This window comes from Theobroma cacao, chromosome 4, assembly GCF_053813885.1.
Source record: "Theobroma cacao isolate CCN51 chromosome 4, ASM5381388v1, whole genome shotgun sequence".
Lineage (NCBI taxonomy): Eukaryota > Viridiplantae > Streptophyta > Magnoliopsida > Malvales > Malvaceae > Theobroma > Theobroma cacao.
In genome coordinates this window covers 33,000,250-33,060,069 of record NC_142642.1, presented here as the reverse complement: position 1 = coordinate 33,060,069, position 59,820 = coordinate 33,000,250, and the positions used below count along the sequence as shown (strand labels likewise).

The following is a 59,820-nucleotide window of genomic DNA, read 5'->3' as shown; positions in this document are numbered from 1 at the left end:
TAAAGTGGGTGAATACCCATCTGAAGCGCCTTGGAGATTATGACAATTCTTAATTCAAATAAAAAAGGTTACAGAGGACATACACAATTGGAAAAGTAACACATATTTTGAAGGATGGAAATAGTAAAGTAGACAAATTAGTTGAGGAAGCAGTATCAAGAGCACTTGATTTATTTGCCATGATGGACAGAGCTGATGAGCATGCGGGAATATAAGTGGATTAGGATTGAAGAAGTTGAATTTTAATCCGATTTAGGTGTTGTATGTGGATGGGGTAAGTCGGATGCTAGAGTTTGAGTTGGATAATAACTCAAGGTAGAAATTAAAAAGAAACGGAGTAGGTCATGAGAGTTTTGAATACGTACGGTGGACATTTGTTTTTGGTTTTGGATATTTTCATATCTATTTATTTAGTAGAGTTCTAATTTTCAATTGAAGATAAATAAATCCAAGTACCCCAAATTCCTTATAATTGCACACTGTATCCCAATCAACTTAATTAACTCGTCTCTTTTCAGTCGAACAACTCCACAGGAATAGTTTCTGAATCCTATCAAGTTCTTCCTTTACTCCACTAAGCATTTCAAATAGAGATATGTAGAAAACTGATAAGCTTACTAAAACTACTATAACCAACTTGACCCTCCTTCCAATTGATAAGAGGTCAAATTTTCAATCTGCCAATCTAAACTCAAATTTTTTGATCACAGGGCTCCATATACTTTTAGAGTGATTTCTAGCCCCCCAATGATATACCCAAATAAATAGTCGAAAATGCACCAACCGAAAACATGGAATTCTGCTAGCCACCTTTTCACTCCCTCCCCTACCTAAATGCCATACAACCTACTCTTTCGAAAATTGATCTTAATTGGGTATATAAAATTACATTAAGTAATTATAATTATCAACAATTTTCAAAGCAAGATTAACAGTGCTAATGTAAAAAAAAATTATAAAACTATTGACCAATGGATGCAATTATATTATAATCATGCATATTAACACAACTGTAAAATGGATGCAATCATACATAAAAGAATAATCAAAGATTGACTAATGGGCTTTCTGCTTAAATGTTTTTAATTTTTTTTAAATAATTTATGCAAATATCAACTGCCTCTACATCTTCAAAATATATTCTCCAAAACAAGATTGTCTTATAATAATAAAAAATAAAGTGTGGAAGCATATGAATAAAAAAAACGATTTATTAAAGCTGAGCAAAAAAAAAAAAAGGATTTATTAAAGATATAATTATTTTATAAATTGTATGTAATCATAAAATCATTGAAAGAACAAAGGGAGTAATAAGGTCAATTTATGGAGATGCTAAAGCGGAGGTGACGTGGGGCAATTACTCAAGCATTCTTCTTCGGTACCATAGCAACGATTGGCTGTTACGCACTTCCATATAAACTCGATACTACTGCATCTAGGAGCGCAAGGCGTTATCGTTAATTTGACTCCTTCCATCTCTTCTTCTGCAGCCTTGTCCAAACTGAACTCCTTGGTAACCATGTCTCTGCTACCTGTTTCATCTTAAAACAAAAAAAAAAAAAAAAAAAAAAAAAAAAAAATATATATATATATATATATATATATATATATATATATATATTTCTTGAGTAAACGAGCAATCAAACAATCAAAGTTCCGATGTATGGCTTACGAACATTCATGGAGCACGAGTAGAGAAGTCAACACAAGGACAAGTGTAGCCAAACGAGCTGCCAGGTATAGTACGCTAGATAAAGTGATGGATCATAATACAAAGGTAGATCTTGTGTTTGTATATATTCCATGCTCAAGGCATAAAAATGCTTTTACTATTTGTGTCTGTTCTTGATTTTTCAACTTGATTTTCCTACAATCATAACTTACCATTTGTGTGTAACAATGTCCTATTTTTGTACTTCCTTGTTAAGAAAGTATACTCGGATCCACCTATCATATTGGTTATATAAGATTTTCTTAAGATTTATTTCCATACTAATATTATATATGAGATCTTCTTGCCCCTTATACCTTCTTATTTAATTTGATTATATTTGAACAAACTAGATTAAAAAGGGAACATTTCACCTGTAATTTTTTTTATAACAATCCTATACTTATTTAGTCATAACAAAAAATTTTGTAAAAGTCTACTATTTATAAATATAAATTCCATATAATATTGTGATAAACTATATACAAGTTAAGAATGTGATTTACTAATTATAATATAATAATTATAAGTGATATTCGGGGACCTATACAACCACTTCTATAACTGGTTGTCATTATTTCTTGACTATTAATGATGACTTTACAATATTTACCTGAACATTTTTAATGAAATTTAAATAAGAAGTAAGTAGCATAATTCCTTCATTTTATAATATGGTATACAATCAAATTGACACTAGTATTAAGATTATAGGGTCTGATAATGGTAAAGAATTTGATTTAACAGATTTTAATAGTTGAGAATCCTCAACAAAATTGAGTCGACTCAATTTTAATTGCCACACATATAATTATTAGAATAACTACTGCTATACTTAACAATAAAACACCTTATGTGTTACTTTTTAATAAACAATCTATATATTCTCATCTTAGAGTGTTTGGATGTTTATGTTTTTCATCTTCTTTATCCCTTGATAGAAAGAAGTTTGAACCTAAAGCTCAAAAATGCATTTTTATTAGATACCCTATAGGCACAAAGGGATATTTATTGTATGATCTTGATAAGCATAAAGTTTCAATATCAAGAGATATTGCTTTCCATGAGAACATATTTCCCTATCATAAGTCAATATTGATAGAAGATTTAACTATTGATTATAATCAGGTAAATGATTATAGTATGCAAGGAACTTAATGTTGGACTTGCATGACTAATTTTTATTATAGCATGCAAGGAAAGTAAGTTAGTATAGTGGAACAATTGAGATTTGAACGTATTGATCATGTTGTTGATAATTAGACATTGATTAGGATCTGGCCTTGTTTATTTTGCTACAGGCCAAAGATGCCCCCCACCTTTTTTTTTGTGCTTGCTGGGCATTTAGTATTAGCTTTCTCATATTTGCTTTGTTCAGCCATCAAAAGCTTTTTGAGTGGCTTATTTTGTAAATGTATAGGTGCTTTTCCGAGACCGAGCCTTTATTTTATGAAAACCTTCGGTCAATTAAGCGAGAAACTTGAAATAACATCTCCAGATTGAGGAGTAATAAAACCAATTTTCAAAAAAAAAATGATGTAAATGAACTTGATCTACATTACCATTATTTCTTGATCTACATTGCCATTAGCCATGCGAGCTGCCATGGTATCCTAAGCTAGATATAGCGATAGATCACAATACAAAGGTAGATCTTGTGTTTATACTTCATGCTCAAGGCTTAAAAATGCTTTTACTAATTGTGTGTGTGTTTGATTTTTCACTTGATTTTTCTAAAATCATGACTTGCCATTGTGTGTAACAATATTCCATTTTTTTACTTCTCCATTAGGAAAGTATACTTAGATCCACCGAACAGATTATATTTATATATGATATTGTTAAGATTTTTTTCTATGCTAATATTGTATATAAGATCATCTTCTTGCGCTTTTTACCTTCTTACTTAATTTGATTATATTAAACAAACTAGATTAAAAAGGGAACATTTCACCTACAATTTTCTTTTCTACTCTTTATAAATATTTTGATAAACTTTATACAATTTAAGAATATGATCAAGTGATTATAATATAATAATTATAAGTGATAAGCTCTGTTAAAAAAAAAGTAAATTTAAGAGGATTCTTTTCTACTCCATGAAACTTAAAATAGAAGAACAAATTATCTGCCCAAAAATATTTGATTTTATTAGGACATGTCATGACGTAAATAGTAAGTTTGAAGGAGAAACTTCTAAGTTTTTAAGAATCATTAAGATATTAGCATTGCAAACAAAATGCTTAGACTTTGGAACAAATTGGAGAAATAAAAAGAATAAAAAAACCCTTAATACAGAGGATTTGATGTGCTACGAATCTAAAAACACAACAAAAATTGAAATGGTAAGTCTCACAACTTTAGTGAATAAATATAGAGAAGAGGAACAAGATATACGGAGGTGTATTTGTAGAATTCAATACATTTCAAAGTATGCATTTTTGTTTGTACAAACATATAGCTGTAACCAAAAGCCAAACATTTCTTAATTCATGTATTCATGATGTCTATGTGAATCAAATCATTGGATCAAGTTGTTAGTGTAGAAGTCTTAATAAACAATATATTAAGAGGGGGTGAATTGGTATTTAAAAATTGTTTTGAAAAGTAAGTATAAAAATCAAGACTTTTACAACAAAAAATTTCTTCTTGTGTCAGAAAAAAGAAGTGAGTGATTTTTCTAAACAAGTAATAAATCAAGGTAAAATATTTTCGTAATCCAAATGCAAGCAAGGCATAAATAATAAATCAAGGTAAAATATTTTCCTAAGCTAAATGCAAGCAATAAATCACATTGCTGAAAATTTAAAAACAAGACTCAAAATTTTTATAGTGATTCAGTTTTTTCTAGTACTTACATTTCACTCTCTTGGAACACTAAGGAATTTCAAATCTACTAAGGGAAATGAGCTTTTATGAGAATCAAATAAAACCCTCACAATAGCTTTTTACGAGATCAAGTGAAACTCTTACAATGCTTTTACAGGATTAAGCAAAACCCTCATAATGCTTTTTCATAAGATCAAGCGAAATCCTTCAACAATGATTTTTCATGGGCTTAACCACAAACCCACAAATAGCTTTTCAAGATTAAGTTAGAACCTTTACAGTGGAATACAAAATTAAATAAGAAAATGCCTCTACAAAGACTAAGTGCTTGGAGTTTAAACTTGAGTATAGTGAGAGAAGAAATTTCAGCTTGAATGAATCAAGTATAGAACTTTTCAAAGCTTGGTGGAAGACTACAATGAAGCTAGAGAGTGAGGATAAGCTTTTTAAATGTCTCTCTAGGGTTTGAAACTTTATCTTAAGTCTTCTCTTGCTTTCAAATGACTCAAAGGTGTCTATTTAATTATAGCTAATGTGAAGTTTGGAGCCGTTAGACACAAGTTTGAATTAAATTTGACCGTTACTGAAGCTTAAGTGTAGACTATGATGCTCCTAGAGTCAACTATGTTATTTGAATTTCTCAAATTAAGATTTCATAGTTGAGTATAACCTTCTTCTACTCGATCCAATTCCCGAGAGCATGATTTTGCCAGTTTGTAGTGATGTAGTCGACTATGGCTTTGCCAAGGTCATTTATGTCTCTTGATTTCTCTCGTTTCCAAGCATCAGAGTAGCCAGGGTCGACTACCACTACTCCAAGGTCGACTATGACTGTGTCGTTCTCCAATTTTCGAGCTTTCTGCCTTTAAGGTCGACTATGGCTTTGTATACTTTAAGTTTTTTGCTCTTTTTGCCTTTGGATCGACTTGAGCTTTCCTTAACTTGTGTCTTTAGGTTTTCTTAGCTTTTTGGTGTCTTTCTTTAGCTATTTCTTTCTTGCCTTGTTTCTACAATCAAATAATAATTCGAGGCATGTTTGCTCTTTGTTTTTTTTTAATTGAATATTTTCGAATGATAAATTGGCTTTTCAAACAATTATATGACCTTCTAGGATTAAAAATATATTTGAGACAATTTCAAATGCTTGGCATTAAGTTCAAGACATGATTACATGTAATTTTTGTTAAATCAGAACATGATGTAACTCAATGCTAATAATCTTTCTTTTTTTTATATGATAAAAACATAAGCATATTATATTTGAAATTTCTTAAAGCCTCCCCCTAAATTAATTAGTTTCTATGCTCTTGTTGAAAACATTTAAGTGTAAATGAGAAGAATATAAGAGATGAATATGAACTTTGAAAATTCTCCCCCTTAATTTATGCATGAAGTTCAAAAAAATGTTTTTAAGAAAAATTAAGCTAATATAAGAGCATTTCAATGTGCTCATAAATCTTCTTTCCCTTTTTGTTATATTAAAAAGGAATAAAATTGTGAGTTTTAAGCATTTAAATACAAGAAACAGTAGCAGGCAACTTTATGGAGATGTTGTTACGAAGGTGATGTGGGGCAAACAAGCAGGCACTTTTCTTCTGAAATATAGCATCCGCTGTTGTCTGTTACGCACAACTGTTTTAACTGCTTAGTACTGCATTTAGGAGCGTAAGGTGTTATTGTTATTTTGACTCCTTCGATCTCCTTTTCTTATTCCCTGCCCAAATTCAATTCATTGGCAACCATGTCTCTGCTACCTGTTTCATGTAAAAAAAAGGCATATATTTCTTGAGTAAACGAGCAGTAAAACAATGAAAGTTTCCATGTATGGCTTATGAACATTCGTGGAGCAGGAGGAGAGAGGTCAACACAAGGACAAGTATAGCCGAACTAGCTGCCATGGTATAGTAAGCTAGATATAATGATGGATCATAATACAAAGGTAGATCTTGTGTTTATATATACTTCATGCTCAAAGGCTTAAAAATGATTTTACCATTTGTGTGTGTCTGATATTTTCACTTGATTTTCCTAAAATCATGATTTACCATTTTTGTGTAACAATGTTCTATTTTTACATTTACTTAAGAAAGAAATCTTCCCATTAGGAAAGTATACTTAGATCCATCGAATAGATTGGTTATATATGATTTTCTTCGGATTTTTTCCATATTAATATTGTATTTAAGATCTTGCCCCTTTTACCTTCTTACTTAATTGGATTATATTTGAACAAACTAGATTAGAAAGAAAATATTTCATCTACACTTTTACTTTTTACTAGGTATAAATATTTTGATAAACTTTATACAATTTAACAATATGATCAAGTGATTGTAATATAATAATTATAAGTGATATGCTTCTGTTAAAAATGGTAAACTTAAAAGAAGTCTTTTCCTCTCCATGAAATTTGAAATAAAAGAACTATTTGTCTGCCCAAAAATATTTGATTTTATTTGGACATGTCTTTGATGTAAATGGAACGTTTAAAGGAGAAACTTCTAAGATTGTAAGAATTTTGGAAATGTTTTAAGTATTAGTTTTGATAGTGAAAAGTGAAAATATAAGAATTCTGTTTTGAGACGCGTAAATATAAGAATTTAACAATTACAGTAGGCCACACAAGCTAGATAATTCAAGTTAATTACTTAGCCTGTTGCTCATGTGATTAACTAAACGGATTTTTGGAGTTAGACAAATCAAATAAGCATCAGAGACAAAACAAAAACTTTATATTATAATCATGCATATTAACACAATAGTACGTAACATGGATGCAATTATACAAAAAGATTAATCAAAGATTGACCAATCGGCTTTTTGCTTAGATGTTTTTTAATTTTTTAGATCATTTATGCAAATATCAACTACCTCTGCATCTCCAAAATTTATTCTCTGCAACAAGATTGTCTCACAATAATAAAGAAGAAACTGGGGAAGCATATAATTATAATAAAATCAATTTATTAAAGATATAGTTATTTTATAAATTGTCTGAAACCATAAAATCATTGAAAGACGTAATAAGGCCATGCAAGGCGGATTCTGGAGATGTTGCTAAGCAGCTGGTTTGGGGCACAACTGATCGCACTGTTCTTCCGTAGCATAGCAGAGGTCATTTGTTATGCACAACCATTTCTGCCCCTTATTATTGCATTTGTCAGTGCAGGGTGTTACGTTTAATTTGATTCCTTCCATCTCTTCTGCCACCCTGCCCAAATTGAACTCTTTGGCAACCATGTCTCTGCTACCTGTTTCATGTCAAAAAAAAAAAAAAAAAGCATAAGTTTCAAGAGTAAATGAGCAATCAAACAATCAAAGTTTCGATGTATGGCTGACGAACATTCATGGAGCACGAGAAGAGAAGTCAACACTAGGACAAGTATAGCCAAACGAGCTGCCATGGTATAGTAAGCTAGATGTAGTGATGGATCATAAGACAAAGGTACATATTGTGTTTATATATACTTCATGCTCAAGGCTTAAGAATTCTTTTACCATTCGTGTGTGTTTCATTTTCCAACTTGATTTTCCTAAAATCATGATTTACCATTTTTATGTAACAATATTCTATTTTTATGATCGCTTAAGAAAGGAATATTTCCTAACAGATTGGTTATTTATGATTTTCTTAGGATTTTTTCCGTACAAAAATTGTATAGGAGATCTTCTTGCCCCTTTTACGTTATTACTTAATTTGATTATATTTGAACAAACTATATCAAAGAGAGAACATTTCATCTGCAATTTTCTTTTTTACTATGTATAAATATTTTGATAAACTTTATACAATTTAAGAATGGTCAAAGTATCCCTATATCCATGCATTTTCATCAATTTAGTCTATATACTCAAAATCTAATCAATTCAGTCTCTCAATTTTAGGAATTGGAATAATTTAGTTCCTTAAATTTTGCCGTTAAAGATAATGAAGTCAATGCTAATTTTAATGGCGGCGTTAGGATTCGTGTTTCTAGGGTCAAAGATAATGTGTATAAAACAGTTATACTAAAAATTCAATTTATATCAATTTAGCTCTACTGAAGTATGCCAAACACTCAAGCTCTTAAATTTTAGAGTAGTTGCAAATTTCATCATTGAATTTTGATTAATTCAAATGTTTTAAGTATTATTTTTTATAGTGAAAATTGCAAATATAAGAATTAACAATTAAATTGGTCCACACAAGTTATATGATTCAAGCTAATCAAAGATTGACCAATGGTCTTTTTGCTTAGATGTTTTTAATTTTTTAGATAATTTATGAAAATATCAACTGTCTCTACATCCCCAAAATTTATATCCAAAATAATATTGTCTTGTAATAATAATAAAAAAACTGTGAAAACATATAAATAATAAAAACATATTATTAATGATCATATAGTAATTCATAAATTGTCTAAAGTAAGAGAGTAATATAAGGCCATGCAAGGAGGTTTATTGGGTGCAAACGCTTTCGCAGTCTTCTGTTGAAGCATAGCATCCGGTGTTGTCCGTTACACACAGCCATTTACGTTTAAAAATATTACCACATACACATGCGCAAGGTCCTAATGTTATTTTGACTCCTTCCATCTCTTCTTCTGCAGCCCTGCTCAAATTGAACTCCTTGGCAACCATGTCTTTGCTACCTGTTTCATGTCAAAAAAAAAAAAAAAACAGGCATATATGTAATGAGTAAACGAGCAATCAAAGTTTTGATGTATGGCTTACGAACATTCATGGAGCACGAGATGAGAGGTCAACACAAGGACAAGTACAGCCGAACGACCTGCCATGGTATAGTAAGCTAGGTATAGAGATGGATCATAATACAAAGGTAGACCTTGTGTTTATATATACTTCTTGCTCAAGGCTTGAAAATGCTTTTACAATTTGTGTGTGTGTTTGATTTTTTCGATTGATTTTCCTAAAATCTTGGCTTATCATTTGTGTGTAACAATGTTCTATTTTTGTATTTCCCCATTAGAAAAGTACACTCAAATCCACAAAGCAGATTGGTTGTATATTGCTTTTCTTAGGATTTTTTCCATGCTAATATCGTATATGAGATCTTGCCCCTTTTACCTTCTTAGTTAATTTGATATATTTGAACAAATTAACTTGATTAAAAAGGGAACATTTCATCTGTAATTTTCTTTTCTATATAAATATTTTGATAAACTTTATACAATTTAAGAATATGATCAAGTGATTGTAATATAATAATTATAAGTTAAAAAAAACTTAAAAAGGAGTCTTTTCTACTCCATGAAATTTGAAATTAAAGAACTATTTATCTGCCCAAAAATATTTGATTTTATTGGGACATGTCTTTGACGTAAATAGAACGTTTGAAGGAGAAACTTCTAAGATGTTAAGAATTTTGGAATCAAGTCATTTAGAATCATTAAGATATTAGCATTGCAAACAAAATGTTTGGACTTTGGAATAAAATGGAGAAATAAAAAGAATAAACAAAAGCAAAACAAAAATGGAAGATAATGTCCAATACGTTTCATATTTGAGTTAATGTAGCAGCTGATCTTGAGATGATGGATCACCACATCCAAACATGAAACATTCTATAGCCGACCTCAAATATTTTATCAAAATATAAACACCATATAATATTTTTATAAAATTTATACAATTTAAGAATGTGATTGACTGATTGTAATATAATAAACATAAGTGATATTTGGGGACATTTTTTTTTACTATTGTTGATGACTTTAAAAAATTTACTTGGACATTTTTAATGAAATTTAAATCAGAAGTAGCATAATTCCTTCATTTGATAATACAATATACAATCAATTTGGCAGTAGTATTAAGATTATGAGATTAAGAGTAAATTTCAATAATTTTTCTTCAAATATGACCCACAAACTATTTACATAACATCAAGTATCAATTTAATCCCCATAATTTCAATTTATATCAATTAAGCTTTCCTGATGTATGTCAAACACTTACTCTAAATCTTTAGAGTATTAGTTTTGATAGTGAAAATTGTAAATATAAGAATTTCTTTTGAGAAGCATAAATATAAGAATTTAACAATTACATCAGTCCATATGTACTAAGGTGTGGATTTTAGCTTTCTATGTAATTACTTGGTCTATATGGTTGGTTCATAATGAGGTCATTTTTAATAGAAAAATTTGAGAAGTAGTACAACTTTATGATTTAATTAAGCTAGGAGTTGCTTTATGGAGTAAAGCTAAATGGTTAGAATTGGTTGAGTTTGTAGAACACATCTTCAGAAATCCATAATTTGTCTCTATGGTACGAAATACAAAGAAAATCGGCAAAGAGGTAGAGTAGCAAGCCCCACAAATTGGTTGGGTGAAATTCAATTGGAGCATTAGTGGGAAATCCTGGATCATTAGGATTCGGTGGCGTGTTGAAAGATCATGATGGTAGTGTGTTTCTGAAATTCTCAAGCGCAATAGGTGAAAGGGGAATTCAAATCTTGCTGAAATTTTGGCTATTAGGGAAGCATTTAAATATTCACTGATATTATGGGATATCAGTATTCCAAACTTTAAGTAGAAACTGATTCCATGAATGTAGTAAAGTGGGTGAATAACCCACTTGAAGCGCCCTGTAGATTATGACAATTCTTAATTCAAATAAAAAAGGTTACAGAAGGACATACACGATTGGAAAGTAACACATATTTTGAAGGATGGAAATAGTAAAGCAGACAAATTAGTTAAGGAAGCAGTATCAAGAGCACTTGATATATTTGCCATGATGGACAGAGCTGATGAACATGCGGGAATATAAGTGGATTAGGATTCAAGAAGTTGAATTTTAATCCGATTTAGGTGTTGTATGTCGATGGGGTAAGTCGGATGTTAGAGTTTGAGTTGGATAATAACTCAAGGTGGAAATTAAAAAGAAACGGAGTAGGTCATGAGAGTTTTGAATGGTTTGGATAGTTTTGAATACATTCGGTGCAGATTTGTTTTTGGTTCTGGACACGTTCAAGCACGTTATGGCTCTAATTCGGACATAATGTAAATGTATTCTTGTTTTATTACCCCAAGTGGAGTTCAGACACCGCTCTATAGTTTCTGACAACGTGATAATGGGAGCTGGAAAATATCTGTGTATTTGGACATTTTAATGATGACTAAATAGGCAGTTATGGGCTTGACATCCTCACATTTAGTCTTATTGCACGTATTTAGGATTTTTTATATTTTTGGATTTAGAAGAAGGGGATTTGAATTTTATTAAGAGAAATCATACATTAATTAATGAATCAAATACTTATATACATATTTAAGATTTTTAATTATTAATGTATTTCTTTCTTTCCTTCTCTTGTAAATAATCTAAAGCTCTTATTAGTTTGACAATTAGTAATAAAATTGCATATTTATAAAAAAAAAACAATTACATCAGTCCACACAAGTTAAATAATTCACTCTAATTACTTAACCCGTTGCTCATGTGATTAATTAAACGGACTTTTTGAATTAGACAAATCAAATAAGCATTAGAGACAAAACAAAAACTTTATATTATAATCATGCATGTTAACCCAACACTAGCATGGATGCAATTATACAAAAAGAATAATCAAAGATTGACCAATCGGCTTTTTCCTTAGATGTTTTTTAATTTTTTAGATAATTTATGCAAATATCAACTGCCTCTGCATCTCCAAAATTATTCTCTGCAACAAGATTGTCTTACAATAATAAAGAAGAAACTGGGGAAGCATATAATTATAATAAAATCAATTTATTAAAGATATAGTTATTTTATAAATTGTCTGAAAACATAAAATCACTGAAAGAAGTAATAAGGCCATGCAAGGCGGATTCTGGAGATGTTGCTAAGTAGCTAGTTTGGGGCAAAACTTATTGCACTGTTCTTCCGTAGCATAGCAGAAGTCATTTGTTATGCACCACCATTTCAGCCCCTTATTATTGCATTTGTCAGCGCAGGGTGTTATGTTTAATTTGATTCCTTCCATCTTTTCTTCTGCCGCCCTGCCCAAATTGAACTCCTTGGCAACCATGTCTCTACTACCTGTTTCATGTCAAAAAAAAAAAAAAAAGCATAAGTGTCAAGGGTAAATGAGCAATCAAACAATCAAAGTTTCAATGTAATCAAACAATCAAAGTTTCAATGTATGGCTGACGGACATTCATGGAGCACGAGAAGAGAAGTCAACACAAGGACAAGTATAGCCAAACGAGCTGCCATGGTACAGTAAGCTGGATATAGTGATAGATCATAATGCAAAGGTAGATCTTGTGTTTATATATACTTCATGCTCAAGGCTTAAAAATGCTTTTACCATTTGTGCGTGTGTTTGATTTTTCCACTTGATTTTCTTAAAAGCTTGACTTACCATTTGTGTGTAACAATGTTTTAGTTTTGTACTTCCCTGTTAGGAAAGTATATTCAAATCCACCAAACAGATTGGTTGTATATGATTTTCTTAGGATTTGTTTCCATACTAATATTGTATATGAGATCTTCTTGCCCCTTTTGCCTTTTTACTTTTTTTTTTTCACTTGATTTTCTTAAAATAATAAGTTACCATTTCTGTACAACAATGTTCCACTTTTGCACATACTTAAGAAAGAATCTTCCTTGTTAAGAAAGTATATTCAGGTCTACAAAGCAGATTGGTTATATATGATTTTCTTAGGATTTTTTTCATGCTAATATTGTATATGACATCTTCTTGCCCTTTTACCTTCTTACTTAATTTGATTATATTTGATGAAACTTGATACTTTTTCTTTAAGTGCTTTGATCTGCAGCACTAGGTTCTGTAGCTTCCATGGAGAGACGATTGGGCTCGCCACCCACATGACTGCGTTTTTTGAGTCACTTTCGATTATGACCACACACGTTGATGCCCATGAGGATGCAGCAAACAACATCATAGCCTCATGAGAGGCCATCGCTTCCGCTATGTTAGAATCATCCCAGCTAGTACATTTTGAGAAAACCATCTTAATAGCTCTTTTTTCATCACGTAGAACGCCACCAATTCCCATTTGTCCCCGACAACCCTTAGCTGCCCCAGCCTCATCCGTATTGAATTTAAACCATCTCCTAGGTGGGCACTCCCTGAAACATTTGCCTTGGCTTGTGCCCTTTTAATATGTGCACTTGCCGTTAAAGGAGACCTAGCAATCTCCATAATGGAAAGACTATCGTTTGGCCATCTTGACTTAACCCACCAAGCCATCATAATTTTAATGAGTTCTTCCAATTCCAACACATCCCAAGGCTTGCCCTCAAACACAATTTCATTTCTAAAGAGTCACAGGGACCAAACTATGGTAAAGAAAGACATCCTCCACACTTTTCTTTTAGCCACCTTCATAGAGCAAGTGTTCCATGCCACAAAGAATGTAGTAGCATCACCAAGAATACACCAAGAGATACCCCACTCCGCAAGCCACCAGTTACACACCCGCCAAGCTTCAAAACAGGTGAAAAAGAGATGGTTCACAGGTTCTACTCCCTTATTACATAAAAGACACACAACTGCATCCCTTTGCATTAGATTCCTTTTACCAGCTCTTTTTTGGCTGGTACTTTACCTCTAATAACTTGCCACACAAAGACCTCAACTTTTGGTGGAGCAAACGCTATCCAAACATTCCTCGATAAATCAACGGTGGACTCATTATTGTCTAAAATTGAGCTGCAGAAGGAATTTGTAGAATAACAACCACTTGGAGTATGTTCCCATATCAATTTGTCATTAAAATCAGTCAAGATGTATGCGTTGGAGGCACTCTTTGAATTGCTCCCAAATATCCACCTCCCAATCAAACACCATTCTCTTAATAACCATATTCCGTTACCATTCTTGGTTCACCCATGATCCAAACTCTTTAATTTTACTGGTTTTATTCACAACCAAAGCATAAATCTGAGGGAAAGCCACCCAAAGTATTGTGTCTTGAATCCATTCATCCTCCCAAAAGTAGATATTAGCTCTATTTCCAACCATCAGAACGGCTTATATAAACTTAAAGGTTTAAAGCTAAATATTTAAATGAGATTTTTTTTATTAAAATTAAGAAAATGATATCTTTTTTATTAAAGTTAAAGAAGAGCAAATGAAGAAAGAAGAATTTATATATGGATATTATAAATTGAAAAAAAAATTGATTTTATATATGAAAAAAAGTTGTTGTTGAACATTATTAAATACATATTATCCTTAGTTGATTGAAAATAAGAGAAAGAGTTGAAAAATTAATAATATTGTGAGAATTGAGAAATGATAAAAAATTGATATATATTAGGTAGGAAAATGAGAAAATATGATATTTTGTTAATTATTTTGATTTTTATATATTTTTAATGAAAAATTAGATAAATAGTTGAAAATTAATAGGGATGTGGAAGTGAGGAAAAAGAGACATTTATTAGACATGAAAGAATGGATAGATATTTTATTAATTATCTTAATTTTTTATATTTTTAATATAATTAATTATATTATTATAAAATTATAAAAGCTTTCCAATTTTGGGGCTAAAACCGTTCCTTTGGTGGATTTGCCCACCAGTCGCTGTCAATTATAAAGCGAATACTTGTACACAAAAAAGAAGATAAACTATCCGAAGAGATTAGTGAACGAATAATATTCTTTTACGTGGAAGATGTACTACTCAAACTCAGGTCATAAGGACCAAGACCAATACTATCCCCTCCATTTTTAGCATCAATAACCCTACGCTATAAACTCTCTTCCTCCCCTCACTATATCTCTATATCCATTTATTCAGTAGAACTCTATTTTTCAACTAGAGATATCTCCATATTTATTTATTTAGTATAGTTCTAATTTTCAACCGAAGATCAATAAAACCAAATTCCCCACCTTCCTTGTAATTATACACTGTATCCAAATCAACCCAATGAACTCGTCTCTTTTCAGTTGAACCACTTCATAAAACTCGTTTATGGATCCTATCAAGTGCTTCCTTTACTTCATTAGGCATTTCAAATAGAGACATGTAGAAAACTGATAAGCTTGCTAGAACTACTATAATCAACCTATTTTTTTGAAAAGCAACTCCTATAATCAACTTGACCCTCCCTCCAATTCATAAGAGGTCAAATTTCCAACCGGCCAATCTAAACTCAAATTTTTCGATCACAGGGCGCCCTATACTCTTAAAGTGATTTCTAGCCCCCCTATGATATACCCAAATAAGTAGTCGAAAATGTACCAACCAAAAACATGGAATTCTACTAGCCACCTTTCCACTCCCTCCCCTACCTAGATGCCATACAACGTACTCGTCCGAAAATTGATCTTAATTGGGTATATAAAATTACATTAAGTAATTATAATTATCAACAATTTTCAAAGCAAGATTAACAGTGCTAATGTCAAAAAAAATTATAAAACTATTGACCAATGGATGCAATTATATCATAAACATGCATATTAACACAACTGTAACATGGATGCAATCATACATAAAAGAATAATCAAAGATTGACCAATGGGCTTTTTGCTTAAATGTTTTTTATTTTTTTTAGATAATTTATGCAAATATCAACTGCCTCTACATCTCCAAAATATATTCTCCAAAACAAGATTGTCTTATAATAATAAAAAATAAAGTGTGGAAGCATATAAATAATAAAAACGATTTATTAAAGATATAATTATTTTATAAATTGTATGTAATCATAAAATCATTGAAAGAACAAAGGGAGTAATAAGGCCATGCAAGGCGATTTATGGAGATGCTAAAGCGGAGGTGATGTGGGGCAATTACTCAAGCATTCTTCTTCGGTACCATAGCATCGATTGGCTGTTACGCACTTCCACACAAACTCGATACTACTGCATCTAGGAGCGCAAGGCGTTATTGTTAATTTGACTCCTTCCATCTCTTCTTCTGCAGCCTTGCCTAAATTGAATTCCTCGGCAACCATGTCTCTGCTACCTGTTTCATGTCAAAACAAACAAAAAAAAAAGCATATATTTCTTGAGTAAACCAGCAATCAAACAATCAAAGGTCCGATGTATGGCTTACGAACATTCATGGAGCACGAGAAGACAGGTCAACACAAGGACCAGTATAGCCAAACGAGCTGCCATGGTATAATAAGCTAGATATAGTGATGAATCACAATTCAAAAGTAGATCTTGTGTTTATATATACTTCATGTTCAAGGCTTAAAAATGCTTTTAACGGTGTGTGTGTGTGTTTGATTTTTCCACTTGAGTTTCTTAGAATCATGATTTACCATTTGTGTGTAATAATGTTCCATTTTTGTACTTTTCTATTAGGAAAGTATAGTCAGATGCATTGAAGAGATAGTTCTGTATTCCATTTTTGTATTTTTTTTATTAGGAAAGTATAGTCAGATCCATCGAAGAGATAGTTATGTATTTCATTTTTGTACTTTTCTATTAAAAAAGTATAGTCAAATCCATCGAAAAGATGGTTATGGATGATCTTCTTAAAATTTTTTTCCTTACTAATATTGTATATGAGAACTCTTGCCCCTTTTACTTTCTTTCTTAATTTGATTATATATGAAGAAATTAGATTAAAACGGAACATTTCACCTGCAATATTTTAACTACAATCCTATAATTATCTAATCATAACAAAAATTCCGTTAAACTCTAATATTTATAAATAAAATACATATAATATTTTGATCAAATTTATATAATTCAAGAATGTGATTGATTAATTGTAATATAATAATTATAAGTGATATGCTCCCATTAAAAAAAAGTAAACTTAAAATAAAATCTTTTCTACTCCATCAAACTTCAAAATAAAAGACAAATTATTTACCCAAAAATAATTTGATTTTATTAGAACATGTCATGAAGTCATTTAGAATGATTAAGATATTCGCATTGTAAACAAAATGCTTGGACTTTGGAATAAAATGGAGAAAGAAAAAGAATAAACCAAAAATAAAATAAAACCAAAAATGGAGGATGTCCGATACGTTTCATATTTGAGTTAATGTGGCAGCTGATGTAGAGATGATGGAACATCCAAACATGAAACATCCTATAGCCGACCTCTGATACTTTATCAAAATTGGAACTACATCAGATGCAACAGGCAAGACAACAAAATCTCTGGCAAATCCTTTCATATAAATATCAGCCTGATCAGAAAATTCATACCTAAGGGGCATCAAAACAAAAGCCCTTGTCTTTAATCACTGTAATTGCTTGACCTTAAATAATTTTTTAAATTCTCAAGAGAAACAAGAACCTAGCATTTTCCAGCTAGAAGGCAATGGAAAGTGTATGAGTTTGTACAGAACCACCGGTAAAAATCCTTCACACCCTTTTCGGCTTCTTTGAACCACTTTCTTTCTTATCCTCTGCAGCCTTTTTCCTGTCCTTCCTCTCCCTCTTCTTCAAAGCAGTCATGCGGGCCTTAAGAATGGTGGCATAAGAAGCTTGAAAGCGCTGGTGATCCTTCGCTCCAACCTTCTCAACAGAAAGGCATTAATTTAAGGTCAGTCTGGCTAAACAAGGATAGATTGACTTCCACAAGAACAAATAGACTACTTTTGCTCCATACCAGTCAACAAATTGCTCTTTCCAAGTAAAAACCTCCATGTTAATGCTAATAAGGTTTCACTTTCGTTTTGTGTTTTTGTATTCTTTATTTTTTAAAATTTTCACATATACAAATCTTTCTATACATCACAAAATAACATTTCATGCCAAATTTTACGTTTCTAGGCAAAAAAGAAAAGAAAACTATACAATTAAGGGTCCATCTATTATAATGTTCTGTCATTCTTTGATAGGATGATGAACACTTCTAAGCCACAGATTTCTAATATTTCAAGTTGGTTACTTCCTCAGCGGTTTCAGCCTAAGGCAGCTAAGGAATTGGAATGCAACTTAGTTGCCTCCAGAAGGCTCACATTTTTATTTGACTAATCACATTCTGTTAACTTCAAGTTTTGGGCATATAAAATTACATTAAGTAATTATAATTATCAACAATTTTCAAAGCAAGATTAACAGTGCTAATGTCAAAAGAAAATTTATAAAACTATTGTAAGGCTATTTCTATTTATATTTATTTAAATAAGTGGTATAGACGTGGGTGTTCTCACTGATCAAAAAAATAGAAAAGAAAGTCAATTGATAAATTTATCACTGCAGCAAAGACAATAACTTTTTACTAGTTGCATATTATTTTATAAATAGAAGATCAATTTTGAAGATATCCTATCTTAACTATTATTTAAAAATAAGTAAAAAAAAAATTAAAATAGCTATAATTCATCTTACGGGCCCAAATTTAGGTTTTCGTGCTTGGCCCGCGGAAGGAATATTTGCTTTGCTTTCAGTTACATACCTGGCTTAGGTCCTAACCGGCTAGGGGAGTTGGCTGGTTGAAGCTAATTGTTTTTGTGGCTTAGACGTACCCATCATCCCATCAATAAATGGGAAACCACCATGAAAGCATTTTCCAACAATTAATGAAGCTATTAAGCGGAAGAAATTAGGCATGAAGTTAGGCCCCTGCTGATGGATGGGATAAAAGCACATCTTTGCATTTAGCTAATGTAAGCCAAAAATCTTTCATCATACTGCATTGATGCATGAGATGAAAAACCCTCTGAAACTCTAAAATCTCATGCCCAACATCCTTTCAACACAGGAAATGAGTATCAGTTATTAAGATAAAAAGCTTTGGAGCCTACCTCATTTTGTCCTACTTAGGGGCATATAAAAAATGGTCAGTTTTTCCAATTTAGACTTCTGGTAAGATCACATTTCTTATAAATTGCAAATAAATTCAACTCGAACCTTTTTTGTTACAAGCTAGCAGGTAAAAAACTACTTTTGAGTTAGCCTATACAGCTTTTCCCTCTAACGTTCAAGTTCCTCTCTTCCTTAAATGATTAAATAATATGGTTTCCGGCATTAATCATATCCAAGCAATCAAGGTTGCTATATAATTCATCATACCAGAATTACACAGCTCCAACCAGAGTTTCCAATGGACATCTGCTACTCTTCCATGGAAATCACATTAGGTTTATGCCACACATAACAACAAGTGACTTATATTTAAGAGCACTTCTACAGGCTCAACCAATGTATCCATCCCACCTGGCAAATGTTTTATTAAGAAAATTTGATCCATAGCAAAAACTATTGTCCGAATTATACGAACAAATAAGAAATAGCTAATCATATAAGGAAAATAGGGAATACCGAAGTGGAAATTGTCTTTTTGCCATCAGTTGCACGAACAAGGCATCGATATTCAATGGGTTGTCCAGCAGTCTTCATTTTGTTCTTTTGCACCTTAGACTTCAAGGATGCTATCAAACACGAAAATTAAAAGCATTAATGAAAATCCTATATACAACACCTCCCAACGAAAAATAAAAAGGGAACGAAAGAAGTTGGCGAAACAGCGAAATGCTTACATCGTTTAAGAGTAACCCAAACAGAGCCTGTCTCAGTGTTGCGCTCAAACATGCTTGTAAGTTCATTAAGAAACGGGTCTGGTTGTAGAAGAACCTTAAAGCAAAACGAAAATCACATATGAAAATCGGCACAAAAAAAAAATCATATTAATAAGATCAAATGCCCAAGAGAAAGCAACGAACATCAACAACAAATCAAATTACAATAAATGAAAACCCCAAACATAATATATATATATATATATATATATAAAGAAAAAACCAATCAAAATTCCAAAGTAAAGCACAGGAGTTTTTTTCTTCAGTTTTTCGTAATTCCTTATTATTTGAATTGAATTTGGGAAAAAAAGAGAAAGAATAAAAAAAAAAAAAAGAATTAAAAAAAGGGGGATCAAGAGTTACCATTTGATTGAGATCCAGAAGCCAAAAACAAAAGAAAACCTAAAATGGCAGCGGTGGGTTGGTAAAGGGAACAGGCTTACAACACCGAGAGGAGAATTGACGACAGTCCACAGTTCCCTTTTCAATCTAAAACTCAATATGTGCCCCTTACTTTTGGTTATATTTCCCTTTTTTTATTTTTTTTCTCAGATGTATTTCTGGGCCTAGTTTCAAAGTTAAATTGGGCTAAGAACCGAAACACTTATTTGGGCTGATTTATCGGGCTTGGCCCAAGTTTTTTTCTTTTTTTGCGTGAGTTGTATATTTATTTTTCTTTTTTTTATTTGTCTTCTAAGATTTTTTTTTTAATATTATATGTGTTTATTTATTATCATGATTTTGAGCATGTATGAAATAGTGTTCTGGCTATTATCTCCTAAAAGGATTAATGGTAGTCTTGCTACTTGACAGACAGGGGACGAAGGATTGAGAGAACCTCAAAATCCTTTTTGCCCTTTTTCTTCTTTCGGCCTCTATAATCAATATTTTTGGATTTGGGTGTCTACTGATTTTTGTTGATCTGTTCTTGAAATCATCTTGCTTTTTGACCTTTTAAACCCAGCCCTGTGATTTTTTTATATTGAATGTACAACCAGCATTTTCCCACCAATTTTCTTTTCCTAATTCATTTATATGAAAGTATCAGAATAATAAACCTGATAAACTCAGCATTCTTAGGTTTAGATATAAAGAAGATAGGTCTGACTTCAAAATTCATCCAAAAGTACACACATTAGGAACATAATTTGTCAAAGTGGTGTAGATATTGCTCAATTTGTTTCTTGAAGCTTAATGACTGCATCAAACCTAAACTTTTCATCCGGTTCAAACATCTCTTCAAGATCTTCAAAACTTTGCTCAACTCTCAAATCTTTACCAACTGCCAGGCTTTCCTGCAACAAATTAGTGAACATAAAATTCAGGCAAAAAACTACAGTCCAAGAGGCAGCCATTTGAAGAGGATCTCATGATTCATTGTGAACATGCAAAACTTAATGTTAAATGTTTAAAAAGAAAAGAAAACCTGTGACGAGCTACTCTCCTTTGATGATGAATTAGATAGTGGCAAATAAGCTTTATAATTCCGGTATCCCATTTTAGTGACATAGATAGATACCTCATAGTCTGGATGTTTGCAGCTGCATTCACTAAGGTGACCACTACGAGAACGATGAAGTCTTTGCTGAAAACTTGTTAATTCATTTTATTCTCATTATTTGATATTCTGAGATGTGGCATGGTCAATTTGGATTGCTCAATGACATGAAAAGTGCAGCTGTAATTTGCAGAGCCTCAAATCTTCATTTAGCTAAAACAAAATTGGTTTTCATGGAAAAGACTGAAATTTATCAAATTCAACAATCTGATTGAAAATCCAATTTATGTCCATAATTCTCCAATTGTACCTTGAACATTAAGGTCTGTTTCCTAATTCTCTAATGTCTTGATTTAAGTTAACATCAAAACACAAATTCAAATACATTCATAAGAGCTTAATGACTTTTCTATGTGTCTTACATTTGAGAGCAATAACTGAGTAAATCTAATCTAATAGTGCTTACCTTTTCAACATATTCAGCTACAGTAGAGTTAATTACTTTTGTGATTACTTGCTTGTAAACTTTTGAAGCTCCAAGGACTTCTAACAAAATGTCTCTTGGTATCTGCCAGACATATTTAAAAAAAATGTAATTGCTATGGCCCCAAAATTGACAGTGAAAGAAATTATGCACAAGCAGAGAGAAAGAGAGACTTTATGTCTTTATTTAGTTGCAGAGTTACACAAATATCATCCATGTACACGCTATGAAGAGTGTAAATGTTTCAAGAAATGCTAGCATTTTAAAATGCATCATCACATGATTAATAGTGATTAAATGAAGTAATTGAAGGCAGTAGCTGAGTGAAAAAAAAAAAAAATTGAAGGCAGTAAAATGTTACATTTTAGAACTTACATTTGGTGTTTTTCCTGCCAGGCCCGAAGTTTATTGCGAGACAAATCAACCAAAAGAGTGGTCATAGAAAAAGTCAGCAATTTATTAAAAAGATGAAAAAGATGAAAAAGAATAAGAAAACTACTACTACAACATGCAATGTCAAGCAAATAAGGCAACTCTAATTGCAATGAAAGTCCTTGATTCTAAGTTCCAGATCAATAAGTATATATTTATTTGCATTTCCTTGAGATTTGATTTTCAATGGTGAAATCTCACATTCGCAAACCATTTTCAATCTCATAAGAATAATACCTTATACTGATTTGAGGCTTTTGACTGGTGGATCACTAACTTATAGATGCAATGTTCTAACTGCAGCAAAACAAGTAAAAAGTATGAAAGACAACTACAACCCAATGGAAGAACAGTGTTTTAGAAAGAACATTAAGTGACAAGATCAACAATATCATTGGATTAATGATAGCTGACTATTGTCTACACTAATGGGAGAACAATGATCATGTCAGCACAGAAGAGCATAAGGAACAAAGACACATCAGACAAGCTGCTACTAGAAATTGCCATATATATAGGTTAAAAGGTGCTCTTCCATGCTAACCAGATGCAATCTAATGAATTTTCGACAAAAGACACTCGAGTAACATGAAGACACATTTAGAAAACATAGAAATAAAACAGTACCTCCTTTTACTCTTCGAAATCCTGGGATTGGCTGCGCTGCAGCAACCATTTTGTCGAATACATCATCAAAAATTGCTCTAGTTTTGGCTCCTGATATCTCCACACTTATCTGGTTCAAGAAAGTTAGGCAATAGTTTTGGTTAATATTCATGGCCATACCAACTGCCTTTTGATGTCAGCATAAAAGGTTCTCTAATATCCAACAAAGCAGAAGGCATTTCTTTGCTTGATTTATGTTTTACTTCCAACTTGAAACTTCATTTTCTATTACATATTACCCCAACATATAAAATATTTCGTACCTTTAGCTCTCTGTTCTCATTGATACTGGCAGTAGTAACAGTGAAGTCTTCAAACTGAGAAGAAACTCCAACATCTTCCAAATCTAACCAAGTTGAATAAATATAAAAAAAAATCTAAATTAGCGTGAGGAAATACATAAAAAAAAAGGTACTACAGCTAGAAAGAGAATTTATCAGCTTCTGCACCTGATGATACAGCATGAACAGTGAGAAGATGTACATGTCTTTCCCTGAAAAGAAAAGGAATATCAAATTTCAGAAAAGGATAATGCCAAGTTCGAGAAGATACTCATTCAATTTGGAGTTTAATACAAGAATTCAAACAGAAAAGTAATGAACTCAACCATAACATAAACGATGTTGAAAACAACACCGTGTGAACATCATCCAGGAATTTAATTAAACAACTAAGTGCTTATTGAATTGAAACCTAAAAGGGATTGCGAGTGAGTGAGTCCATGTTGTCTTTCACCTTATACCTTTTTTGAACATAGGAAAATTTAAGAAATTTTTAAAACAGAAAAGGGCAACAAACAGCTTTCTCCTTTCAAAAGAGTAGATGTCAAATATACAACTATGGATTAAAACTTTTTATGGCTATATCCATTAATTGCTAATAACAAAAAAAAATTATGAACTCTCCAATATAGGTAATGAAAGTTCAAATGCTGCAAAGCAAGCTTTATACAGATATGTGATAAATTGCAGCATTGAGCATACCATAACACTAGAGTCACAAAATCCACATATGATGTTTGCTTTGGACATGACTAATCAAATTATAAACAGTCAAAATAAGCTATTTTCCCAAAACAATGTGAAAAGCTAGATATTCTTTTTGCTCAGAGAATGTCCAGATATTGATAATCTTAGGTGCTACGTTTTACAAAGTCTCTTAAGAATTTTAAATACGGTACATAAATACATATTTTTCCCTAACCCAAGTTATCAATTTGGAAGCAGGCTTTTGACTATCGTCACAACTAATATGAGGTGAAGGAAGACATTTTTCTGCAGGAAATAGATTTTGGATAACAAGCTTAATTTTTAAATTAGGTTAAACTAAAGCAGTCAAATGCGCGTACCTTCCTTGATATTTTAGAGCCCTGTATCTTTTTTGAGAAGGAAAACATGCTCTGTTGCAAGAAAGATTAGGAATAAAGACATCCTCTACTTGTTTATAGCTAATAATCTGCACAAACCAAAGAAAAAAGGTGATTTCATAAGTTGTTATGTGGTCATGCTAAGGTCTACTAATGTAAAGAATGCAAAAGTATTTAGGCCAACCCATCAGATCAATATTTTGTATAAAAGAGATTTACACGAGAGTCGAATTCCACTACTGCATTAATGGCAATTGATGCAAATGCCAGTCTGAATAATTCTGGGAGACTTTGCCTTTGACCCAAAATTCTCTGGCTTCTTCACAGAAGGCAAATGACACAGAACCAACGGCTGAAAACAGAGCTAAAGTTCTAAAAAGGTCTCTCCTTAAAACTAGAGACCCACAAAGAAGTGACTAACAATAGCAGCAATACGAGTTAGCTCCCTTTCTTTAAGTAACTGAAAGGTTAACCAAAAATCAAAAGATTTCTTAGCTGTTGCGTGCCAATTGTATGTAAAAATGCTTAACCAAAAAGTTATTTTGCCAGTTGTATTATCAAAAGGAAAATTACCCTCTAACCAGCTTAAAAGCAGACAAAACAAAGTACTGCCTAGAGAGGAACTAAAAGAAATAAAGTCCGCTAACTCCATCAACTAATTAAAATTCGACCCAGATGACTCTACAGCTATTTGAACAAGAAGAAAGAAGAGCATTATTTTTCCATAAGAAAATTAGTTCAAAAAAGAAATTAACATTGGATAATTTGAAGTAATGGATTAAACTTGGCAATGAAATGCGTAAAATCATGAGAAGAATATAGAGAAAAGAAAGTTTACTTAACCTTGGGGTTTAAACTCAACGAAAGGGTCTTTACGGCTATTTCCATCATCCTGTTCTTCTGTTTTGCTTTACCAGTAGTATGAGGATTGTTGCTTTGCTTTAAAACAAGAATGGTGCATTTGTCTACTATTTATTGACTGCTCATAGTCTAAACGGTGCGCTTTTCCTTCCCGCCAGCGCCAGGTTTCCTTTTCTTTAAACGACAGCGTTTCGTACAAAGCCTGATCCATTCTCTCTTCTGTTCCATGTCCTTGTCCTCTTGAAAGTAATTTCCATTTTTTTTTATTAAAAAAAGAAACCATTTCCGGTGAACAGAAGAAAGAAAAAAAGAATGGCGTCGACGACCTTGACGACAATTTCTTCAAATTTCCAGCAACTCCATAGTCCTAGAGTAAGAGAGGAAAAAGAAACGTAATCTGACTCTAATTAATGAAATTTTATTTAACTTCTTAATCAACTTTTGACTGTTTTATTTAATGGAAGCAGGTCTCTTTTAGTAGCTGCTGGTGCTTTAACCGAAGCTTGAAGTTTCAGTACAACCGGAAAATTCTGAGTCATAGGTTAGTCCCATTTTTTTCTTTTTTTTTTAATTTTTGGTAATCTTATTTAGAATTTTTTTTTTGGCTTTTATATTGTTTATTTATTGAATTTAATCTTGGAATTAGAGTTGTTACCTATGTGAGGGAGCCGATATCTGCATTTGCTTCAGGTGGCTTTCAACTCTTTTTTTTTTTTTTCCAATTTTTCAAATTCTATAAATGTTAATTTGTTATTTGAATAAATTGGTAATGTTGGTGATAATGTTATTAGGTTTGGAGGCATCGATTTCCGATGCAGATGACAATGTGATATCCTTGAAGGATGCTAGGATTGTTGTCGAGTCTAGAGACAAAAATAAGATACAGGTGACGCCCTAGACATTAAATTTTTGTTATCAAAATGATATTTTTCTATGTCAATGTGACTATATGTAAGCTTCATGTATTTGTTTTGTGGCTAACGCTGGTGCAAAACTGCCTGAATGGCTCCATTTAAAATAGGAAAATTCAAACACTTTGTCTGTGAAGTCGCAACTATTTAGAATTGTTGAACATAGTTATCCTTATTAGTTAGTGAGTTCTGATTCAGCTTTTCCTGACCATGTTCTTCTTGACTAGTCCCCTCCCAAGTGACTTGTTGGCTACAGTTTTGCAGTATGGTTGAAAAGTGTGTATATGAGTTCATTTGAATTTTGGAATGCAAATCTTTATAATTAAGCACATCTGTGCTCATTGGAAATCGAAGCACTATCATCTGCATGCTCATGCTATTTGTAGTAAAATGTTCTTCAGAATGTGGTAATATTAATTGCTGGAACATGCTTAGAAAATTTTTAAAATCCATTTTTTTTAAATGATTGACAGCAATGATCTGAATTTGTTGATTTTGCTGGTTCACCTGCAAATATCTAGTGTTTTTGAGGCGGCTCTCATGATGTTTTACTTCCAGCTTAGAGTGGATGTGAGTGGGATTGAGACATAAAAGGTATTTGATAAGGTTTTGACAGATTTGGCACGACAAGCGCCACCAATTCCTGGATTTCGTAGACAAAAGGGAGGTAATTCATTGATGCAATCATAGATTAAATTCTTATTCATTGTGATTCAGTTGAAGTTCTGATTGAATTAGCCTAGAATAATTAAGATATGGTAATATTGTTTATTTGTAAGTTCTTGATGGACTTTGAACTTGTGGCTACGTACTGTGAGCTAGAGTTTAATGATAACTTTTAGTAATTCCTGATATTACAAATTGGTGATTTACTTTATTTATGGGAGTGCCTTAATTTTTTTCCGTTTGAGCCTTTGTGATAAAATAGTACCAGTGCCTTTGTGACTTTGACAAATCTGCTTCTATATTTTTGTTAAATTATGTACCATTTAACGCTTTAAGGATAACAGTAAAGGGCTTAATATTTTGATAGGATCATCAAGTTAATTGTCATGGCTAGATTTTGAATTATATGTTGCTGCTAATGCTTGTTTATTTGCAGGATATTAATTTCCTATTATGATGGTACCTACCATTTCCCATTTGTTCATAAATTTGCTGAGTTATGTGATTTCAAAAGCCAACCTTTAATTCTGACTTCATTGTACTTTCTATTTGGGACTAATGCAGGGAAAACAACAAAGGTGAGTGACTTCTAATTTTAAATTTTTCCAGATTTGTCATTTGACCTTGCTTTTGCTCATCATGTTCAGTCAGAAAGTTAGTTTTGTATCTCCAATGTTTGTTTCCTTCAATCTTCAATTTGTACTTGGCATGGCATTTTGCTTGATAGAAAATGGAATTAGTTCTGTCAAACCTTCTAATAATTTAGTTCATATAATTGAGGATGTTGGGATATTTTGTAGCCATTGAATGTGTAGTTTGTAGACTTTTTTCTTTCTTTCTTCTTTCATATTTTTTTTCTAAATGGAGTTTGGAGAAGGAATTTAAATTTGAGATCCCTGTTGCAGAAAAGGGATGTCATTACCATTGAGGGACTTACAATGCCAATTTTAGATAAACTAATGATATAATTTATCTAATTTTTTTATATTGGAAATTCTAATGAGATTTCAATTTTACTCTTTATTTTAGCTGTTAGAATTTTAAACAAGTCCCTTTTTTTTCTTTTAGAAAGAGAAGAATGGGGAGTGAGAATGTAATGGCATTTAGTTTTCTAAATGTGCCCTCGTTATCTGAAGAAAGAAAGAGACATTTAAGGAAAGTAAGGGGGATACATGGCATTTTAAAATGTTAAAGAAAGACCAAGTTGGTGAAAGACTAAACTTAGATTCTAATGTATAAGTAGTGGAAAAGTTGAGAAAAGCAATTTCAGAAGCACACATGAAAAAATTTGAATATAAACTCTATCCTAATTCATAAATCAAAGAAATGATTGATATATTGTTCTTTTTCATGATTCCTTTGTATCTTCTAGATTTATTTATTCTTTAGATCATTTTGGGTATCCCTCGGAAGGTGTCAAAACTAGAATGGGATTAAGAGAAACTTGTGAGTATCTAGCATTCATATCACAAGTGGAACCAAAGAATTTTGAGGAAGCTAAAAAGGAAAAGAGTTGGATGATTACAATGTGTAAAGGGGGTTCTTGTGATAGGGAGAGGAAGTGTTGCAAACAAGTAAGAGGACGTGTCAGAGGAGGCAGAGAGGAAGATTGAAGCAGTTCCTGATGTAATAAGTGTTGTGACAGGTGGAAGACAATAAGAAAAGACTTAAAGAGACTTAGAGAGTACAAGATAATTAGAGAGAGAATTTAGAGAGAGAAGCTCTCAAGTTGAGAATGTGTTCGGAGAGGCCAAAAAAAAAGAGTCCCCCCAAATGAATTGTGAGGCTCTATATATAGTGCTAAAAGTGACGGTTACATAAGAATAGGCTTTAATGCGCCTAATGAATGATATTATTATGAAGAATATTAATGTAAGTAACCGTTACTATAATTGGATGTAGTAAGATTTGTTCTCAAGTAAAGGTAATATAAAAGAGGTGTACAAGCATAGGTACAAGAGAATAAGCTGTACATGAATAAGTATACGAGAACAAGGTAAGAGGGTGAAACACTTGTACTTCAGAAAAGGGTTAAGAGAAAGACCTCTTAACTACCTCCATATCTGAGCCACCAAGCCAAACTCTCTGAAACATCCCAAGATGAAAGTAACCCATGAACCCTGTCACTTATTCTGAGTTACTTTCACTGTCATCCAAGTGAAGCGGTTATTCTATTCAAAGTGATTGTTCTACTTGTATTAGTTATTCCATATGGAGTAATACTTTACTTTTTCTAATTGTTCTGCTTTAAGTAATACTTGAAGTAGCGCTTCACTTGTTCTGCGTGAAGTAGCGCTTCACTTGTTCTAGTTATTCTGCGTGAAGTAACACTTCACTTGTTCTGGTTGTTCTCTATACAATATTATGTTGTAACATAATTCTTTAGAGTAACAGTATTAACCAAAATCTAGTATCTACATTTTGCCCCCTGCATAAGAATTCATTGTTAAAAAAAATAATTCTTATGTATTAATTTAAAGTATAATTTTTTTTTTGTACTATAACGTATTGTATTGTATTACTTTGAACAGTAATGCCTTGGGCAGTACTACTTTAGACAGTAACACCTTAGCCAGTAATGCTTTAGGTAGTAACACGTTATTGCCTTGTGTAAAGTGTAATATCGATTTTTTTTTTTTAATGTTAAAATCTTTTGTAATATTTGATTGATTATGCAATAATATTTAATATCTTTCGTAATATTTGATTGCATTTTTTTTTATGTCAATATCTTTTGTAATATTTTATTGACTATGCAATAATATTTAATATCTTTTTCATAAAAATCTTGATTCTATTTGTAATATTTTATTGATTATGTAATAATATTGAATATCTTTTTCATAAAAACTTTGATTCTATGTGACTTATAAATATCAAGTTATTATGAATAATTTTCTTCATTCATATTCAGAGTAAAGCAAAAAATTTCAGAGCAAAGTCAATTTTTTTGCAAATCTTTTCAAATAAGTAAGTTTTCTTCTTCTTGTAATCTTTTTTTTTTTTAATTTTGTTTTCAATTAATTAAATTTAATCGAATTTCTCTTACTTGTTGCCCCCTGCATGAATTTTTTATTTTTTTTTATTTTTTTTTTGTTTTTAAAAATGAGAAAAAGAAATTTTTCATGCATAAGATGAGATTATATATGTATATATATATATAGAGAGGGGGGTTTATTTTGGAGGAATTTGTAGCGGCAAAGCTGCAAGTTGCAGCAGTTTTTTTTTTTTTTTTTTTTTTTTATATATAGAAAAGAAGTGTACTTTGGAGCAGTTTGCAGCGGCAAAAGCTGCAGAACAAATTTTTTTTTTTTTTATATATAAAGACCGCGAGATCTTTTAATTAGAGCTCGCGGCATGTGCCGCGAGCTGCTTGCATTAGAGCTCGCGGTACATGCCGCGAGCTACTCTAATTTGACTTTTTTTTTTTTTTTTTTTAATTTTATAATATTTTTTTTAGTTGACTCTTTGTTTCTCCTCTTATTTATTAGCAGCACAAGCTGCGTTTCTTCTTTTTTTTTATTAATTTTTTTTAATTTAATTTTTAATTTAATTTTTTTTTAATTTTTAATTTTTTTTTAATTTTTTTTTTAAAAATTTTTTTTTTAAATGTATAGGACTTGGCTTTTGTAGGACTTTTTTTTTTTTTTTTTTAAGTTTTACTTATTTATTATATATATTTATTTATATTGCATATATAAAAATAATAATAATAATAATAATAAAAAATTTATAATTTTGATAAGTTTTATTATTTTACTTTGTGGTTGTGATTTTTTTTTTTTATATACATAACAAATAAGTAAAAAAAAAAATTATTATGTATGTATACTTATCTCTTTTTTCATGATCATGTTTGTAGGCAGCTTTTTTCATCATCCTCTATGCCTAGGACGCGTGTCCCTCCGAAGATCAATTATGGTGAGCCTGGAAGAGTTGCAACAAGGAAGAAAACCACTGCACATAAAAGGAAGAATAGTGATTCCAAATTAGTTGCTCCCAAGAAAATTAGAGTAGGAAAGAATGGTGAAGTTCCTCATGTTCCTGAAAATTGGGAAGATGAAATTATTAGAGAAAGAGGAGAAGATCGTTTTTGGGAAGAAGTTCGTGCTAGACAGGTTGACGAACATCCCTCTGAGTCTGTTGGATATTATTGGAATCGTTTATGCTCAGAAACTCCTCCTCATAGAAGAAGTGATATTCCAGGACCATCTATTCTGAAATTCAGGTTTGAACGCGGTGAGTTTCCCCTTTCTGCTACTAAGTTAGGCTCCAATTCTCAATTTGTTCATGGTTGGGATGAATGGGTAACTAAGGTATTGAAGAATCCTTCTTATGTTAAACTTCTCTCTTCTGCTGGGATACTTGATGCTATACGTATCACTTCTAAGCTCAATATTCGTAGAGAAAAAAGGATAGATGTGTGGCGTGCTATTCTTGCAAGGTGGAGCACGTTTTCTCATACTATGATTACTGCATGGGGGGAATTTACCTTCACTTTAGAAGATGTATGTGTTCTCTTGGAACTTCCTTGTATAGGAAAGGATGATTTTCACTCTATTAAGCTTTCTGAAGAAGAGGTATGTACTCGAGACTTTTTCTTTGATCTACTTAAGAGTCTGAGTAAAACTTCGAAGGTTGCACGATTTTCCAATTGGATAGGGGTTTTTTATAAAAAGTTCAATGCTAAAGGAATTGAGATTGATTCTCCTGAGTACCCAGACCATAAGTATGAGCTAGTAGCTTTAATAATTTTTTGGTTGGCACGGCACGTACTCCCAGGGTGTCCAGATGATTGTATTTCTTCAGCAGTTGTTCCTTTAGCAATAAAAATTGTTAAGGGAATACGCTTTCCTCTTGCTCCACTGTATTTAGGATCCCTATATAAGAGATTAGACTTATACCAACTCAAAATTATTGAGTCAGCTGGGCGTTACAAGGTCTTGACTTATGTGGATGTTTCCTTCATTCAGATGTGCTTGTGGGAAAGGTTTGGTACTTGCGCTCCCATGCCTAATGCATATCCTTTTGCATCTTTTTCTGTGAATAACCTTTTATCCAGAAACAACTATAGAGCTTGGGCATGGCATGATCGACTACAAAGGGGTAATGTTCTTGAAGTGATGGATGTTACAAAAGAATTCAATCCCAGACCTTATGTGCAGCCTATAAATGGATTTGGTGATCCTGCAATTTATTATGACCTTCATCCTCTACAGTATGGAAGAATGAGCTCACGAGGTATTAACTTTTGTATATGGGTTCATAGTTCCCATTTGCCTTCTATGATTGAGAGTTCTAGTTCTGGTGGAGATAGAAACTTTCGTTCTGTTGAAGTGTATTCTCCTTATAGAGTGGCACGTCAATTTGGATTTGATCAACCAGCTCCACCTGACTCTTCTTCGCCTATCAGCTTTTCTTCTTGCGTTTCTTCATTTCTCATGACAAGACTTTCACTTCATTCAGATAAACTTAAGAGTTGTACTATCCCAGCTTTTGATAGAGTTGGTATCCATACTTCTGGATGGTTTGCTTATTGGGGAGAATGTCTTGGAGAATGGAGATCTTTTACTGTGCCCTTAACTAATCCCACAGCTCGTCTCTACACTCCTCATGTAAGTAACAATGATGTATCCTTGCGCTTGATTCCTCTTAGAAAGAAGAAATGCATGACTGAAGAAGAAGATACTGCAGTTCCTGCTCCTATTCGTCAAACAAAAGATAAGCATGCCTATCGAAAAGTAAGTTCATTTTTTATTATTATTATTATTATTTTATATATATATATATATATTTTTTATTTCCTCATTTTCATCAATTTTTTTTTTTAGGGAGAATCAACTACAAGAGTAGAACTCAATTCAGTTGAAGAGGAAGAAACTTCTGAATTAGAGACTGAAGAAGAATCATGTGACTCTGAACGTAGTGATGAATCTGATGATGAATCCATTGATGTTGATAAAGCTGAAATTGAGGGTGGGCCAACCCCTTTTGATGATTTCATTGATTTTGATGTTTTATTTCCAAATCATGTTCATAGTTCTACCATGAACCAGGTATAAACATATTACTATGTTACTCTAATTGATGTTGTTCCATTCCCCTCTTTTTTTTTTCTTTTTTTTTTTTAAATTAAGATCGTTCTTACTCCCCAGGCTATTCGAGATGAGGTTGTTTCTGACACTGAGACTATTCCTGCTGGTGAAGTTGTTCCTGAGGTTACTCCAAATATTGAGGTTATTGAAGATGTTAGAATTGATACTGATAATGTTAGAGTTATTCCAATGACTCCTCGTGCTTATTCCTCCCCAGTGCCAGAACATAGAGATACAAGTAGTGTTTCTGGCACTCAAATAGCACATACTGAACAAAGTAGTAAAAAAGTTGACTTCCATGATTTTCAAGTTTCACTGGAATATGTGACATACTTAGAACAGGTTTTCAACATAGAGGGAGAGTTTTGGAGTACCTCATTTGTAAAGAACGTAGACGTCATTTGCTTAATGATGGACGTATTGGGTAGAGCTTTAGTCATTTCTCATGCTCCATTGATGAGTACTTCACCAGAGGAATTGCAACAGATGTTACAAGATTTCGATGATGCTTGTAACTTTGGATTCAAGCTTGAATGCCTCAATGATTGTAGATCAAAAGCCAAGATTTTTCTCAACAAGTCTTCCTTGGAAGATGAGTTAGAAGATATTGCAGCGAAGATAACTTCATTAAAAAAACGTGAAGCTGAAGTACGAGAACAATTAGATGTATTTGCCAATAATAACTCTTCTCTATGGAATATGTAATTGGCTAGTCTTTTACTTTTCTTTGACTCTTTTTGAAACTCATTTGAGTCAGTACTTTGCTATTGATATAGCACATTTCTTTTTCTTTTACAATAATAATAATGCTTCGCTTGTTGTGTACTTATTCACTTTTTTGTATCATTATATGCGGCCAAAAGATAATTCTCAACTTTTCATCAAGGAGATTAACTCTAACTTGACGTGAAAGAGATTATTTCATCCCTTCAAATAAGCAAGCATAAGAGCTGCGGCCAATTTGTGAGTAATAAAGTAAGGCCAAAGATGAGCGATAAAGCTTGCGGCCAATAACATACTATCATTACAGCCAAATTATGAGCGATAAAGCTAGCGGCTGAAATGTTAATGATTAATTATGGTCAAATATTGAGCGATACAGCTTGCGACCAATAATATTATTGCAGCCAAGATATAAGAAATGAAGCTAGCGGATAAATTATAAATAGTAAAACACAGCCAATATAAAAGCGGTGAAGTTGCGGCTGAAATGCCTTTCCTTGCAAAAAAGTAAATCATGTATTTCGCATACAACAAAGAGTGGAGTTAGAACCTCATACATGATACTTCTTTATATATTGAAAATTGATCGGTGCAGTGATGGCGTTGTTCTTTGGATTTATCAATTTGCAATATCCACTTTCATTCACCTCATGAACAATATATGGTCCTTCCCATTTTGGGCTAAATTTAGAAGATGGTGTTCCTCTTCTAATATGCTCAGCTGCGCGTAACACTAGATCTCCCTCTTCAAAATTCCTCCTCTTCACTAGCTTGTCATAAGCTCTACTCAACCTTCTTTGATAGACTGATAAATTCTTCTTTGCTCTATCTCTTCTTTCTTCCAATGCTTCCAATTCTAACATCCGTAAATTATCATTATCAAGTTCAGCGTCTAGAGCTAATCTTGCAGACGGAACTAGAATTTCAGCAGGTAGCATTGCCTCTGTTCCATATACTAGTGAAAAAGGAGTTGCCTTCGTAGGTTCACGCTTGGAAGTCCTATATGCCCGTAATGCTACTGGAAGTGCATCATACCACATCTTTGGTTCTTCATGCACCATTCTACTAAGCACTTTAAGTAAAGTCTTGTTAGTAGCTTCAGCTTGACCATTTCCTTTCGGGTAGTAAGGAGTAGACTTCACATGATCCACATCGTAAAGAGCAAGTAATTCCCTTACATTGGCATTAATGAACGGAGTACCATTATCTGAAAGAATACGTCTAGGTATGCCGAACCTGCAAATGATGTTTTCCTTGATGAAATTTGCCACAGCCGGCCCAGTCGCATTCTTCAAAGAAATAGCTTCCACCCATTTAGTAAAGCATTCTGTTGCTGCTAATATCCAAGTATATCTTTTAGAAGGAGGATTGATAGGTCCAATCAAATCAAAGGCCCAAGTATGGAATGGCCATGGAGTAATGATGCTATGAAGTTGTACAGCTGGAGCATGTATAGCATTCCCATAAATCTGACATGGATAACACTTCCTTGCGTAATTCACTGCATCTGCTTCCATAGTAGGCCAATAATACCCAAGATCCAAAAGCTTCTGATAAAGTTTTCTTCCACCTTCATGCTCCCCACTACTACCTGCATGCACTTCTGCTAACAATGGATTGACATCAGCTGGGGAAACACATTTCAATGATGTTCCTGCAAATGAGAGTCTAAACAAGTCATTTCCTTTAAGAAAAAAACGTTGAGCTCTTCTCTTGAGTTGTCTTGCATCTTGAAAGTTAGCTGGTAAAATTCCATTTTGGAAAAAATCAATATAAGGCCTACGCCAATCACCGGCACTTCCCACAAAATTACACTCTTGTACATCTGGTGGTTCAGAACATCTAATGCAAGCCTTTTGAAGCTGTAAAGCATATTTGGACATAGATGGCCAAAAATATCCTGCTCTTTGGATTAAGCGATGTAAAGGTGGTCCTTCCTCACCACACCATTGTTCGTGGGCTATTCTCAATCTTTCTTTTGCCTCTTCCTCAGAAACGCATCTTGCTAGAACTCCATTACTTCCTTTGTGGTAAAGTGTACCATGAATCAAAATGTAGTGCTTTAAGCGTGGAATAGCAGTAGAACTAGGGTTAAGCAGCTCTTTTATGATAGATTTTCGCCAATCCTCTTCGTCATAAATTGGAGGTAGTAATAGCTCACTGGATGGACATGAGATAGTCCTCTTGAGTACAACTATAGGAATACTTCGTTCTTTCTCCGGAATATAAACTTTAGAAGCCAAAGTAGCAAGAGCATCTGCATAGCGGTTCGTTGTTCTCGGAGTATGTTCACATCTCACCGTTTGAAATTTCTCTAACAAAGAATGAACAAGAGTCCTGTAAGAAGCAAGTATTGGTTCTTTCAAAGAAAACTCACCATTAGTCTGCTTTACAATAAGATTAGAATCCCCATGGATGCAAAGATTGCTTATCCCAATTGTTGCTGCTGCATACAACCCCAAAACTAGTGCTTCATACTCAGCTTGATTGTTTGTGCATGGGAAATCTAGCTTGAAAGCTAACGAGATAGGTTCTCTACTTGACTCAAAAGAGTTTAACTCTAAACATGAAATCAAGAAATTCCCATCTTCACTTGGTGCTTCCAAAACACGAAGACCTTTTCTCTTCAAAGAGATGTGACCTCTACTCAAATGAGAGGCAACTAATTCAGAACTTTGTACTGCAGAGTTATCTTCTTTATTCGGAGGAATAAGAACTATTCCGGCACCTCCTCCAAAACTATTTGAAGAACCATCAAAGTATAAACTCCACTCCCCTTCTTCAATATTTACTGCGCACACTTCTTCATGAAATTCAGCTGGAATGGCATCAGAAATAATCTCTTCAAACTGAGATGGAAAATATGCTAACAAATCTGAAAGTGCTTGAGACTTTATAGCTTTTGGCTGAACAACTGATACATCAAATTCTCCCAATAAAAGAAGCCACTTTGCTACTCTTCCAGATAGAACTGGCTTAGAAAATAAAAACTTGATGGGATCTGACTTTGTCACGATTATGAGCTTGTGTGCCAAGAAATAGTGCCGAAGCTTTTGAGTTGTATAGACTAAAGCAAGACAGTGCTTTTCCATAGGTGGATAATTCAACTCACTTCCGTGTAAGCATCTACTAATGTAGTACACAGGTTTTTCTTCTCCATCCATTTCCTGAACAAGTAAAGCACCAATTGAGTATGGAGTAGAAGTCAAATACAACATCATTGGCTTTCCTTTGATAGGCATGATCATCGTTGCAGGAGAAGTAAGAATCTTTTTAATCTTCTCAAATGCTTGTTGTTGTGGTTCACCCCATATGAATGGAACACCTTTCTTAAGCAAGGCTTGAAAAGGCACAATGATTTCTCCTAAAGCTGGAATGAATCTCCTAATATAAGAGACTTTTCCCAACAAGCTTTTGAGTTGTTTTTGATTCATCGGAGATGGCATGGATTGAATAGCTTTTATTTTTGTAGGATCAACATCTATACCTTTTCTGTGAACCATAAAACCCAAAAATCTTCCAGCTGTTACTCCAAATGCACACTTTAAAGGATTCATGCGAAGATTATACTTTCTACACCGTTCAAATACTTTTTTCAGATCTTCAAAGTGATTAAAAGCCTTCTTGGATTTCACTACTATATCATCCACATAATCTTCCATAAAATCATGCATCATGTCATGGAAGATAGCTGTCATGGCACGTTGATAAGTTGCACCTGCATTCTTTAATCCAAATGGCATTACAGTGTAGTAAAAATTTCCAAATGGAGTTCTAAAAGCTGTTTTCTCTGCATCTTCTCGTGCCATCTTTATTTGATTGTATCCACTAAACCCATCCATGAAGGAAAACATCTCATGACCAGCTGTAGCATCCACTAAAGTATCAATATTAGGAAGAGGAAAATCATCTTTTGGGCATGCCTTGTTCAAATCTCTGAAATCTACACACACCCGAATTGTTCCATTCTTCTTTTTCACCGGAACTACATTTGCTAGCCATGTAGGATAATGTATGGGTTTGATGAATCCAACCTTGAGAAGCTTATTAATCTCCTCCTTTATCTGGCCCTCTATCTCATGATGAAATACACGAGCATGTTGTTTCACTGGCTTGCTTTGTGGAGAAATGTGTAACTCGTGAATAATGAGATTCTCATCCAGTCCAGGCATCTGCTCATAAGTCCAAGCAAACACATCTTGGAATTTTCTTAACAACTCAATTAGCACGACCTTTTGTTCACCAGAAAGACTCTTGCTTATGAAAAGTGGCTTACTTGTCTCTCCTTCTTCTGCCATATTTATTTCTTCCAACTCATCCCCTTGAGGCTTGGGTTGATCTGAAAGTTGTTCTTCCGTGGATAATACTTCCTGTACTTTTTCCTTTTCTGCTTCTACTTGAAAACATGATGGTGATGTATCCGGTGGCTTCCAAAGTTTGGGATCAGGAGAAGATGTTTCCCCAGACCCCGCGTCCCATCATAAGCAATACACAATTTTTCCATCTTCACGTGCATAGGAAGTTACCCCATTAGACATCTTTTCTTCATTTACTTCTTTGTATGTGGAAGTGTTTTCCCTTCTTCTCTTCCCACCTCGTTCCTTTTTCTTGCCATTACTCTCTGTCTTATTCTCATACTTCTCCCATCGTGGAAATGGAACACCGATAGGTCTAACAATAGCTGTTTCTCCATCAGTAGCTAGATCTTCAAAGAAAGAAGCCTCTATATAACTCACCTCATGCCGTTCAAACGGGGCTTTAGTGGCTGGAATGAAAACCTCCTTCCCCTTCCAATATCCCTTAATACATTGATGACGTGAAGAAGGGATGATATTATGCATATGCAAAAATTTTCTTCCAATTAGACCATGATAAGCCACATTTGCATCAATAACATGGAAACATGTCTGATCTTGAATCGGCCCCATCTTAAAATTCACTGTCACTTGCCCCAAAGTTATAATCTCCTAGTTATCAAAAGAAGTGATAGCCATAGGACGACGTAAACTCTTCAAATCCATGTTTACAGCTTTCAAAGTGGATAGAGGTATGAGATTCACAGAAGAACCATCATCAATGAATGTTCTCCTAATAGGATATCCATTGATAGTACTTTCCACATAAAGGGGTTTATTATGATACGGATGAGGTGTACACATGTCTGCCTCTGTAAACACAATAGCGTTCTTATATGCACCAACCATCTTCTCCATAGGTCGTCCTATTAAGTTACATTCTCCATACTGTTCTCCAGCTATCTGAACTAGGGATATAGCTGCTTCTTTCCTTGCTTCTTCTGAAAACCCAAGTTGGTCAAAGAAATGCCGGAAGCTAGGTGTCTTCATGAGTGAATTAGCAATTGAAGAAGTAACCCTAGTAGCTTCATTTGCATCATTGAATTGGGTGTTTGAAGAGGAAGGGTCATCATGGTGAGCATGAATTATTGCACTTACTTGTTCGTGAGGATTTGGATGAATGGGAAGAGGGTTATTTTGGACTCTGTTATTTCCAATCAACATTTCTCCTGCTTGCACCCGTCGGTGGAACATTCTTCGAAGGTTTCTGCATTCAGCAAGTGGATGACCGACTGTCCGATGATAATCACAGTACTTTGGATTAGCCTTTTCCTCCTTTGTTGGTGGTCGTGGAGTGTAAGGTAAGTTTATTTGTCCATCCCTAACCCATTCTTGGAGAAGAGCTCTCACTCTATCTAAAGGTACTGAAAACGGTGGAGAAGAGTCATTCTCCTCATCTAGCCCTCTCCTAGGGACATCTCTTCGAGGACGTAAATTTGCTCGAATTGGACCCCTTCTTTCTCTACTTCCTCCTTGGATGGCATTCACCGTTGGGTTATTCCTTCTACCAAAACGAGTGAGTCCCTTTTGTCTAAAAACTGTATTATTGGTCCTTCGTGCAGCTTCCACTAGTGTAGCGAAGGTTGGAAGAGGTAGATTCTCCAAGTGTAACCTGTATTCATCAAACATCCCCTGAATACACACTTTTACCAACTCTTTCTCATCATGAGATTCTTGTATGTCCAGCACTCTTTCTCTAAAACGTTGGATATACTCCATTAAATCCTCCCTAGACTTTTGAAACTCTCTTCCAAGATCAACGAGAGTAACCTTCTCTTGAGTAGAAAAGAACTTTTCCCCAAACATCCGACACATCTGATTCCAAGATTGAACAGAACCAGGAGTAAGGTTAACATACCATGTATAAGCCTTCTCAGTGAGAGACTTGGAGAATTCTTTCAACTTCAGGTCATCATCCAATCCAGCTACTCCAAGAGTCTCCACAAATTTCATGACATGTTCGCGTGCATCATCAGTCTTTCCATTAAATTGTTTGAACTTAGGGCTAGTATAGTCTTTAGGATATGGTTTTGCAGCTACACTAGCCGGGTAAGGCAACTTGAGATCAAACTCAGAAAAATTCAAACTCTTGTTCTTCTGATCTAACAACTTTTGGAGCTCTTCCAGTGTTACAAATCCTTGAGTAGGAATAGGTGGGATTACTGCAGTAGAAGTAGTAGTTGGAGTAACTGCAATAGTGGTGTTGGTAGGGTTAGGGTTTGCAGCAACTACTACATCAACTGCACCTTCTCCATTGCCTCCATTCTCCTCAATGTTTGTAACTAGATGAGTGACCCCAGCAGGTGCACTCTCATTAGGATGCACAGATTGAGCTTGAAAAGTGGTGACAGTAGAGGATGCAAATTGAGATATAGTGTCCATCATTCGCTTATTATTGTCCTCCAAAATTTGCATCCTCTCTTGGGAAGTTTGAATCATTCTCATCAGATCTTGAATGTAGGAAGGAACAGGCGCATCCTGGTTGCCAATGGAACTCTCCATCTTTTTCGAAAACAAGAAATTTCAGCAGTAAAAGTCTTACTTAATGCAATCACTCCTCCCCAATGGAGTCGCCAAAATGTAAAGGGGGTTCTTGTGATAGGGAGAGGAAGTATTGCAAACAAGTAAGAGGACATGCCAGAGGAGGCAGAGAGGAAGATTGAAGCAGTTCCTGAAGTAATAAGTGTTGTGACAGGTGGAAGACAATAAGAAAAGACTTAAAGAGACTTAGAGAGTACAAGATAATTAGAGAGAGAATTTAGAGAGAGAAGCTCTCAAGTTGAGAATGTGTTCGGAGAGGCCAAAAAAAAAGAGTCCCCCCAAATGAATTGTGAGGCTCTATTTATAGTGCTAAAAGTGACGGTTACATAAGAATAGGCTTTAATGCGCCTAATGAATGATATTATTATGAAGAATATTAATGTAAGTAACCGTTACTATAATTGGATGTAGTAAGATTTGTTCTCAAGTAAAGGTAATATAAAAGAGGTGTACAAGCATAGGTACAAGAGAATAAGCTGTACATGAATAAGTATACGAGAACAAGGTAAGAGGGTGAAACACTTGTACTTCAGGAAAGGGTTAAGAGAAAGACCTCTTAACTACCTCCATATCTGAGCCACCAAGCCAAACTCTCTGAAACATCCCAAGATGAAAGTAACCCATGAACCCTGTCACTTATTCTGAGTTACTTTCACTGTCATCCAAGTGAAGCGGTTATTCTATTCAAAGTGATTGTTCTACTTGTATTAGTTATTCCATATGGAGTAATACTTTACTTTTTCTAATTGTTCTGCTTTAAGTAATACTTAAAGTAGCGCTTCACTTGTTCTGCGTGAAGTAGCGCTTCACTTGTTCTAGTTATTCTGCGTGAAGTAACACTTCACTTGTTCTGGTTGTTCTCTTTACAATATTATGTTGTAACATAATTCTTTAGAGTAACAGTATTAACCAAAATCTAGTATCTACACAATGCAAGAAGAATTAGACCAATTTGAAAGGAACAAGGTTTGGACCTTAGTTCCAAGGCCAACCAACCATCCAATTATTGGAACAAAATGGGTATTTAAGAATAAGATGGATGAGTTAGGAAATGTGGTAAGAAATAAGGTAAGGTAAGTTGCTCAAGGCTATAATCAAGAAGAAGAAATGCAGTGAGAATTTGAAATGAGCATGATAGAAGAAGTAAAGTTCTTCCTTGGTCTATAAATCAAACAATGTGAGGATGGAATATTCATAAACTAAGAGAAGTACACCAAAGAAATGCTGAAGAAATTTAGAGTGACGAATATGAAATCAATTAAAACTCCCATGAGCACCTCCACAAAGCTTGACAAAGATGACAAAGGGAAAGATGTAGATTAAAAGCTCTATAGAGGTATAATTGGTTCACTCTTTTACCTAACTGCAAGTAGGCTTGATATCTTATTTAATATATGCCTTTATGCAAGATTCCAATCATGTCCCAAGGAATCACATATGATTGCAGTGAAAGGATTTTTAGATATCTCTTATATACTCAAAACTTAGGCTTATGGTATCCAAAAGGTTCATATTTCAATCTTTTTGGCTATTCTGATACTGATTTTGCTAGTAGCAAAATTGATCGGAAAAGAACTAGTGGTACTTGTCAATTCCTTGGCAACATGCTTGTGTCTTGGTCTTGCAAGAAACAAAATTCTATTGCTCTATCAACTGCTGAAGTTAAGTATATATCACTAGGTAGTTGTTGTGCACAAATTCTATGGATTAGGTAACAACTAAATGACTTTGGAATGGCTATGCATAAAGTTCTTATCTTTGTGATAAAATGAATGCCATAAATATCTTCAAAAATCTAGTTCAACATTCTGGAACAAAGCACATATAAATAAAATATCATTTCATTAGAGATCATGTGCTTAAATGAAATATTGAAATAAATTTTGTAGACCACTTGCATCAATTAGCTGATATTTTTATAAAACCATTAAATGAAGAACAATTTTGTGGATTTAGGAATGATTGATGCTGATGAACTCTAAATTCTACAAAATTGATCATTTTTTTATGATAAGTCTTGTGATAATCCTGCTCACTTCTTGACATAATTGATTAAAGGATGATTGTGATAAGTTAGAGGAATGGTGAAATAGAAATAAAGATCACGATAATCAGTTAATAGACCCCTTAACTAGTTAATGCAATTATGGTAGTTAGAAACGTACCGAGTCATAAAATAGTAATCAATTAAGGATTACTCTAATCGATTATAGGTAATATGTGGAAAAGAGAAACTATCATGCAAGAATTTTTCTTTAAAATAAAAAAAATTAGGCAGGTTGTACAGGACATCAGTCACAAAAAACGGGTAACTGGTTATTAACTCCACATAAACGGACCCTCCACCTATTTAGAGAGTCAGTTACATTCAAAATCAATATCCAAGAGCCTTTAGATTTTCTTTTCTCTACCTTCCTCTTAAACCGAAGAAGCCCTAGGAAAGAAAATCCCTTGGCAAAAACACCTCTTACCCACAAAGTAGCTAAAAAGGAAAAAGGAAAAAGGAAAGCTAACGATTCTCCATCACATCCCCTTAAAAAGAAAGGAAAAATCAATGAATCTTTAGTAGAAAAGAAAAATGGAAGCAAAAAGAAAATGATAGAGAAAGAGAAAGGACAGACAGATGCAAGAGCCATCGCAAGGAAAAGTACTGGTTCTTCTTCTTGATTTCAAAATGACTTGCATGCTGATAGGTTTAGAAAAATTGAGAATGCTACAATTTCTTGTGGGGAGGTTTTTGATTGGGGTAGTTTTAGTGATGCTCCGGTAGTGAAAGAGGATTTAGAAAATTATTTTGAAACATTAAAATTGAAGTTTATGAGTACATTTAGAGATAGGAGGTTCAGCCCTTCCTTAATTAAATAAATTTACTCTAGCATTATTATTGACAAAACTAAATTGGAAGATCTTAATGAGTTTGCTGAAGATAGCTTGAATGTATTTTTATATGGTAGAAATTTTCAGATCAGTGCTCAGGATTTAGGAGAATTCCTAAAAATAGAATTTGAAATAGAAGAGTACAAAATAATTGAGAAATATGATCCAAGCCATCTTTGGGAGATTGTAATTGAAAAAAAGGAAAAGTTTTCTTCTAGGAGCTATGCTAGCGAGATAAAGAATGCTCAGCTTAGAATTCTTCATTATTTCATAGCAACTACTCTCCATGGAAGAAGTAACGACTTCAGTTGTGTGAGTGCACAGGATTTGTGGTTAATGGAGGCTGTCTTCAATGAAATCCCACTAAATGTGGGAAGATACATGGTGGAAAGAATAAGAACAACTACATTAGGGGACAAAGCAAATCTTCCGTGTGGCAATATCTTTACAGCCTTAGCGAAAAATAACAGAATTTGGAATGTAAGGTTTCAATATAATTTTACCACAAATAAGGATCAAGGGATATTTTTAGGGAGTGTGTTGAAGATGGGTTACAAGATTTAGAGAAATGACTGTATTAAGATCAGAAAAGGTAGCCTTTGCCCCCTCCAACTGGTAGTCCTTCAACACTCTTCACCAAGGTCAATCAATCCCCTCCTCAAGGTGACATAATATTTAATCTTCTCATGAGAATTGGTGGGAAGTTTACTGATCAAGCTGTGACGATTACAAAAATTGAAGAGAAACTTCAGTAACTTGAAGCCCTGTTACATCAAGCCAAGAAAACAAAATCCCATAAAGCTCTAACCACTACTACAAGTCAATCTAGTGAGAGAACAACTACAAAATAGTTTAAGGTTGTAACATCTGATCATGAAAGAGAAACTCGAAAAGAAATGCCTAAAAATGAATATATGGATCAAAATAAAATGGGGAATTTTGAAAACGAAGAAGCTAAACGTGAATAAATTAGGAAAGAGTAAATGAACAATGAAAAGGAGCAAGAGATTACAAAACTTCTTGAAACAGAACAAGGGCAAGAAAAGGAAGATGGAAAAGGTGAAAAGGGATTTGAACAAGGAAGGGAAGTGGAGAAGGAACTCCAAGGTGAGAAAAAACACTCAGCTGGTGGAAAAAGTGGTGCAAGTTTTCTTAGAGAATTCGAAGAAATTCTAGTCTTTGACTTTATCAGAGATATTCTTAAGGAGGTTAGAGTTGACCAAGCACAACAACAATATTTGTAACTTTATTTTGTTGCCATAATCATTTTGCGTGAATCTGCAACTTTATTTGTTGTCTAGTATAGGCTTTATATGTGCAAATACTTATTTATAACTATATGTAAAAGTTGTCTCCAAATGGGATAATAGTTTGACATGTGGATGGCCAAATTGTTTGACATGTAGTTGGGCTGATTTTTTTGACACTTTGCTTGATTTATTTTATCTGATTTTTGGACATGTGCGGTATATATGTCTCTTTAAATTAAACTTAGTAATTCGTATTTTTATATATTAATCATGTCGATACGATTAAGACATAAAATATTATAAGACGAAATACGAACATGATACGAATAATTATTCGTGTCAGCATCTAAAATATATACACAGATATATTTAATAACTGTGTAACACTGACACAATACGATTAACATATTTATTAAATGTATTAGGATTTTTTATACAACACGACACGATTAATAAACATAATTAAACGATCAACATAATTTTTTCCTAACACATTTAATATGATTAACTTAAAATATTTACAATTAAATATAATTTTATTTTTCAAACTTCAATCAATAATTATAAAAACATTTATAACAAAATAATAATAACATCAAACATAATAAAATTTAACATAAATAACATATATAAAATTCATTATCATACTAATAAAATCTATCATTAACATTAAATGTGTCTCCTATATACGTTTAAATACGATAACACGATTAATTAAACGTGTTAATCGTGTCAACATAATTAAGACACGAAATATGATAAAGCTAAATCTAAACTTATTCAATTTTGTGTCTTCTGGTGTTTGTCCAAAATTGCTAAGTCTAGTTTAGATGATAGGAATTTTTTATGAGATATATATAATTGGTATTTGAAGAAATGATGAGGTCATTTTCGTCCCTTATGTTTAGTTTCTCTTTAATGTTGAGGGCATTTCTATATTTTTATAATAAATTGAGGATGTTTCAGTCTTTTACTAACGTCAGTGGGATAGGGATTTTTTGGTTATTTGGGTATTTTCTAAATTGTAGGGGTCTTTTTTGTCTCTTCCAAGTTTATTAATCTTTGTAAATGTTATACAAATCTAAACAACATTTTCTATTTGAAATTCTTACTTTGCAAGAATTTCTTCTCCGCATATTATTTTTTATTACTATTCTTAATTTATATATATAAATTTTTACTTTTAATGTTTAAAATTATTGAAACCCAAATGAATTATAAAAAAGACAGATATCTGTAGGAAAGTACAAATTTATAACATTACACAAGTATTATGAGTTTTGATTTCCAATCCTTCATTGAGATTGATATATTTTGGATTTCAAAATAAGGCAATCTATGCTTTTATTGAGGTTCAACATTCGAGTGCACAAGTAAAACAGAAAGAGAATACTTGTCACTTAGTAGCAAAGAATAGTGGGGCAATAAGTGGATAGAAGCACGTCAATGAGGAGATGAGACTGTGACCATATAAAGAAGATAATTGGAAAAGCAACCAATATGGCCACCGGAATGACGGTCGACTTCCTAGGCATCACCTTTGGACCAGGGACTGCATCTATGAGCATAATCAAGGCTGAGCTAGAGGCTACCAGCATGGTTGCTATGGAAAAAATTAAGGTGATAAGACCCAAAAGTAAACTCTTCGGCAAGGCCTTAATAAAATCTTCCTCTGCGTAGCGGGAAGTCAAGATTCGCACGAATAACAACAATGAAGCAGAAGAAGAAAAAAGTGCAGCTGCATCTGCTATGACAAACACTTCGAAAAGTGTTTCATGCCTAAAGTTTGGTATTCCTTTCTCATTGTTTCCTGGCACAGCGATTATTGCTGCAAACACCATAGCAATGATTAGTGCATCCACAACCATACATGATGTAGCAGTGTCTCTCATCCATTTCTCCCCCTCCTTCACCAAGTTCTTATGTTCATCATCAAACACTTCTCTTGGAGTTTTCTTCTCAGTGTTTCGTTCTTCCAGCAGTAATGGATGGACAAATTTTTCCACTGCCTGTGCGATAACCAAAAAAAAACAAAGAATTAATAAAAAAAAATTTAAAATTAATTTACCTTTAATTCTCATGTAAGAAATTGGAACCTTGTAGTGGAGCAACAACTGTTACACCATGACAACATTCCTAAAACATTGATTTATTTATCGATAATGAAATGAAAAGTATTTTGTACAATTATTATGAAGAAGGAATGGGAAACAGGAAAGGATGATGTGTTAGATTTTGTTTTGTAATTTTGTAGGACTAGCAACATGGAAAAAAGGTTAAATTCATTCTCCCTGACTCTAATACCAAAAGTCAATAGTCCAAAAGGACTTAGGGAATGTGGGTCAATTAGTTTAATAAATTCATCCTGTAAGATTTTCATTAAGCTCCTTGGGAGGTTAACAAGGGTAATCACGACGTTAGTCTCCCATAGTCAAAGAAGTTTTGTTAGAGGTAGACAGATAGTGGATAGGATACTTCTAATTGATGAGATCATTGATGGTAGGGAGAAAGATAGGAAGGATCCAGGAGGTTTGGGAGGGGCGAGGAAAGGGAAAAAAAGGGTGCTTTCTTCTGTCTTCATGCTGCACTGTCTTTCATGCTCTTTTATGAGGTAGAGGGGTAAGGGGGGGAGAGGGTCGGATTATGAGTCTCTTGTGAGGTTTTCTCTTCGTGGGCTAAGTGAGATATGGTTCACGAGCTTGCCTTTCTAATTGGGTAGATCAAATGGCTTGATTTTTGCTAGAATAGTGAGGTCTTATTCAATTGAAACTGGGTGTTATTTTCAGAAATAAGGATACAAATTCACTTTTAAGGAAAAGAGAAACCAGAAGAAAAAAAGAAGAAAACGAAAACGAAAAAAAAAAAAGAAAAGAAAATAATTGGAAAAAAATTTAACAATAATAATTTGAATCACTGTGTTCGGAGCCTGAGTTATGGCTTTGTTCTGTTTCTGGTTTAAGCTTCCTACTGTCAGCAAAAGGGTTGCCCGTCTTGTAATGCTGAGTTTTTTGGGTTAAAGAGTGGTGATGGGACTGCCGTTGCAGAGGGGTGATGTTGAGGGCTGCCTTGTTTCTGTTGAATTTCTAATTTGTTGGGTTTCCTCTGCTGACTTGCATTTTGTTGGGTCTTGTTCAACGTTGGTTGTTGGGGGGATCTTGAGGATGGATGCTTTTGGTGGATGTCTATGCTATCCAATGGTGACAAGGTTCCTTCTGCTGTTTTTTAAGAGCTGTTGTCGCTCTTTGGTTTTTTTGGACGTGTATTTGGAGCTTGGTTTGATTCTTTCCAAGGACTGTGGGGTGGAGGGATGGCTTGATGGTGTGGCTCAAGGATGATTTGGTTATTTGTGGATGACTTGGATTTACTGGTGGTTGCTTATGTCTTGGTTGCACGGGGATGACAAGGCTTGCGATTCATGGCCGACTTTGGTTGATGGGGTTGATTGTCGAATGTGCCCAAGGTGTTGATTGTCTTTGCGTGCAGGGGGGTTTCTCGCTGCTTTTCGTGGCTGAATGGAATGCTCTTGCTGGATGTCTTTTCAGGGTGATTCCAGCATGAGAACTTATCCAGATTTTGAGCCTCTGGCGTTTGTTAAGTTTACTGCCAGGGATGGTGCTTCACTATGTCCTGTCAATGTTTTCTCTTGCTACCTTTTGTCCACTATTTCTACTTTGATAGGGTATAGTTTTTAGTTTTATCTTGTATGGGGTTGGTTTTTCTCAGAGGAAGCTACTTGTTTCGTGAAGGAAAAGCTTGCCGTTGCTTTGTTGTTCTTCTGCTTCCTCGTGGGTAGAGTACAGCTAAAACTTTGTTTTTGTTCAGTAGTTGTACTTTTTTGTGATGCTGCTATTTTCTGGTTGAGCAGCCTGGTCACTTTTGCAAATGCATAGTTTCAAGCTTCTTTCGAAGCTAGCTTCTAGGCCAAAAGAAGTCTTTTACTATCTAGGTTTAAGACTTTTCGTGGCATTCTAGCTTCTGCTATCAATAAAATTCCAACTTAAAAAAAAAAAAAAGTAGTTAGATTTAGTTGTAGGGCAAGTGATTTATCCTTCAATTACTTGGAAACTCCGATAAGGGATGGAAAAGTAAACTACTTTCAGGAGGGTGGTCACTATGATCAATTCAACGTTGTCATCCCTCCCCTTGTGGCATGAAAGGATGATGAGATGAGAAGAAATTTCTTGTGGGCGTAGTGAAGGGAAGAAGAAAATAATGAAGGTTAAGTGGGAGGCAATGTGTTGGTCCAAGGTGAGAGAATGGTTAGGTATCTTGAATCTGTTGAATAAGAAATTGCACTTTTAAGCAAATAGTGGTGTGGAGGTACGAAAAGAAGCGGGATTCATTATGGAGAAAGGTAAAAAAAGGCAAAATACGGGGAAGTGGAGCTTGAGTGGATCCCTTCAGATAAGAAGAAACTAAACACGTCCAAAATGTGGAAGGATGTGGTGAGCCTTAAGGAAGTTGAAGGCTTACTGAGTTACATGGGGACTGAGGGATGTCAGTGGCTGTTAGGAAAGGGAAAGAAAATAATGTCTTGGTTGGATGATTGGTTCCCGGATAAGCCATTGAAAGTCTTTTTCCCCACAACTCTTTTTCCTGGAATGTAATAAGAAGGCAAGGGGATCGGTGAGGGTGATTTGGAATATGAAGGTGGACGAAAATTATCTAGAAGAGAAAAATTATGAAGAGGGATGGATTTATTTGAACCGAATGTGAGATTCAAGGGTGAAAAGAAATATAAAAAGCATAAAAAAGTGGACAAAAAAAAGGAGGAGACATAATAAGAGCACACCGATTCTTCAGCTAGTAAAATTGCAAATGATTCTCTTTCAAAAGGTGATTTTTTGAACGGAAATGCTCTAATTAGAAAAGAAGATGAGGAAATTATCAATGTTGGTCAACATCTGGGTCATAAGGCTGCAGATAATGATGGTGAAATTATGGAAAAGATGGTGCAGCTGGAGAATGAGAGCACAAAGGCCTTGTCAGTCTTTCGGTTCTGTTTATTTTCATTTTAATTTGCAGATGCTTTTGATTTTTGTTGGTTGTTGCAGATGAAATTTTTTCTGCTCTGTTTTTATTTATCTTTATTTGTGTGAATTCTGGTTCAAGCTTCGAGTGTGTAATACATGGGTGGGCAATGAGCATATGTGCAATTAGAACAATTGGGTTGTTTTCAATGAGATTGATTCACTGGTGATGAAGATTGGCTGTCTTAATTCACACACTTCGAGATGCTAACTCTTTAGCAAACTCATTGACTAAGTACAGGTTGATAGAAATGAATGCTTCTTTGCATTATGGTGAAGTGTTTGATAAGGAGGTGATTTTACTAGGATGTGTTGTCTGTTTTTTGTTTTCGAATGATGATTGTGCCTATGTTTCTATTGAATATGATGATTTTCTGCCGATGTTCCATGCAGTTAATGCAATGCTAGTGGTTTGTCGCTGTTCCTATATAATGTTGCAGTAACGTATTAATGGCGATATAGTTAGTGGAATGCTGTTCTGCTCATTGTATGCCTTTTTTTTTTAAGAAAACTTGAGTTGCTTTAGATGAGGGCATGTATTAGTTATGAATATTTCTGGTGGCTGTATGATGTTTTTTCAAGTGTGTAAGCACTATATCACTGAATCTATCTGATCTTAGTGATTGTATGCACTTTTCTAATCTTTGTAATCGGTTTTTTGTTAATAAAATTGATGATTGACATAAAAAAGAAGGCGAGGGTATGTGATTATTTGTGGAGGAAGAAATAGGAGAGAGAGAGAGAGAGAGAAAATGGGTATTTTGAATTCCGTAGGCAATTGTACAAGCGGTAGAAAGATTTGGAAAGACATTTGAAAGAAATTGGAGGGAGTAAGAATCAGAAAAGGAGAAGAGGATCGACTTATTTGGAAATTTGACAATCATGGGTGTTTTTCTTTAAAAAATGTCACTCATTTTATTGGCAATCTCCCTGAGGTTTCGATGAGAAGTTTTTTGGATGGATATGAAAAGCAGAAGTCCCACCAAAGGTTCAGTGCTTTTCGTAGTTAGTTTACTTGGAGAAAATTCGTAGTAAAGAATTTCAAGTTACCAGAGGAGTTTCTTTGTTAATTGAAGAGAAACTATGCCCATGGCGCAAGGAAAGTGAGGAGGATTACGACCATGTATTGTTGAATTGCGATTGGAGTTTGAGGTATTGGGAGAAGATTATGAGTGGCGGGGTACAGTGGGTTGTCTTCCATATTTGATTGCTTCTTTTATGGAACAGTGAGTAGATCTAGGAAGATTTGAGGCGAAAAAAATGAGAGGAATGCTTATTTGGGAGCTACAATGTCGTCTCTTTAGGCGGCTAGGTATGAAATGATTTTTGAGGAAAAGAAATGGGAGATTAAAACTTTAGTGGTATTGGTAAAACTAAGATCTTTTTGTTGGGTGAAAGCATACGAAGAGGATAAAGAATTTGTTGAGTTAGCATGGTGGCAAAATCCAAAGGAGAGGATAGTTTCATAGTGGAAAAAAGAAGAGAGAGAGAGAGAGAGAGAGAGAGAGAGAGAGAGAGAGAGAGGGGCAAAAGGAGGCATGGAAACCTCCATATGGAAATTCCCTTAAGTTTGACATTGATGGGGTAGTAAAAGGAAAACCAAGGTAGAGGGAGTTGGAGGAGTGTTGAGGGATGAAAAGGAAAGATGCTAGTGTTATTTTCGAGACCAATAGAGGAGAATGACTCAAACTATGCAGAGTGTTATGAGCTAACCTTGTATCGGATTATGATAGTGTAGAATTGTCTATGAGATTGAGTATTTTATACCTGTAAGGGACATGTCCCTCTTTCAAACAATGTAATGGCTCGTGGTGACACCTCCACAAATACTTGTTAAGTCTTTAGGGGGAGAGAACCTTTAGAAAAGAAATGTTTTCATTTCAAGCATTATAATGGCTATTGGTAGAATACTTGTAAAATTTCGTAAACTCTTCATAAGAGGTAAGCAATTGGCAGATTGTTGGGCTGCCTCACTAGTAAAGGTATGTTTGCAGCAAATCATCTAAGGCTGCCCCTATGGCCCAACGATGGCATGTCTCAGTCCCTTTGTAATTAATTTTATATTAATAAAATATTTTTTCTTTTTATAACTCAGTGGTTGCATATATGGCATTCAATATGCCTTTTGATTTTGATGCAGGTTCTCTTAGTCTGATTTATTGTTATTATTAATGTTGGATCAGATATAATTGAGTATTGATTAACTTGCGTGGAAGCATCCACTTAAGTGCCACATGAACTATCGCATACTTAGGCGAAGGAGCGAAGTTCATCACAGTTGGTATCAGACCACAAGCAAGATGTGCTTATTTAAAAGTGTACAAATAGTGACCACGAGGATTACACCAGAGGACCATCAGAGATTGACGAGCTAGAGGCCACGGTGGCCATAGTAAAAGTTCAAATGGTTCCGCACGAATGAATAGATGAAATTGAGACAGTCTAGCGAGAACTGCCCGAGATGATTAATACCTTGAGTGATGAGACTAGGGATGCATTGAGCACTTTTCAAGGTGAGATTGAAGAACTGAAAGCCTATGTAAATGTTTTGGTTATTGTTGCAAGTAATGCTGGTGGGAATCCAAGAGATTGAGGGAAAATGGCCAAAGTATCAGAACCCAAGCGATATGAAGGGGTCTAAGATGCTAAGGAGTTGTAGAACTTCTTTTTTGATATGGAACAAAATTTTCAACCTGTGCACACAGAGTCGGAGGGGGACAAAGTGGCGATGGCTTCAATGTATCTTACTGGGGACACAAAGATGTGGTGGCATTCCAAATTCATCGGTGGGGAGTGTCGTATCAACACTTGGGTGGACCCATAGCAAGTATTAAAGAACTAGTTTTTCCTTGAGAATGTTGAGTATATGGCACAATGGAAGTTGTAGGAGTTGTCACAAACAGGATTAGTGCGAGAGTTTGTGAGGAACTTTTCTACTTTGATGCTAGATATTAGGGATATGATTGAAAAAGATAAACTGTTTTATTTCCTTGAAGGTTTGAAACCATGGACGAGGACGGAGTTACAGCGACAAAGGGTATAAGATGTGACTTAGGCAATAGTGGTTGCTGAACGCCTTATTGATTATAGTGAAAACTCGAATAAAAGAAAAGACACTTGGTCCAAGACCAATAGCTTTAGCTCAAATTGTAGGGCAAAATTTTTGAGAGTAAGTAGACCCTTAAGTGAGGAGGTGATAAAAGACCACTTACTAGAGATTCACCCTAACTGAGAACAAACAAGCCATGAAACTTCAAGCCACAGCCACCGATATCTTGTTTTTTATGCAAGGAACCTCATCAAGTAGCTGACTGTTCTCATCGAGCAGCTCTTAGTGCGATATGTATTGCCAATGTTGAGACACCCCTACCGTACACAACAATCGAAGAAGCCGAGGAAAAGCCAACACGAATGGGTTCTATTCATTTCCTCAGTGCCTTGCAAGCACAATTAGAAAATATGGAGAAGGAGCCCTAACGAGGTCTAATGTATGTAGAGGTGTTGTTGAATGAGAAAAATACCAAAGTCATGCTCAACATAGGAGCCTTAGACACTTTTATCACCCCGAGAGAGGCAAATAGGTGCGATCTTAAAGTTGAGAAAGATTTTGGACATATGAAAGCAATTAACTCGTCAGCTTCAATTATAATAGGAAATGTTAAAGACGTAAAGATTAAGATTAGCTCTTGGGAAGGGAAGATAAACTTGATTGTAGCCACTATAGATGATTTTGATTTTATCTTGGGCTTGGATTTTATGATGAAAGCACAAGCCATCCATTTCCCTGCTGCAAGTTGTTTAATGTTTCTTGGAGAACGACCATGTGTGGTATCGGCTACAATCCTATTTAAGAGTGGAAAAAAGATGATATCAGCTATACAGTTTAAGAAGGGGATCAAGAAAGGTGAGCCATTTTACATGGCTATGCCCATCTACAAAGGTGAAGATAACAGAAACCTAATACTCGAAGAAGTGAAACTGGTTTTGAAAGAATTTGAAGATATGATGCTAGAACAACTACCAAGGGTCCTACCACCAGAACGAGATGTAAATCACGAGATAAAATTACTTTCAAGAGTCAAGCCACCTGTAAAAGGGCCATACAAGACGACTCCTCCAAAGTTAGCGAAGCTAAGAAAACAATTAGACGAGCTGATTCAAGCCGAATTCATCTTATCATCAAAAGCACCTTTAGAGCCCTGGTACTTTTTTAGAAGAAGCAAGATGGGAGTTGACAATTATACGTGGATTATCAAGCTTTGAATAAAGTCACAATTAAAAATAAATTTCCTATCCCTCTTATAGCAGATCTCTTGGACCAGCTAAGTGGTGCAAAGTAGTTCTCCAAACTAGATTTGAGATCAAGTTGCCATCAAGTAAGAGTGGCCGAGGGAGATGAGTCGAAAACCACTTGCGTCACATGGAATGGCGCATTCGAATTTCACGTTATGCCTGTTGGACTAACCAATGCTCCTGTTACCTTTTGCACTCTGATGAACCAAGTGTTTCATGATTATTTAGACAAGTTCGTGGTGATCTAGTTAGACGATATTGTGGTGTATAGTTTGACCTTAGAGGACCATCAACGGCATTTACAACAAGTCTTCCAAAGGCTACGTGACCACCAGTTATATGTAAAAGGGAGAAATGTGCATTCGCACAAACCCTAATCCAATTTCTTGGCCACATAATTGAATAAAGGCACATCCGAATAGATATGCAAAAAGTGAAGGCTATCAAAGAATGAGCCACCCCTAAGAATACAATTAAGTTTCATTCTTTCTTAGGGCTAGCCAATTATTATCGAAGATTTATAGAAGATATTCAAAAAGAATAGTAGCATTGACAAAATTGCTAAAAAAGGGACAAAAGTGAAACCGGACGCCGCAGTGCCAAGAAGCCTTCGAAGGTTTGAAGGACACGATGATGACGAATCTTGTGATATCACTCCCTGATATTGGAAAGCCTTTCGAGGTATAGACGGATGCATCAAACTTTGCCCTTGGAGAAGTATTGTTACAAGAAGGATATTCGATAGCGTTCGAAAGTCGAAAGCTGAATGAAGTTGAAAGGAGATACACAGCACAAGAAAAAGAACTACTTACAATGATTCACTGTTTACAGGCCTAACGACTCTACTTGCTAAGATCACAATTCGTGGTTAAGACTGACTATACAATCGTAAGTCAATTCTTCACACAACCAAAACTTACAGCTAAACAGGCAAGATGGTAAGAGTTACTAGCAGAGTTTAATTTCTCCTTCAAGCATAAAGTTGAAAAAGCGAACCATGTAGTGGATGCCCTCAATAAGAAGGTCGAATTTGCAGCTCTAAGGGTGATTGTGCCAATGACAGCCAGCAGAGTTACCATAGATATTTGTAATCTGATTAAGAAAAATTTGCATCGAGACCCTCAAGCAATGACCAGTAGGAAGTTGGTGGAGAGCGAAAAGTCAAAATACTTTTGGGTGGAAAATGGACTCCTACTAACAAAAGGACCTCGCATATTTGTTCCAAGAGTAAGAGAGCTTAGATAGAAACTAATGCGAGAATGTCACGACACTCCTTGGGCAGGACATCCAGGTTGGCAGCAGACTATTGCACTATTGAAACAAGATTATTATTGGCCTCATATATGACAGGATGTGATGGATTATACGAAGACATGCCTCATTTGTCAGGAGGACAAAGTAGACAGACAGAGACCGGTTGGAATGCTCAAACCTCTACCAGTGCTGAATGAGCCTTAGGTAAGTATCTCTTTAGACTTTATTGTAGGACTTCCTAAAATGGGGGACATGATAGCAATCTTGGTAGTGGTGGACCGATTTTCCCAGAATGCGACGTTCATTCCAGTACAAAAGTTTGGCTCTACAGAAAAAATGGCTCGCACAGTTTTTAAACATGTGGTAAAATATTGGGGTGTTCCGAAGAGCATTATCAGTGACAGAGATCTTAGGTTTACCAACTTTTTCTAAAAAGAAATGTTCAAGCTATTGGGTTCAAAACTCAACGTATCTTCCACTGATTAATTAATCAGTGAAAACGGTTAATTAATCATATTTTAGACGGATCCTAAATAGGTTAAATGTGATTTTTTGTTAGGATTGTCTAAGGAGCTGTCTTGTAAACGGATGTTTTGTACAGGAGGCGTGATTGTGAGCATGATGCTCCGTACATGGTTTTGATGTATGGACAGACTTTATTTTATTGAGAGGGTTATGCTTGATGAAATCGTCAATGGCTTATAAAAGAAAAATATGCAAAGACTTTTAAGTGTCGGACAATTCAATTGTCTGCCTTTAAGTCTCATGTCAAACAATCTAAAACGAAAAAAATACCATTAGTAAATTATCATATGCTAGTAAAGATTTATTACCGTGAACCATTGCATCTCCCACTGCATTTGCACAGCTGCACCGTTAATATGCCTTGAAGATGCACACCTCCCAGCCAAATGCAGTATGTTTTCATTGTCCTTGCATGGATAACTGGCTACCCATTTTTGAGATAGACCCATTTTGTAGACCAAATTGAAAACCTTCTCTCGGCGATGTAAAACTGCAAGCTGAAAGATATTATAGTTGTTATCATCATAGAACATTGTTGAAGCTTTGTATACTTTTAAAATCTCTTGAACAATCTCTTGAATCCCCAAACTTGCAGCTTTTAAAACTGGCAATTTTAATGTATATGAGGCTTCGGGGAAAGTCCAGACGACTCCGGCGCACATTGATTTGACGAGTTGACGAGCTTGCTCATTCATCAACTTAGTTCGATAAATGCGTTTGACGCTTGGAACTGCCATTTAAGAGGTAAGAAATAAAAGTTTTTAAATTCAAAAGTACGTGAGATAAATATATGCTAATTAGGAGCTAAAAGATCCAGTTATGACCAAATTCAAGTAGATTTTGTTTGACCTAGATAAGTAAGAGAATTAATTTAATTTAAGTGAGAGACTTACACATTAAACCCATTATGGAATAGGCTTGTTGTCTACAATATGCGAAGAAATCTATTGAGCTCATCTTAGGCTCCCCATCACTGTTGGTAGGATTCACTTTATTATCTCTATCAACAATATTAATTTGCAAGCAATCATCATTTTCGGCCTGAATGGAAGGAACAGTAACTTCCTTTGTCACCGAAATGCCTGCAAAGATTGGTATAGAAATTAAATGGAAAAAAAAAAAAAGATAACGTTAAGAAATAGCACTAACCGATGTGATTGCATTTGCTTTGATAGTTTTAACATTAATGGTTTTCTTTGATGTACTCATGATTGATATATATCGCGATATCCAAATTGGTATTCCTTCAATATGTCTTAATTAAATCATTGCGTTTGACTTGACATGAAAATTAAAAAATAAAATGATTTTCTTAAAAATCCTTTTAGATGGGGTAATTGTTTTTAGATCTCATCAAAAGTGTTTACAATATCATGAGACAAACTTTCTAATATTTAAATATCAAAACAATGTCAAAAAGATGAAAAACATAATAAACCAAAAAAAAAAAACTTCGTATTGGAAAACAATATTAAATATAAAATTAAGACCATTCAATCAATGTTAAAAGGGATAATACATAATTAATTTGGTGATATTTTTTGAACAAGCGTATGCTAATATATTCAAGACAATAATTATACTCTCTAATCCTAATTTTACTTTGTAGATTGAAACTTAATTTTCTCAATAAATCTTAATCATAGTTTATACTTTCTATTGAAAATGATAAATTTAATTATGTGATTAATTTCATTTTAAAAAAATAGTTATGACTTCTCAAAATTATTAAGATAATTCATTTGTCCGATTTTGATAAGCCAAGCAAAACTCAACCTTAAAAATCCTATCTAACCAAAATCTCCTCTTTTGGTGCAGTTGAATTCCCAAACCGTAAAATCGAAACACTTCATATGTACTTATGTTCCCTCAACAAAATTGATTGATTTACTTAATTTGGTTTAATTTCATTCAATACTGAGTTTGGAGTTTGGACTAAATTAGCATCCTGAATATCAAATATTTCATTCAAGAATATCTCAACGTTACTGAAATTTTAAGAGAATGAATCGCTTAAGGAAATTAAAATTATAGAATAGTAATATATATATATATATATTTAAACATCTTTATAAGTTCCGATGACAAGTGATGGTGCATACTTAGTTAATGCTTATTTTGGATGTAGTTATTGTTTTTGTTTAATGCCATATTTTTACCAAATTTAAGGGGAGAGACAACTTTTTAACAATCAGGCCCTCTGAGCCTTCCCTGACCTCTTCCTCTGTATAGTCAATATTTGAGCATAAAGGATGTGTGCATGCCAATGGATAAATATGAATCTAAGAGACAAACCTTTATAGATCAAGCGTTCCCAAAATCCAAACTTACATCCACTTTCAAATCCGAGAGGCTTTTTAGCCAATTCTTTCAGAATTCTTCTCCTTTGCCTGAGATTTTCACGACCTAATTTTGGATAGCGCTTTAGCAGATCAAGGGCTAAACCTCTGCATGCAATTAATTAGGGGAACAAAATGAAAGCCCAGTTATTGTAATATGTATATATAAGATCAAGTTAGACCGGTGAGTTTTTCTTTACCATAGAGATTAGAAGATATGAGATATTGAACCATCGTAGCACCATTATCTCCGGAAAAGAAGCTCTGATCATCCATTTGAGTTGTTTGAGCTACTGTTAAAAGACGGCTAAAAGTTTCCTCGTGCCCGAACCTGGCGGCAGCGTGAAACGGAGAATCATTACTGTGGTTAATCTTTGTCAGCAATTCTGGGCTCTTGCGTGCCATCATCATCGCAGCTTCAGCGTTCCCCACATAGGCCGCGATGCTTAGAGGTGTGTCATGTTGATGGTCAGTTTTTCCAAGCGAATCCGAGTCAATTTGGTCTATGATTTCCTCAACAAGCCAAAGGGCTTCCTTCGAATTCACCAAAATGTGCAAAACCGTCTCGTAAAGCGCTGTTATTGGAGATGTAAGAGCAAGCGGGTTGCTATCCAGTTGCTTTTTAACTTCTTTCCAATCTTCAAGGGATATAGCCTCCCAAAGCGGCTCATATCGATCAAGCCCCAGATCCAGGTTCCCCTCGTCCTGCTTCTTTTTCTCCATTAGGCGCCTTATCATACCTATGACAGACGATCATATTCCTATGATAATTGTCCCAGAAATAATAAAAATAAATCCAAAAACATAAAGTAAACAGAAAAATATAAAAATTTATGTGATTTAACTTTTTATCAACGTTCACAAAGTAAAGCAGTTCTACTATTGAAAAATTAAATTATAATAAAAAAATTTCTATATATCCCAAACCAAACTCAAAGACTCTTGTACACACTCCTCTCAAAAATACTCACTTACTCTTACTCTAACAAAGAGTTACGGCTTCCAGAGAACTACTTACCTTTTTAAAACTTACACATCCACTTTCATAGTAAGATGAGATTAAGATATAATATGAGATAAAAAATTTAAAATTATACAATTAGTTAATATTGTATGCAAATAAAAATTTAAATTTTAATCAACCTAAAACTCAACAAACCAAGTAGGTAAATTCATGAGTTAGATGTAAAAGAATTCATTGGAATATTGATGCAAATATCCAATGAAATTGCCTTGCGTACCTTCAGTATTGTTCTCATTTTCGTTAGTATAATGGATCGATGATAATGACTCTCCTGCCTTCGCTTCGTCTAGCTCATCGTCAAGATTTATATTACCAAAGCGGCCAACTGGTCGGAGTGTATTTTCTCCTTTTGATGGTTGGCCTGGTAAAAGTGGCTTATTCTGTTTTGCGTCTTGATCAGCCATCGGTGGCAATCTTGGCGAATGAAGAGCAAGTTCTGATGAATTTATAGAATGATGAAGGCTTAATTATGAAATCCAACGGTCCCCATTTTTAATTAATTAATTAAGCTCCGTATATATTTTTGTCGGGAAAAACATTTTGTATTTCAAAAGCAAATACTAAAAATAAATATCAAATAAAGTCTCAATTACTTCTTTATAATCTCACGTTT

General features: G+C 34.1%; 5 protein-coding genes across 9 annotated transcripts; 1 reads left to right on the top strand and 4 right to left on the bottom strand.

Annotated features, from left to right (window-relative positions):
* Positions 1-17,634: 17,634 nt before the first annotated feature.
* On the bottom strand, positions 17,635-20,517 carry LOC18602378 (Signal recognition particle, SRP9/SRP14 subunit). The gene is made up of 4 exons (XM_007033725.3): positions 20,381-20,517; positions 19,979-20,072; positions 19,761-19,870; positions 17,635-18,008 (listed from the first exon to the last, which is right to left on the bottom strand). The coding sequence occupies exons 1-4, from the start codon at positions 20,381-20,383 to the stop codon at positions 17,856-17,858; spliced, it is 360 nt and encodes a 119-aa protein (XP_007033787.2). The 5' UTR covers positions 20,384-20,517; the 3' UTR covers positions 17,635-17,855.
* Positions 20,518-21,076: 559 nt separating this feature from the next.
* Positions 21,077-25,400, bottom strand: LOC18602377 (bacterial trigger factor). 3 transcript variants are annotated; one of them, XR_016026032.1, is made up of 9 exons: positions 25,307-25,400; positions 24,446-24,552; positions 23,547-23,590; positions 23,361-23,443; positions 23,059-23,167; positions 22,375-22,388; positions 21,982-22,083; positions 21,537-21,728; positions 21,077-21,312 (listed from the first exon to the last, which is right to left on the bottom strand). XR_016026032.1 is itself a non-coding variant. In XM_007033723.3 (8 exons), exons 1-8 carry the CDS (start codon positions 25,352-25,354, stop codon positions 21,190-21,192), a joined length of 630 nt encoding a protein of 209 aa, XP_007033785.2. In that variant the 5' UTR covers positions 25,355-25,400; the 3' UTR covers positions 21,077-21,189. The 3 variants fall into 3 exon arrangements, 2 of the variants coding, with proteins under 2 accessions (XP_007033785.2, XP_088662138.1); XM_007033723.3 differs by lacking the exon at positions 21,537-21,728; XM_088806012.1 differs by lacking the exons at positions 21,537-21,728; positions 21,982-22,083.
* LOC18602376 (uncharacterized) lies at positions 25,319-33,752 on the top strand. 3 transcript variants are annotated; one of them, XM_088806010.1, is made up of 8 exons: positions 25,319-25,696; positions 25,792-25,865; positions 25,971-26,014; positions 26,116-26,210; positions 26,794-27,479; positions 30,764-32,642; positions 32,733-32,957; positions 33,057-33,752. In XM_088806010.1, the coding sequence occupies exons 5-8, from the start codon at positions 27,460-27,462 to the stop codon at positions 33,699-33,701; spliced, it is 2,769 nt and encodes a 922-aa protein (XP_088662136.1). In that variant the 5' UTR covers positions 25,319-25,696; positions 25,792-25,865; positions 25,971-26,014; positions 26,116-26,210; positions 26,794-27,459; the 3' UTR covers positions 33,702-33,752. The 3 variants fall into 3 exon arrangements, with proteins under 3 accessions (XP_088662136.1, XP_088662135.1, XP_088662137.1); XM_088806009.1 differs by having other exon boundaries at positions 26,709-27,479; XM_088806011.1 differs by having other exon boundaries at positions 25,789-25,865; positions 26,709-27,479.
* Positions 33,753-34,270: 518 nt separating this feature from the next.
* LOC148763309 (uncharacterized) lies at positions 34,271-38,647 on the bottom strand. Its single transcript, XM_088805780.1, has 2 exons — positions 38,246-38,647; positions 34,271-38,146 (listed from the first exon to the last, which is right to left on the bottom strand). The coding sequence occupies exons 1-2, from the start codon at positions 38,645-38,647 to the stop codon at positions 34,271-34,273; spliced, it is 4,278 nt and encodes a 1,425-aa protein (XP_088661906.1).
* A 7,389-nt stretch (positions 38,648-46,036) lies between these two features.
* LOC18602370 (uncharacterized) lies at positions 46,037-59,618 on the bottom strand. Its single transcript, XM_018118660.2, has 6 exons — positions 59,425-59,618; positions 58,384-58,923; positions 58,140-58,289; positions 56,738-56,926; positions 56,153-56,574; positions 46,037-46,751 (listed from the first exon to the last, which is right to left on the bottom strand). The coding sequence occupies exons 1-6, from the start codon at positions 59,609-59,611 to the stop codon at positions 46,143-46,145; spliced, it is 2,097 nt and encodes a 698-aa protein (XP_017974149.1). The 5' UTR covers positions 59,612-59,618; the 3' UTR covers positions 46,037-46,142.
* Between the last annotated feature and the right edge of the window lie 202 nt (positions 59,619-59,820).

Excerpts from the sequence above, each read along its gene's own strand:
- LOC18602378 (XM_007033725.3), bottom strand. Across the intron at positions 19,871-19,978 it reads TTGGGTTACTCTTAAACGAT|CATCCTTGAAGTCTAAGGTG; the intron begins GTAAGCATTTCG and ends CGTGTTTGATAG. Across the intron at positions 18,009-19,760 it reads AAAAGACAATTTCCACTTCG|GTTGGAGCGAAGGATCACCA; the intron begins GTATTCCCTATT and ends TCTGTTGAGAAG.
- LOC18602377 (XM_007033723.3), bottom strand. The coding sequence starts at position 25,354 with ATGATGGAAATAGCCGTAAAGACCCTTTCGTTGAGTTTAAACCCCAAG. Across the intron at positions 24,553-25,306 it reads CGTTGAGTTTAAACCCCAAG|ATTATTAGCTATAAACAAGT; the intron begins GTTAAGTAAACT and ends TGGTTTGTGCAG. Across the intron at positions 23,168-23,360 it reads ATGAGAACAGAGAGCTAAAG|ATAAGTGTGGAGATATCAGG; the intron begins GTACGAAATATT and ends TTCTTGAACCAG.
- LOC18602376 (XM_088806010.1), top strand. The coding sequence starts at position 27,460 with ATGCAGGGAAAACAACAAAG. Across the intron at positions 27,480-30,763 it reads ATGCAGGGAAAACAACAAAG|GCAGCTTTTTTCATCATCCT; the intron begins GTGAGTGACTTC and ends TCATGTTTGTAG. Across the intron at positions 32,643-32,732 it reads ATAAGCATGCCTATCGAAAA|GGAGAATCAACTACAAGAGT; the intron begins GTAAGTTCATTT and ends TTTTTTTTTTAG.
- LOC148763309 (XM_088805780.1), bottom strand. The coding sequence starts at position 38,647 with ATGGGGCCGATTCAAGATCAGACATGTTTCCATGTTATTGATGCAAAT. Across the intron at positions 38,147-38,245 it reads AAGAAAAGATGTCTAATGGG|CCACCGGATACATCACCATC; the intron begins GTAACTTCCTAT and ends AAACTTTGGAAG.
- LOC18602370 (XM_018118660.2), bottom strand. The coding sequence starts at position 59,611 with ATGGCTGATCAAGACGCAAAACAGAATAAGCCACTTTTACCAGGCCAA. Across the intron at positions 58,290-58,383 it reads CATATCTTCTAATCTCTATG|GTTTAGCCCTTGATCTGCTA; the intron begins GTAAAGAAAAAC and ends TTGCATGCAGAG. Across the intron at positions 56,927-58,139 it reads GGAACGCTTGATCTATAAAG|GCATTTCGGTGACAAAGGAA; the intron begins GTTTGTCTCTTA and ends CAATCTTTGCAG.